Below are 72,089 nucleotides of genomic sequence, written 5' to 3' on the forward strand. Positions count from 1 at the left end.
ATCTCCCCACTTGTGACAAGATGGACGTAGCTTGAGGGGATAGTGCTAAGTTATTTAAGTCAGATGGAGAAAAACAAATACTGTATGCATTCACTTGTATGTGGCATGTAAAAACTAATAAACAAACAGAAACAAACTAAATGAACAAACCAAACAAAAACAAATAAGAAGACACAGAGAATGGAGTAGTGGTTACCAGGAGGGAAGAGTGGAGGGGCTGGGAAAGAGGTGAAGGGGATCAATGTATGATGATGACAAAAACTAAACTTGGTGGTGAGCATGCTATGTTATACACAGAAGTAGAAATACAATGTACACATTAAGTGTATAATGTTATAAGTGTTATAAATCAGTGTAACCACAAGAAAATTGAAGAAGGACTTTGATTCAGTAGGTTCTATCTGGAATCCCCTCTTCCTTACCTAAATTCTACCAACTTGACCTGGTCTCATTTGTCTCAATTTCTCCATAAAGACATTCTATTTTTTTATTTTCTTTCTAGGAGAGGAAAATTTTTCTTAAAGATTTTGTTATAGTTAATGCTTTAGTTTATTGGTTTGTGGTTGTTTTTTTTTTTAGTTTCTCTTTTTAAAAAGATTATTGGAGTATAGTTGACTTATAATGTTAGTTTCAGGTATAAAAAAGTGAATCAGTTATACATATATTCATTCTTTCTCAGATTCTTTTCCCATATAGTGTTGGAGGCTTGCCAGATATGCATGTATAGAGGCCATAGTGAATCAAAGAAACTAGATGGTTCTTGAAGAATGATGCTAATCTAGGCTTGCAAAATATCTGACTTTCCCAGACCCCTGGGGGAAAGGGAGTGAGACAGGAAATGTACATCATATGAGTGGCTGCTTGAAAGCCAATTTCCAAATACTCCAGATGTCATCGATGGAAATCCATTGACATTCTTGTTCTCATGACCAGGACCCTAAGGGAGTTGGAGGAAAGGGCATAATAGCCTTAAGCATAAACAGTATAATCTTCCTCTGGAGGGTTAATCATTTATAGCATCTATAAATACAAAGGGTCTGTACCTTGCATATCTGTAGCCTTGATCAGTAACACTGTAAATGACATAATGTGATTTTGTATGTACAAGAAAGTAGAAATTAGCAAATAAAAATCATGACTTGGCTCAGAGGGTTGCTATTGCCTCTCACAGGTGGTGGCCCCCTGATCCCCACTCTATTTCTTTGTCTCTTCTTTCTTAAATCTGTGGCACCACTGGCTTTGGGACCTGGGTTGACAAGCAAGTCTTGTCAATATAGGTTATTATAGAATATTGAGTAGATTTCCCTGTGCTATACAGCATGTCCTTGTTGATTATCTATTTTATACATAGCAGTAGGTATATGCTAATCCCAAACTCCTAATTTCTCCTCCTACCCCTACATTTCCCCTTTGGTAACTGTAAATTTGATTTTGAAATCTGTGAGTCTGTTCCTGTTTTGTAAATAAGTTCTTTTGTATCATTTTTATTAGATTCCACATATAGGTGATGTCATATGATATTTCTCTTTCTCTGTCTGACTTACTTCACTTTGTATGATAATCTCTAGGTCCATCCATGTTGCTGCAAATGGCATTGTTTCATGCTTTTTTTCCCCATAAAGTCATTCCTGATTGCATTGTGGTTTTCACTTAATTATGTTCAGTGTCTTGTTGTACTGCTTTGGTGACCCTCATTCTGGCATCTCATAGCATCTTTCAGTTGTTTCAGGTTAGATTTATATTGGCAAATAAACAGTAAGTCCCAAGAGGGCAGGGCTTTGTTTTATGGCACAGATAACTGTAGTGTCTGGCACAGTGTAGAATATATGATGGATGTTTATGACTTGCTTGAGTCACAAGTGGAAGGAATGACTGAACTTGATAATTCCACATTTTGAAATGAATGTTTAGTAGCACCAAGGGGCATGTTTTTTATGGTGCATCCCATATAACCAGATAATTCACCTCTGACTATAAATTGGTATCCTCCTCAAATTCATCTTTCAAGGCACTTAAAATCTCTGAAATTACATCCTTACTCTCTTGTCATTACATATATTCTTCCTGGGTCATCTCAATTCCTCTGATGATGGTAAATTTTCTTATGTGTAAGGACTTACAAATGTGTGTTTCTGGCCCAGAATTTTCACCCTGAGCTCCCAATGTACATATCTAACTTCACCATCATCTCTCTGTGTTCCTGTAGAACTTGTACAAATCACATCCACAATTAAATACAGGAGGGTACATGTGGGAAAGACAAAAAACAAAATACATTTAAAATCATTTTCATGTCTATGTCCCTGTACTAGACAAGGCTCTCCTTGAAGGAAGAAATGAGTCTTGTTCATCTTTAAATGCTCAGCATACAACATAAGCTGAAACAAAGTAGGAATTTAATAAATCTGAATGAATAAATAATGTACAAAAATATGAGCTGGTTCCTGCTGTAAATGACTAAAAATCAACATGGTATGTAGAATGTTTACAGAACATTCTCACTGGGCCATAGTTCTACACAATCCCTTCACAGGCGTCTCTGGATGGGTGCTTGCCATCTCCCTCCCACCATGCTTGCCATCTCCCTCCCACCATGCATACTCCATACACACAGGTGCAGTTATCAGAATGAGGGCTCACCTTGCTACCTGGTGTGGTGGGAGGAGACAAACCTGAACTTGGTCTGCACCCTGATGTGCTCCCCCACTGAAGAGCTGGGTCCTCTCAGTGCACCCCCATCTGCCTCACATGTGACTTCTTCTGCCCTCTACTTTTCTCTCCTTTTCTAAATGAAAAAGCCATCATTTCTGACACCAAGAATGGAAAAGAAGATGCTTTCGAAGAAGGAACTTAAAAAATGAACTAGGGACAAACCTACATTTAACCAACTGGCATATTTTTCAATTTAATTTGGCTTTATGGGTAAAGACATTGGTTTTAAAATTTAAATACTAAGAAATCAGGAAATAGGTGTATTTGGAGGGTGCACTGATGGGGCAGATTGATAGGAAAGGTTTAACAGGAAATATTTTATCAAAACAATGACTCATCCTGTATTCCTAGGTCCTCAAATTGTAATAGTTTCTTCTAAATCCACATTAAATGTTGACAACTGCTATGGGAATGTGCTTCAAATTCCATCCTGATATTCTAATTTTCTCACTTTCAATCATTTATTTGTCTTCAGTTACTTTGTTTTGTTTTTTGGTTTTGGTCCCTGCACTGACAAAGAAGACAGGAATGTTCACACTATTTTATCAAAAGCTGGGTGGGGGGCACGGCTCTTCTGACCATTAGAAATGCAACCAGGTGATGGAGGCCAGCACAGGAAGATGGGCTCCTTGACCAAATGGTCAAGGTTGATTTCCACTGGATGGCCAAGAAGGCCACTGAGAACCTAGGGTGCAGTGCATAGGGAGTAGGGGGCAAGGATGCTGACTGGTAGGAGACCCAGTGAGCAGCAGGAGAATGGGGGGAGGGAGCCAGAAGCACTGCAGTGTGAGGGTGGGAGGGATATGGGGCAATCCCTGAGAGTTGGAGCTCAGCAGCCTTTGTTGTGCAGCCTGTTGGTGGGGAGGGTCATGGTAAGGGGCGGGGCGTGCAGCCAAGGGCAGGCTCCTGTGCTGCAGAGACAGCTGAACCTCACAAGTCTCCCCAAAGTGCTAGGTCTAGGTGGGTTCCAGACTTATTCTATAAAAAGTGGGATCTCTTCTGTCTATTAACATTCATACTCTCACTTCTCCAATTGTTCCTGACTGTGTCTGTTACACTTACATTAAATAGATGACTACACTAAGTGGCTTCATTACAGTAATTCTCCTTCTGATCTTTGGCCTCAACTCTTCATCATCTTGTTAAGTTTGTTTCTTCTAGAATACAACAAACAAGTATCCAAATGATAATACAGTGGGGATATCAACAAGTCAACACCTGACCATGTTGAAATAAGCCAACAGAGCATTCCATGGGGCCACACCTCCCTCTTGAGGAAGGCCCTGAGAGCAGGCAGAAGGAATCCAGAGCCCTGAAACACCCATGTTCAGCAGGAAGCAGCCAGAGTCATTGACGCCACTTTTCCCTTATAATCTGGGTTCCCAGATGCCATAGATGGAAACAGTAGTTAGATATCAGCAGGGTGTTCAAAGGGGCCAAAGACTTGGTGCTCAAAAGAAAGAAGGAGGAATGTTGACTTCAAGTCCCCTTCAAAAAGATCACACTCAAAACCTCTGGCCAAGACAAGAATTTTCAGATCCTTATCATTGCCCCACAGGTGGCATTGTAATGCCCCACCCTGACCTTACAAAGGTATGTGGCTCACTCCTCATCTTATTGTTGAGGCAATAAGAACACAGGAACTTCCCTATAACCTGTCCCACATGCAAATATGGTATCTTTCCTGAAACCAATCAGAAGATCAAATATGCCCCATGAGAGACCAATCAATACTCAGCCCTTACACTTGTGGTGGGCCAGGGTGGGATGAATCACTGGGCTGGGGTGGGAGAAGCAGGCCCCCACTCAGGTCCCTAGCATGGGGATACAAGGAAAACCCACCTGTGAATCAGGGTCATTCCCTACTGGCCCAGTAGCCCCCACTCTCGCTCTGAGTGTACTTGTGATTTAATAAACTTGCTGTAATGTTCCACCATTTCATTGCTGAGGAAACAAAGCAAGCCTAACATTCTGGTGTCCTGCCTGTTAAAGGAGAGAGCTCTAAACCACAGAGCATTTCCATTGATCCAAGCATGAAAAAGACCCATCTGTCCTGGAGGAGAACTTCCCAAAGAGAAGCTCTTGGCACAGTGGCTGTGAGGACCTGGAAAGATTCACCTGGTCCACGGGCCCCAGGGGTAATACCCAGCTCCAGCCACCCTCCCTGTGGGCTTCTCCTCCCCACCTCACTTTAGAGCCTAGCAGGCTTGCCTCTGCTCCCCACAAGGTACAAGAGGGAGGTGAAGAGGGTCAAAGAGCCAGGGACAAATGAAGATAAATGAGTGTTTGAAAGTGGGAAAGTCCCCCCTGGGTGTGGGGGTGGGGTGAAAGAGGCAACCCATCCCCAAGGATGATAGCAGAGAGGGTAGGCCTTTCTTCTGGGTCACCTCCCTTTCAAAGGATTCATTCTGCATTTCCAGACCTTGTCCCCTCTCTCTCCAATCCTCCAGCCCATAACCTCCTTGGCTCTGAATCTATTTTAACTCTATATACAAGTATATTTAAATATTTTTAAGGGGACAGGTGAGAAGAGAAGGGGTCCTGAGAGGCCTGAAATGGAAACTGCAGCAGGGCTCTGACCTGGCTCTCTCCTCTACATCTTATTCTTAGCTCCTCAACTTGAACTCCCAGGGCAAGTGAACAATCCTTACTGTTCCTATTGAGTTAGATGCTATTTGGCAGGGTAAAGTTTGTCCTTTTTGGAATGTACAATCTCTATCATACTTAAATGTTTAAAGAATTGATTTTAATGGTAGAGTCTGTGAAGCAACCCACAGGAAGTGAGGAACCTGGGCCTGGCTGCCTGTAGGCACCATAATATGGAGTCAGAACCCTGGACCCAGTTCCCGAGCTCTGCATAGACTGCTCACATGATTTAATCTCTTAGCCAAGTCCCTTATTCCCTAGAATAATAATAGCATTGTGTAGCTCAGGCTACTTCAAAGAGTTCAATGAAAAGGCACATTTCCCATGTTCACCATGGAATTTACTACATATCAGGATTTGTAGTGTTAGCTCTTCCACTGTTCCCTCCAACCACAAGGCTTTCTGTGGAGCCTTGTTTGATGGCCTGACAAAGATGGATCACCCTTTCTAAGAATCCTTTGAGAGCAGGAATTCTCAAACATCCACACTCCTTAGACTCTTCTGGAATCCATGCACCTGGTCCCACACTTTTACCATCTGAAAAATGAATGAAACTGTTTCCAACTTAAAAGGTGTCAGCCTGCTTCCAGAACACTGAGATGTGATTAGAAGGAAATCCTTGCTGCAACTCTGAGAGCCTGGCCATCACCCTGGCCATCTGCCCCATCAGCTTGCCCATGCTTCAGAGCAGAGCACTGCCTGCTTCAGCTTGTCCAAAGGGAGGGGAAGCCCTGACACTTTTTGGTTGGTCACTTTGGTTGTTCTTGTTCATCTGGTGGGAACGTTGCATTAACACATCCAAAGATCTGTGAGAGGATAAGCCAGCTGGACTCTCTGCTGTCATTGGTTGTTTCCTCCTAGGCTTGTCTGAGTCCTTCCTAGGGTCACAGAGACAGAGCATAGCAATGGGTCACCTCCCCAGGGATCTGCTCCTCTGGATGCCCACATGAGGCCCTTCTGCTGCCCCAAGGGCATGCTTAATCTTGGCTGTCACCTTCATTGTATTCACATGTTGGGAGATTAGCAGGTGCTGACTGGGAGATTATGGGTGCTCACGTCAGCAGGTCTGCTGTCAACCCTAGTGAAGTGGCCTAGTGACCCTTCTTATCCAGTGCCACTGGACTGGGGAGACATGTTTACTAAACTTGGAAAATCGGGCAGCATACTCATGTTCATTCAACTGATCTGAAAATAAATTTTAGGATTAATTTTAGGTCTTCGATTTGCTTCAGTGGTCATGAAAGGATGAAAATGCAGCTTAACCCTCCCAGAACCCAGGAAGTTAATAAAAAGCTCTAAATGCCCTCGAATTTCGGACCCTGTTTCCTATAGGTAAAAGACCATACTTCTTGCTGTTTTAGGGCTTGCTTTCTGTTCTGTACAAAACTAAGCGGAGGAAAAAAGAAAAAAAAAAAAAAAAAAAAAAAGAGAAAATAGGCACCTGAGTACGTGCCTCTAGGCATGAAACTCCTTGAAACTGCTTGAGATAACAGGAAAAAGGGTCCCTAACTGATTGTTTGGCTTCTGTAAAGCTGCTTGCATAAGATGAAAGGAGGGGAAGTTAATCGCTAAACCGACCCCAGTAAGATCGGCTGTGCCATAAAATGTTGAAAATCCTGGTAAACATACCTTGGCGACACTATGTCTCCCCCTCCCAGGAACAAGCCCAAACACGTAACTCCAGAACAAATTAAAACTAATTGGTCCACGAAGCACGGGTTCGCAAATGATTGGTTTGTGATATTTTGAAATGATTGGTTTGTGAAGCGTGGGCTTTGCTGTGAACCCCAGGCTTTGTTGTGAATCCCATAAAAACTATCATGACTCCACACTCGGGGCCGCAGTCCTCTACCCCTGCGTGGTGTACGACTGTGGGCCCCAGTGCGCTTGGAATAAAAATCCTCTTGCTGTTTGCATCAAGACCGCTTCTCGTGAGTGATTTGGGGAGTCGCCTCTTCCAAGAGAGGGATTTTCTTTCCCCTGGCCTTTCAGTCAGTGACCATTACTAAAACATTTTTCAATTTAGAATATAAACATCAATGTGGGCCTAATTAATTGCTTATTTCTGAAAGATTACAGATTTTACGCATCATCTACAGATGGCCATCCTTTGCTACCCCCAGGGGTTACTTCTTGAAATGTTTCATGCCTGGCAAAACCCAGGCTGCTGGCACAATGGATCATAAAACATAGCATGTCAGAGAAAAATAATAAAAATAGCATCAAGGATATTTTTATGAAAAGCAAATCATATTTCCAGAGATGGCAATTTCCAAAAGAAAACCGATTTTTCAGGAATAAAAACTGACCCTGAAAGGATGAAAATGCAACCTGACCCTCCCAGAACCCAGGAAGTTAATAATAAGCTCTAAATGCCCTCGAATTCCAGACCCTGTTCCCTATAGGTAAAAGATCATACTTTTTGCTGTTTTAGGGCTTGCTTTCTGTTCTGTACAAAATTATGTGGAAGGGGAAAAACAGGCCCCTGAGTATGTGCCTCTATGCATGAAACTTCTTGAAACTGCTTGAGATAACAGGGAAAGGGGTTCCTAACTGCTTGTTTGGCTTCTGTAAAGCTGCTTGCATAAGATAAAAAGAGGAGAAGTTAATCGCCTAACCGACCCCAGTAAGATCGGTTGCGCCACAAAATGTTGAAAATCCTGATAAATATATCTTGGCGACAATATGTCTCCCCCGCCCAGGGACAGGCACAAACACGTAACTCCAGAACAACTTAAAATTAATTGGTCCACAAAGCGCGGGCTCTCGAAGTTTTGAATTGACTGGTTTGTGATATTTTAAAATTATTAGTTTGTAAAAGCGCGGGCTTTCTTGTGAACCCCATAAAAGCTGTCCCGACTCCACACTCACCGCTGCAGTCCTCTCCCCCTGCGTGGCGTACGACTGTGGGCCCCAGCGCGCTTGGAATAAAAATCCTCTTGCTGTTTGCATCAAGACTGCTTCTCGTGAGTGATTTGGGGTGTCGCCTCTTCCGAGTCCGGACGAGGGGGATTTTCACTCGACTGGCCTTTTCAACCCCAGTAAATAACATTTCTCCTGAAACATATCTGAGGTATTCTGATTGAGGCTGATTGTCCTTGTCCTTGCCAACTGTATATGAAATATACCACATTTGATTCAGCCATTGTTGGACTGAAATGTAATATCTTTAGAATTTTCTTGATCCCCTGTTAAAGAGTTAAAGTCTTGTCAAAATGATTGTGTAACTGGCCTTTAAAAAGAGGATCAAATGAATAAGAACATCTTTTTTTCCAGGCTTGCTTTCTATCTGTGTATTCCAGGGCTAGCGTTTAAACAGGCAGTTTTCTTCCTTCCTCCCTTCTTATCCCCCCTCCCTGCTGGCTTTCCCTTTCTTTTCTTTCCTTTTCTTCTCAGTGCTTCTCGACACAGTTCAGACACTGCTGTTCACTGATGTTTCTTTGGCCACTTGGTGGACATGACATGTGGCTGCCTCAGCTCCCAAGACCTTCCTGAGACTCAGTGGGGATTCTTCTTAGTGGGGCTCCCTGCTGCCAGGGCCTTCCCTTAAACACTGTACGCACAGCCTGCTGGGCCATGGTCATACACTGATGGCAAATGCACCTCAGAGTCAGAATCAACTGCTTTAGATTTGGGGTTTTATTCAGTAAACTTAAAAGGCATGTTGATTATAAAACAACAGGAATCTTTATCATCAACAGGCTTAAACAGTCCTCTTATGATCTCATTTCTTTGCACTTAATAAGTGCACCTACATGGACTACCTCTCCCATCAGGAGGTCTGTTTTCCAATAAACCCCACAGCTTCCCAGGCTTTCTATGGCCTAGAGTTCCTTAGGACCTGCACATACTCTTGCTGCTGAAGTCATGACCCTGTCCAAATGTAAAAGAAAGCTTGAGATGAGGAACTGGAAGACAGCCTTCAGTTGACTATTAATTTTTTTTAATGTGTGCATTAGCTTCTCTCTCAAAAACAGAAAATTTTCCACAACATTCATAAGTCAAATATACAAATGTTTTCATGCCTGCCTGTTATCCTTCTTTGATACCAGTAGCATGTGTGTTGATGGTTCAGGAAGTTGATTCATTGGCTGGGATCTTCACTTAATAAACAAAGGCAATCATTTTCCGTCTATACCCAAGCATCTCCCTTTGCACAAAGTAGTGTTGAGCCCCAAGTACACACTCTTGTTCCACACTTCACTCCTTATTTCACTCCCATCGGCTGCCTTTCTGCCCCTCCCACAGCACAGCAGGCCTGGATTACAACCTGTTCTCTTGGTAGGAAAACAGTGATAACAGAAGAAAGAGGGGGGTTGTGGGGCGACTTGGGGCCAATGCTTGAGGGAAACTGGGGACCAGGGTGGCATGAGGTCAAGTGAGTCCTGTGATCATGGAAATGTTGACAGTAGATTGGAAGAAGAAAAGGGTAAATTCAACATCAATCTCCAGTTATTTAGAGCTTTTACACATTTAAAAAGATTGTGCTTTATGACTCCCCAAAGTCCTCTTAGAAATTCAAATTAAAGCTGAAGATACAAAAGCAATTGCATTGCTGGCAGATGGTCTTCTCAGGCAGTGGAAGCAGTGATGGTCACATTTTCAGTTTGGCCGGAGTTTGATTGTTCTTGAAGTTTGGTATGCCTTGGCTGGTTTCCATATGTGTCTGTCAAGCTATATTCCTGTTTTTTCCTGCCACTAACTCCAATGCAGGAGTTAGGAGGATGCTGAGAACTGAGAATTTCTGCAGTACGGAGCAAGGACGAAGGACACAATATAAAGAAAAGGATTTATATTTCTAAAGCCAATTGTGAAGACTTTCAGGAAGGCAGAGGGCCCCCTCAAGTGCACAGCCAAATTCCCACAGCCTCATTTTCACTGCCTTTGTTTTCATTTCTCCCTTCTGCTTGTAGTTGTATTGCTGAATCATTCCATAACTCCAGATTCCCTTCTTAGCTCTTTCTCAGGAAGCATTCATCTCTTGTTACTTGTCATGGCTTATGCTGTTGTTCGTTGTTGGGAACTTACTATTCTGTACAAGTCTAGATAAACACAGGTACTCAAATTTCCTGGCAAAACAGAGATGCCTTTCACATGTACTTGCCTAGGGCAATCACGGCATAAAGCCACCACTTAGGTCAACTGATTTATTCCATGGCCTTTGCATGGGTCAACGTGGAAAGTACTTTTTAAATCCAGTTGAGAAAGCATTCTTCTCCATTTACAATGATGAAGGCTGTGTATTAAAATGACAGGCTGCAATTTTCTTTCATGTGAAGTAAAAGACATCATTGCTTGCTAATATTCTTTGATGTAATACTGGCAATGTGGACATTAAATATAATCAGTTAAGGAAGTAATTATCTCCTGTCAGCAAATCAGCCTCAGTTTTAGGACACTACAGACTTTTGAAACAAGTGATTTCACTCTTAGGATTATCTGCTAATCAGGACTAAATTATCTGCTAATTATCTGCTAAACAGGACTAAAATGCAAGTATAGCCAGCTCATGTAGCAGAGAACCACAGGTTCTGCATCCTGAGTCCTAAAATCTGCCTGTCCATGGAGAAAAGGAGAGGCCAGTTGAAAGGTTACATGGGATGCTTTACCCTCTGCAGATCTGGGCTTACAAGCCCTCAGTGCCTCCATTGGGCCCTGGCCCCGTCCCATCCAATCTACCCCCAACCTGCTGCTCTCTTGCTTTTGTGATTCCTTGCAGCTTTCAGAGTCCAGTTCAACAGCCCTAGTTTAGGAAGCCAGGCATCTCCTTCACTGTCCTTTAACCCTCTCTATCTCTTACCCACTTCACAGACTAGGCCCCTGAGTTCCAAGCTGCTGCTCTAGCCCCTGCAGGAGCATCTCCATACAGCCCCCACAGACCACATGCCTGACCCCCACTTAGTGCTTCTCCCCATGGCCCTCAGGACCAGCACAAATCCCCAGAGCCCCTCACACTGCAGGAGCAGTTCAACTGTGCCCACAAGCAGACATGCATTTCTGACTGGAGCAGGCAGGTCCCACACTGCATCTGGTTCCCAGTGAGCCTACTGATTGCTTAATAGACAAACCTAACACATAGAAAATGATGCCTCAGGTCCATGTTTTAATATTTGTAGGAAACAAGGCTGAACTGCTTGGTTCCTACAGGCCCTACCAGCAGGTGAAGTGCTGTGGGCATACTGGGATCAACCCTATCATCTGTTATGGGGTGCAGGTGGGGATCAGGGAACTCCACAGAAAGAAGGAATTATGCCACTTGGGGAGGAAATCCCCAAGTCAGCTGAGAGCACAAAAATGCCTCCCTCTGAAAATCAGACTTGATTATTTTCCACAGAAGATAAATAAATTCACTTCATGAGATGTGATTGAATTTGTTGGTGGCCCTATCAGAGGCTTGGCCATGTGGCCTTCCTAGCAGCTCCTCCTGGGGCCCAGGGCATGTCCAGAACCTGCCCCAAGGGGGAAGCCAAGGAGTTCCATGTCTGCACTTCTAGCCTAAGAATTGACAGGGAAGGTGCTTCAGGAGAGGTGAGCTGGAATTACTCACTCTTGACCCTCTGTTTCAACATTAAATCCTGACAGACCAGCAGAGAGAGAGAGGACAGACTGGCTCTGGAACCAGCATCTGACCATCCACTGACATCCCTTCTGGCGACTCTATAAGCAAATGCCCAAAGTTTACTTGAACCTGACTATGTAGTGTGGGGTCTGAGAGCTCAGAATAGTTGAAGAACCCTGCCGGTCACTGAGGACACAGGGAGCCTCCCCCTCCCTGCAGCCATCTTCACCCTGTGATCTTAAAAGCTACCCATGGCCCAAAGTCTTGTGCTTGCCTTTTATCCATTCCAGGTCACTTTCTTGGAATGCTTTCCTGTAACTGACCAACTATAACTTTCACATCAATAATTCCTAAACTATACTACCCATTGCTCTCTGTGGCCCAGAACACCTGCATCTGCCTCCAGGATTCTAGTGAATGAGTGAGCTCCATCCCATCAAAGTCGACCCTCTTCCACAAAAGTCTTTCCTTTCCTCAAAAAAGGACTCCCTTTTCTCTTGCCTGGTGGAAGCATGGCCTGCTATTTATCCTCCTCTTTCTGGCTTCTGGCTTCTCCTGTCCATAACCATTGGGGGAGCACTCCTCACATCTACAACACCCCTCACAACTCACCCCCTTCTCTTCACTGGACTGAAGCTGGGTTTTGGGCCCAAGTGCCTTTCCTACATCTCAGAACTGCTACTAGATTAATCATTTTAAGACACTGTCTTCATTTAACATTGTTTTCTGGTTAAAGGGGAAAAAATAAAAAGCCAGCAGGGAATGGCCCAGAAACTGCAGTTCAAGCTGCTTAGGCTGGACTCACAGTCACTGATGCCTGCACTAAAATCACCTTTTTGGCCCTTCCTCTCACTTCACCACTCACCTCCTTTCAGGCCAAGCTGGCCCATCTAGAATTTCAGGAAGTACCTATTTCTGTCCCCAGATCCTCACTCAAATAAACCATTTTCCTAGAAGGTCTGCTCAGCTAGTTCTCCCCTCCTCTGAGTTCATATCCTGGGCCCTGTCTCCATGGTCTCCAGTCTGGGTCTGGTGAAGGTGATGGGCTGGGGCCTTCCTCCTCTGGGAGGAGGATGCACCCTCTTTGCACTTAACCCACCGCTCTTAGCTCTCTGCCCTGCTGCTGGGAGCCTGGGGCAGAGAGAGCACTGATAATGTCTGTCCCAACTTGAGATCTCTGCACAAACTGCACACTTTACCACCTTTATGTGATTTGCCCACTTGTAATTTTGTCTTACGCCAATGGTATTTGATCTTAATGGGACAATGTTTTGATTGTAAACAACTTCAAGTTCTTTTGGGAAATGGTAAAAGTATGAACATATTTTCTGTCATCCACTTATTTTCTATCCTCTTAGATATCATGTTACATATATGGTAGGTAGTAGACAAATATTTTTCAGAAGATAGTAATATTTTGAACACAAGAAATAAGTTACTACTAATTTCTAATTTCCAAGTTCAATAGTTTTTTTTTTTTGGTTTGTTTTTGTTTATATTTTTATTTTTTTAGGGCCACATCTGTGGCATATGGAAGTTCCCACACTAGGGGATGAATCAGAGCTGCAGCTGCTGGCATACACCACAGTCACAGCAATGCCAGATCCTTAATCCACTGAGCAAGACCAGGGATCAGGATCAAACCCACATCCTCATGGACACTATGTCGAGTTCTTAACCCTCCACATTGGGAACTCCTCCAAATTCAGTGTTTAAAAAAATTTTTTTAATAACACCAGCTAAATTGACCAGTGGTCAATCAAGGAACATTGAAATTCTGGAGGAGAATAGTGCCCTCTCACTAAATGAATATCCTATCAGTCTAGGTGAAATAGGAAAGCTGACTTTTTTCATACAGCCAGTCAAGCTATTTTAAATGTGAACAATGGCTTTTTCAGAAGTTTCAAGTTGCTTTAATAAAGTTTTAAGATAACAATATCATAATTAATGGTTAGTGAAACACAAGTTAGTGAGATCAAAAATTTAACAAGGAAGCATGTTTGAAACTATATGTTTTCTCCAAATATTACTACCTATTGAGGTACAATTTATTGATCTCTTTGAGATTCTTTGTATTCATTTCTCCTGGCTACATAACACCCTGCAAAAAGGGCACAGTGATGTTGGCCTTTCAAAGAAGAAATTGAATTTGAGAAAGGTCGAATAACTTCTTACTAAGATTAGTTCTTATATGCTCTCTATATGGATCAGGTTGGCATAAATCCCACAGAAATTTAATTTTAAATTTATGCTCACATGAGGTACTAGGTCCATCTAACAAGATACATACAAGTTCTATATGAGGAAAGCTAAAAAATTCTGATAGGTGAAAGCAAAGAACTAAATAAATGGAGAGATATTCCATGTTCATGAATAAGGAGATTCAATATCATCAAGATATCAGTGCTTCCCAAATCGATCTATAGATTCCATGTAATCCCAACCAAAATTCCAGCAAGTTATTTTGTGCTTATTGACAACCTGATTCTACAGTTTATATAGAGAAGCAAAAGACCCAACACAGTATTGAAGAAGAACAATCTGGGGAACTGACACTGCCTGACTCCAAGACTTACAGTAAAACTACAGTAATTAAGACAGTGTGTATTGGTGAAATAATCAACAAATCAATCAATGGAAGAGAATACAGGCTCAGAAATTGACACAGAAGTAAAGGCAGCACAATGGAGCAAAAATATTCTTTTACATAAATGGTAATTAAAATACCTGGAAATTCATAGGCAAACAAAGAAACCTAGACAGAGATCTTATATCCTTCACAAAAAATAACTCAAAATGGATGACAGATCTAAACGTAAAATGCAAAAATATAGAATTTCTAGAAGACAACATAGGAAAGAACCTTGGTGACTTTCAGTCTGAGGATGGTGTTTAGGTACAACACCAAAGACATGATCCATGAAGGAAATAATTGATAGGCTGGAGTGCATTAAAACAAAAACATATGCTTTATGAAAGACAATGTAAAGAGAATGAGAAGACAAGCTGCAGACTGTGAGGAAATATTCACAAAACATATCTGATAAAGGACTTTTTCCAAGATCTACAAAGAACACTTAAATCTCAACAATAATAAATCAAACAACATAATTTTAAAATAGGCAAAAAAACTGAACAGAGAACTCAACAGGGATGATATTCAGCATATGAAAACATGTTCAATATCATATGCCATTAGGAAAACGGAAATTAAAACAACAAGGATATGATAAGTGCGTCACTACACATCAATTAGAATGGCCAGGAGTTCCTGTTGTGGCTCAGGGAAAATGAACCCAACTAGTATCCATGAGGATGCGGGTTTGATCCCTGGCCTTGCTCAGTGGGTTAAGGATCCAGCATTGCCATGGGCTGTGGTGTAGGCTGCACATGCAGCTCAGATGCCGCATTGCTGTGGCTGTGGTGTAGGCTGGCAGCTGTAGCTCCGATTTGACCCCTAGCCAGGGTATTTCCATATGCTTCAGGTGTGGCCCTCAAAAGACAAAACAAAAACAAACAAACAAACAAAAAGAATGGCCAAAATCTGGAACACTGACAACTCCAAATGCTGACAAGGATGTGAAGCAGCAGAAACCTCATTCACTGCTGGTGGGAAAGTACAGTGGTACAGCTACTTTGGAAGGTAGTGCAACAGTTTCTTTTAAAACTAAACATTAGCTTAGGTTATGCACCAATCACACTCTTTGGTATATACCCAAATGAGTGAAACACTTGTGTCCACACAAGGATCTGCACACAGCAGCTTTATTCACAATTGCCAAAACATGGAAGCAACAAAGACGCCCTTAAGTAGGTGATGGATAAATGAACTACAGAACATTCAGACAAAGGAATATTCCTCAACACTAAAAAGAAATGAGCTCTCAAGCCATGAAAAGGCACAGAGGACCCTCAAATTAATACTAAGTGAAAGAAGTCAAATCTGAAAAGACTACATGGCTGTGGCAAGTTGACTTGAATGGACCCAAGGGTGCCAAGGGTGTTATGAAATATATGGTATATTTATTGATTTTTTAAAAAAATCTTGGAGCTCCCACTGTGGTGCAATGGAATCAGCAGCATCTTGGGAGTGCTGGAACTCATATTTCATCACAAGCACAGTGGGTTAAGATCTGACATTGCTGCAGCTGTGGTTTAGTTTGTGGCTGTGGCTCAGATCTGATCCCTGGCCTGAGAGCTCCATTTGCTGCAGGATGGCCAAAAAAAGAAATCTAAAATTCGGAACTTGGAAGTACACTGAACCTGTAACAGCGGGATCTGAGCCAGCATTGGAAAGAACACAAAGGTGGTCAGATTACCTGGTTTCTCACTGTACTGCTTGCTACCCAGGTGGCTTCTCAGGCCACCGGGCATCTCCAAACCTCCCTCCACTGACCATGTAGTGGCATGAAATGACCCCAGCCTTGCCTTCCACATAGGATTGCTATGACTATCATATGAAATACTAGATAAAAGCCTATGAAATGATTCATACATTTTTGAAAAGATTTTATTCTAAAGTCAAATTATTGGACTAATGGAGAAAAACAGGGAGTCATATTTATTTTTGATAAATTACTTCACAACAATTTCCTCCATGATTTCCATATTCGTTAATTTTTTCCTTTCCTTTTTAGGGCCACTCCTGAGGCATATGGAATTTCCCAGGCTAAGGGTCAAATTGGTGCTGCAGCTGCCAGCCTACACCACAGTCACAGCAATGCCAGATCCAAGCTATGACTGTGACCTACACCACAGCCTGTGACAACACCAGATCCTTAACCCACTGAGTGAGGCCAAGGATCAAACCTTCATCCTCATGGATACTAGTCAGGGTTATTAACCAGCTGAGCCACAAAGGGAGCTCCACTAATTCTTTAAAATCTTATTCACTTAATATGATTTGAAAATTCCTACTTACTTATAAACACAAGAATACAATAAAGTAGAAATCAAAATCGAAAATTTCTAAAAAACTGTTCAAATAGTCATATTTTTCAGTTTGGTGGCTTTTTTGTTTTTGCTATATCCAAAACCAAAGAAACTCAGAAAAGAGCCAAACCCATGTAGAAAATGATTGTAGCTTGACAAAAAATAAGCTGGCCCATGATGAACAGCAAATAGGCAAAGATCTTCTGTCATCTGGACAAGGCTAGCTGGGCATCAGTTCTGCTCCTCTGCCTGTGCCCCAGTAAATCTGGAATTAGAAGGCAACTGACACCTCAAATATTGAGGCTTGGGTGCTGTTTCTGCAGGTGCTCCTTGGTGCCAGAAAGATGTGTGAGGTACATGGTGGAAAGGGCCACTCTATGTGCACCTATGATTCTTTTTATATATATATATATATATATATATATATATTATTTTCCCACTGTACAGCAAGGGGGTCAGGTTATCCTTAATGTATACATTACAATTACATTTTCCCCCACCCTTTCTTCTGTTGCAACATGAGTATCTAGACAAAGTTCTCAATGCTACTCAGCAGGATCTCCTTGTAAATCTATTCTAAGTTGTGTCTGATAAGCCCAAGCTCCTGATCCCTCCCACTACCTCCCCTTCCCATCAGGAAGCCACAAGTCTCTTCTCCAAGTCCATGATTTTCTTTTCTGAGGAGATGTTCATTTGTGCTGGATATTAGATTCCAGTTATAAGTGATATCATATGGTATTTGTCTTTGTCTTTCTGGCTCATTTCACTCAGTATGAGAGTCTCTAGTTCCATCCATGTTGCTGCAAATGGCATTATGTCATTCTTGTTTATGGCTGAGTAGTATTCCATTGTGTATATATACTACCTCTTCCGAATCCAATCATCTGTCGATGGACATTTGGGTTGTTTCCATGTCCTGGCTATTGTGAATAGTGCTGCAATGAACATGCGGGTGCACATGTCTCTTTTAAGGAGAGTTTTGTCAGGATAGATGCCCAAGAGTGGGATTGCGGGGTCATATGGAAGGTCTATGTATAGATTTCTAAGGTATCTCCAAACTGTTCTCCATAGTGGCTGTACCAGTTTCCATTCCAACAGTGCAGGAGGGTTCCTTTTTCTCCACAGCCCCTCCAGCACTTGTTATTTGTGGATTTATTAATGATGGCCATTCTGACTGGTGTGAGGTGGTATCTCATGGTAGTTTTGATTTGCATTTCTCTTATGATCAGCGATGTTGAGCATTTTTTCATGTGCTCATCGGCCATCTGTATATCTTCTTTGGAGAAATGTCTATTCAGGTCTTTTGCCCATTTTTCCATTGATTGATTGGCTTTTTTGCTGTTGGGGTGTATAAGTTGCTTATATATTCTAGAGATAAAGCCCTTGTCAGTTGCTTCATTTGAAACTATTTTCTCCCATTCCGAAAGTTGTCTTTTTGTTTTCTTTGGGGTTTCCTTTGCTGTGCAAAAGCTTTTCAGGTTGATGAGGTCCCATGGGTTTATTTTTGCTCTAGTTTCTATTGCTTTCGGAGACTCACCTGAGAAAATATTCATGAGGTTGATGTCAGAGAATGTTTTGCCTATGTTTTCTTCTAGGAGTTTGATGGTGTCCTGTCATATATTGAAGGCTTTCAGCCATTCTGAGTTTATTTTTGTGCATGGTGTGAGGGTGTGTTCTAGTTTCATTGCTTTGCATGCAGCTGTCCAGGTTTCCCAGCAATGCTTGCTGAATAGACTTTCTTTTTCCCATTTTATGTTCTTGCCTCCCTTGTCAAAGCTTAATTGACCATAGGTGTCAGGGTTTATTTCCGGATTCTCTATTCTGTTCCATTGGTCTGTCTGTCTGTTTTGATACCAGTACCACACTGTTTTGATGACTGTGGCTTTGTAGTATTTCTTGAAGTCTGGGAAAGTTATGCCTCCTGCTTGGTTTTTGTTTCTCAGGATTGCTTTGGCGATTCTGGGTCTTCTCTTGTTCCACATAAATGTTTGGATTGTTTGTTCTAGTTCTGTGAAAACTGTCATGGGTCATTTGATAGGGATTGCATTGAATCTGTAGATTGCTTTGGGTAGTATGGCCATTTTTACAATGTTGATTTTCCCAATCCAGGAACATGGAATATCTTTCCATTTCTTTACATCTTCTTTGATTGCTTTGATTAAAGTTTTATAGTTCTCAGCACATAGGTCCTTTACCTCCTTGGTCAGGTGTATTCCAAGTTATTTGATTTTGTGAGGTGCAATTTTAAAAGGAATCGTATTTTTGTACTCCTTTTCTAATATTTCATTGCTGGTATACAGAAATGCCACTGACTTCTGAATGTTAATCTTATATCCTGCTACTTTGCTGAATTTATTCATCAGTTCAAGGAGTTTTGGGGTTGAGTCCTTAGGGGTTTCTATGGATAGTATCATGTCATCTGCATCCAGTGACAGTTTGATCTCTTCTCTTCCTATATGGATGCCTTTTATTTCTTTTGTTTGTCTAATTGCTATAGCTAGGACTTCCAAAACTATGTTGAAGAGCAGTGGTGAGAGTGGGCATCCCTGTCTTGTTCCAGATTTGAGTGAGAAGGCTTTTAGTTTTTCCCCATTGAGGATTATATTTGCTGTGGGTTTCTCATAAATGGCTTTGGTTATGTTCAGGAATGTTCCTCTATACCCACTTTGGCGAGGGACTTTATCATGAATGGATGTTGGACTTTGTCAAATGCTTTTTCTGTGACTATTGAGATGATCATATGATTTTTGACTTTTTTTTTGTTAATGTGGTGTATGATGCTGATTGATTTGCGTATGTTGAACCATCCTTGTGAACCTGGGATGAACCCAACCTGGTCACGGTGTATAATTTTTTTGGTATGTTCTTGGATTCGGTTGGCTAAGATTTTGTTGAGAATTTTTTTTTTTTTTTGTCTTTTGTCTTGTTGTTGTTGTTGTTGCTATTTCTTGGGCCGCACCCGCGGCATATGGAGGTTCCCAGGCTAGGGGTCTAATCGGAGCTGTAGCCACCGGCCTACGCCAGAGCCACAGCAACTCGGGATCCGAGCCACGTCTGCAGCCTACACCACAGCTCACTGGCAACGCCGGATCGTTAACCCACTGAGCAAGGGCAGGGATCGTACCCGCAACCTCATGGTTCCTAGTCGGATTCGTTAACCACTGCGCCACGATGGGAACTCCTGTTGAGAATTTTTGCATCTGTATTCATCAATTATATTGGCCAATAGTTTTCTTTTTTGGTGGTATCTCTGTCTGGTTTTGGAATGAGGGTGATGGTGGCATCATAGAATGTCTTTGGGAGTATCCCTTCTTCTTCAAACTTTTGAAAGAGTTTAAGGAGGATGGGCACCAATTCCTCTTTATATGTTTGATAAAATTCACCTGTGAAGCCATCTGGTCCTGGACTTTTATTTGTAGGGAGTGATTTTATGACCTCTTCAATTTCATTTCTAGTGATCGGTCTGTTCAGTTGGTCTGTTTCTGCTTGATTCAGTTTTGGCAAGCTGTAAGATTCTAGAAAATTGTCCATTTCTTCCAGATTGTCAAACTTGTTGCCATACAGTTGTTCATAGTATTCTCTTATGGTTTGTTGTATTTCTGCTGTATCCGTTGTGATTTCTCCTTTGTCATTTATAATTTTGGTTGTTTGGGTTCTTTCTCTCCTCTTTTTAGTGAGTCTGGCCAGGGGTTTGTCAATTTTGTTCACCTTTTCAAAGAACCAGCTCTTGGTTTTATTAATTTTCTCTATTGTTTTTTGAATCTCTACTTTATTGATTTCTTCTTTGATCTTTATAATTTCCTTCCTTCTGCTGACTTTAGGACTTTTTTGTTCTTCTTTTTCTAATTCGTTTAGGTGGAGGGTTAAGTTGTCAATTTGGGATCTTTCTTCTTTTTTTGAGAAAGGCCTGGATTGCTATAAATTTCCCTCTGAGCACCGCTTTCGCAGCATCCCATATATTTTGAGAGGTTGTGTCTTCATTATCATTTGTTTCAAGGTAGTTTTTAATGGCCTTCTTGATTTCCTCATTGAACCATTGGTTTTTTAGTAGCATGGTGTTTAGTCTCCATGTAGTAGGTTTTTTCTCTTTCCTTTTCCCATGGTTGATTTCTAATTTCATGGCATTGTGGTCAAAGAAGATACTTGAGATAATTTCTATGCTTCTAAATTTATTGAGATTAGCTTTGTGTCCCAATATGTGGTCGATTCTTGAGAATGTTCCATGAGCATTTGAGAAGAATGTGTATTCTGCTTTTTTTGGATGTAGTGTCCTGAAGATATCAGTTAAGTCTAACTTTTCTACTGTTTCCTTTAGGATCTCTGTTGCTTTATTGGTTTTCTGTCTAGAGGATCTGTCCATTGATGTGAGGGGGGTATTCAAGTCTCCTACTATGATTGTATTCCCATCAATATCTCCCTTTATGTCTGTTAATATTTGTTGTATGTATCTGGGTGCTCCTATATTTGACGCATATATGTTGACGATAGTAACATCCTCTCCTTGGATGGATCCCTTAATCATTAAGTAGTGTCCTTCTTTGTCTTTATGTCTTTTGTTTTAAAGACTATTTTGTCTGATATGAGCGTTGCGACTCCCGCTTTTCTGTCTTGTCTATTGGCGTGAAATATTTTTCCCCACCCTTTCACTTTCAATCTATATGTATCTTTTGTCCTAAGGTGAGTTTCTTGTAGGCAGCATATTGAAAGTTTTTGCCTTTTTATCCACTCAGCCACTCTGTGTCTTTTGATTGGGGCATTCAGTCCATTGACATTTAAGGTGATAATTGATAGATGATTATTTATTTCCATTTGAACCTCATGTTCCAGTTGATTCTATGGTTCTCCATTCTTCCTTTCTTTTCTTTTTTTTTTCTTTTTTGGTTGGATGGTCTCCTGCTATTATTTGCTTGAGTGTTTTTTTTTTTAATTTTTTGCAAATGCAATATTTGGTTTCGGCTTGTGGTTGCCCTGTTTTTTAAGTATACTAACCCCTTCCCATAATTGTGTGTTTTAGCCTGATGGTCCTGTAAGTTCAAACACTTCATTACTATGTTAAAATTAAGAAGAGCAACATACAAACAAATTTACTTCCTAACATCCCTTGCCCACATTTTTATGGTTTTGATGACTCTTTTTTATTTTTTTCTTTTTAATTTTATTTTGTTTGAAGCATGTTCATGATTAAATCTGTATGCTGGCTTATTTGAGTGCCTGCTCTCTGATTGCGGTTTCCTCACTCCTAGTTCTTCCTCTTCTTCTTTTTTTTCCTTTTCTTTTTTCTTCCCGTTCTTTCCTTTCTTTTTGGTTTAGAGAAGCCCTTTCAATATTTCCTTTAACCTGGGTTTTGTGTTGCTGTATTCTTTAAGTTTTTGTTTGTTGGGAAAAATTTTTATTTCCCCTTCTGTTTTAAATGATATTCTTGCTGGATAGAGTATTCTAGGTTGCATATTTTTTCCTTTGAGCACTTTAAATATCTCTTGCCATTCCCTCCTGGCCTGTAGTGTTTCTGTAGAGAAATCAGCTGATATTCTTATGTCCTTGTAGATAACATTCTGTTTTTCTCTTGCTGCCTTTAGGATCCTCTCTTTATCACTAACTTTTGCCATTTTTATTATGATGTGTCTTGGTGTGGGTCTGTTTGGGTTCAGTTTGTTTGGGGCCCTCTATGTGCACCTATGATTCTGAAAGCAGACTGGGAGTTTAAAAAATGCATATGATTTTATCTCCCATTGTCTGTTCAAACAATAGAATAAACATTGTTCCATGCAGAAGCAGATAAAATAAGCAGGGAACGAATCTTCTCATCACTGTCCACTCCAGTGCCCAGTGCCTAGCTCCTTCAATGCTGAAGGTGCTCCATGAACATCAGTGGCGACGGAGAAGGAGAAGAAGGAGAAGAAAGAGAAGGAGAAGAAGGAGAAGAAGAAGGAGAAGAAGATTCCAACAACAGTAATGGAAACATCAAATGCAGAAATAACAACAACAATAACCCTGGGTAGCAGCGGCTGTGTAAAACTGTCACCTTGGCCAGAATTCCTTCCATGGATGTTTCTGGGCAGAGTGGGCTACCAGAGTCCTATCTGTGCATGATTTGCAGGTGGAGCGCAGCACTTTGGTTTTCACTCTTGGAAAGTTGGAGCAGGGGCTTCTGCAGCTCACACTAGTGCTGATGATGTGCTGCTCGCCTTGGTGTGCCATGGCTCCCCCTCCCTTCGATCCTCCCTCCTCTCCATCTCCAGGGCCAGGTGGCTGTTCAGCTCCTTGGCGAAGGGGACTAGCTTTTCCCTATTTCATCAAGGCTGGAGGCAGTGAGACGGACCTGGGTTTGAGCCTAGCCTTGTGGGTTTGACTTGTGCTCATGGGTTCCAGCTCCCTCACTTTATATCCATCTTTACTTCCTGACTGTTTGCCCTGCAGACTTCAAGCTCCAGCATAAGACACAAAGACAGCCTTGCAGACTGTGTAGCCTGCTTCCACAATTGCGTGAGACCAACTCTCTGTAACAAACCTCTTATTAAATACATGTTCCTTCTATTGGTTTTACTTCTCTGAGGGCACCATGACAGATACAAGGGCTTTCTATGTGCATGACGATGCCACAAGCCAACTGCTAACAACTCATGCAGTCTACACAGTGATGCTATCAGGTGGGTATGGACAGGCACAGAGGATAAGAAACTTACCCAAGATGATGCAGCTACTAAGTGGCTAATAAGATGCCCATGTTATATTGTTCATTAGAAAAATGCAAACTCCCAAGCAAATGATGCATAAAATGATTCAACTTTTTAAAAACAAAACAAAAATAATAAAAGATACATATGCGTACATGGAAAAAGTTTGAGAAATATGGAGCAACCACTTAACGTGATTATTGCTGAAGGGTCAAATTCTGAAGCCTTTTATTTTCATAGCTCTTTACTATTTGAAAGTTTACAATAAGCAGTTATAATTATACTTGCTGGACTTTATCCCAAGGAAATAAAGGATATGCACAAAAATTTGGCTACGAGGTTATATACTATGCTATTCTTTGCTATAGCAAGAATCGGGGAAGAAACATAAATGTCCAACAATAAAGGATTGAGCAAACAAATTATGGCATATTATTACAATAATGTTCTAGAATAAGATTTAATGGCAGGTAAATAGATTATACTATTTTAAGTGAAAAAAGTAGGTTACAACCTAAATATCCCCATGGGGTTGCTTTCCTCATTGTGTCCTAGGCTCTTTGTTTTGTGGAAAATAACTTTCCTACCAATTGCTTTTCATCCGTTATTCACAGACGTATAGAACTGGCATCCCTATTCCCACATCGGTCATAAGAAACCAGGTTTAGGGACAGTTAAATAGCCACTTTCCTGTTTAATTCTTGGACGACATCTTTTGTTTCTTTATAAAATCTGGCGTTTGTTTTTTCTACTGACTTTCATTCATGGTAACCAGATGCCTTGTGTTATCTGGTGATTTTTGTTTTTAAGCTTTTATCTGATGTACGGGAGTCCCTAGTATCTAAACTGAAGTTGCTTTCTTTCAGAGATAATGTAGATCTTCTTAGAAAGCTGGGGCTGAATTTTAAGAACACCCCAGTTCCTTTGAGGTTCCCAGCCTGACACTAGCGTCTCTCCTTCAGCTGTCTTACCTTGTGGCAAACTTCCTTAGTGTCTCTCGAACCTGGGGCTGCTAGCATTATCTGCCAATTGACCGAGGAGTTTGTTTAACATGCATTGCTTTTGTTTTGCCACACTGCATGTTTGCCTGAGGGCTTTCTCTTGCTTTGTGAGCAATGCTTTAAGAGCCATACTTATTATATAGGTATAAACTACTTCTCATAGATTATCTGGGATCTAGTTGTATTAAGACAGGAGGAGCATGTCATCTGGGAGAAGAAGCAGTGAGACAACTGTTTTCTATTGCACCCAAGTGAATCCATTATTCATTCATATATTCTTTCATTCACTCACTTACTCAAACATTCATTTATTCAGTATGTATTTGCTGAACACCTATTGAATGCCGGGCCCTATGCTAGAGCTTTCTACTAGAGCTGAAAGTAAATTTCTGAGCTTAATAGTTTACGTGAATGTCTGTATATCTTTTCAGTAGTTAGAACCACCACCTTTTTCTTAAGACCTATGTGAAACATTCTGAGTGACACAGAAATAAGAAGCATTGGTTACTGAAGTTTAGGGTATGTAAGAAGATCATTTAAGTAAGAATCTTAATAATAATCAGAATAATTTTAGAAAAAAATATGACAGCTCCTGTCCAGTAGCAGCTTGTTAATAATTAAGATGCTTATAAGTACTTGGATCTTCTTTGAAGAAAATCAGCTGATAAATACAAAACACCAACCTCATTTTAGTTTGTACTTTGTGCCAGTCATGCTCAAGTTAGAAAAGGAAATCCCATGTATATTTCACAGGCATAATTCATAGGTAATCCATTCACTCAAGAAGCTTTTCAGGGGCACAACGTGTTCCAGAACAACCAATAATCTCTGCCCTTAGGGATTCCACACTCTAGGAGTTCCTGTCATGGCTCAGTGGTTAACGAACCCAACTAGTATCCACGAGGATGTGGGTTCGATCCCTGGCTGTGCTCCGTGGGTTAAAGGATCTGGCATTGCCGTAACCTGTAGTGTAGGTCATACAGGTGTGGCTTGGATCTGGCGTTACTGTGGCTGTGGCACAGGCTGGCAACTACAGCTCCAATTTGACCTCTAGCCTGGGAACCTCCATGTGCTGCAAGTGCAGCCCTAAAAAGACCAAAAAAAAAAAAATCCACACTCCAGCATGAAAGGCAAACAAGAAGATAAACGATTAGAATACAGTGTGATACCATACATGACCTTTTGAGATGGAGTTTACTTGAGTGGGGATAGAGAGGACACCCAGTGGTAAACAGACCTGCTGATAAACTCAGTGCTGGTTAGCTCAGGAAAAGATGACCTCTCTGCTCCTCTTACCTCTTCTGTTGCTCTTCCTGATAGTTTTGCTTTATTTTAGCGTCATTTTCCATTGTTTCTTTTATCCTTTCCTCTAACTGCTTCTTCCCCAAAATACAAGTGTCTGTGAGACAGACTTTATGAGCATGTTCTAATTTCTGCTGCAGATCCGAAATCCTAAATGAAAAAAAAAAATTTACAAATAAAACGTTTAAGTGTGACCTATTTTTCCAATTGGGGAAATACCATATAAACAGCAAACAATAATGCTAACATAAAAATCTCATCTAGGAGTTCCTGCTGTGGCTCAGCAGGTTAAGAATCCAACTAGTATCCATGAGGATGCCAGTTCGATCCCTGGCCTCACTCAGTGGGTTAAAAGCTCTGGCATTGCAGCAAGCTGTGGTGTAGGTCAAAGACACGGCTTGGATCCTGAGTTGCTGTGGCTGTGGTATAGGCCAGCAGCTGCAGCTCCAACATGACCCCTAGCCTGGGAAATTACATGTGCCACAGATATGGTCCTAAAAAGACAAAAAAATAATAAGAAGAACAAGAAAAAGTAGAAGAAAAAATATCATCTAAAGCAAAGAATGTGACTAGATTTTTTTTTTTTTTTTTTTTTTTTTTTTTTTTTTTTTGGCAGCGTCCATGGCATATGGACATCCCTGGGCCACCGACCAGCTGTAGCTGTGACCTATGCTACAGCTGTGGCAACACCAGCTCGTTTAACCCACTGTAGCATGCTGGAGATCAAATCTGTGTCTCCACAGCGACCTGAGCTGCTGCAGTTGGATTCTTTTTCGTTGTTTTGTTTTGTTTTTTGACAGGGGTCAAATTGGAGCTGCAGCTGCTGGCCTATGCCATAGCTACAGTAACTCTGGATCTGAGCTGTGTCTGCAGTGTACTTGCAACTCAAGGCAATGCCAGATCCATAACCCAGTGAGCAGGGCCGGAGATGGAACCCGAATCCTCATGGATACTAGTCAGTTTAATATCGCTGAGCCACAATGGGAATTCCTGCAGTCGGATTCTTATCCCACTGCAATACAGTGGGAACTTCTTGACTAGATAGATTTTAATTTTAAAATTAAATTACTTAATTTTTGCAATATATAATACATTCACATAGCTTAGTGTGTGTATAAGCTAAGCTACATAATGAAATGTCTCTTTCCTGTATCAAGTCTTCTTCCCAGTTTTCCACCATCAAATAGGTAATCACTGGTATTAGCTTCTTGTGCACCCTTCTAGAGATTTATTCATGCATATATAAACAAATACTGCTACAGAGTTCTCCAGCATACACACATTTTTTACACAAATGATGGCATATTATGTATACTTTTGCAACTTGTTTTTAAAAAAATATATTTGGTGATTTTTTATATTACACATAAAATATATAGAATTGTCTTCTCTTACAGCTGCACTGAAGGATATACTATAACTTCTTTAACTAAAACTCTACTGATGGACATGTAGGTTGATTCCAATCTTTGGGTAATATAAACAATACTATTACAAACCATGTCTTTAGAACAACTTATGAGATGTGACTTTGCTAGGACAAAGGTCATTATTTATTTAATAATAATGTCAAGCTGTCTCCACAGGTTTTAGACCAATTCACACGTCTTACAGGGACGTGTGAGAGTGGCTATTTTCTCCACAATAGGACTAGGATCGTGAATAATATCTCAGAACAAAACAGAAGAGTCTCTTACAGACCAAGTGCCTACTGGCATAATGCACAGTGCCAGCAGTGCCGTCTTCACTGCTCTGTTAAAACTAAAAATAAGGGAGTTCCCATCGTGGTGCAGTGGTTAAGGAATCCCACTAGGAACCATGAGGTTGCGGGTTCGATCCCTGGCCTTGCTCAGTGGGTTAAGGATCCGGCGTTGCTGTGAGCTGTGGTGTGGGTTGCAGACATGGCTTGGATCCCACGTTGCTGTGCCTGTGGCGTAGGCCAGCGGCTGCAGCTCCGATTCGACCCCTAGCCTGGGAACCTCCACATGCCTCAGGTGCAGCTCCAGAAAAGGCAAAAGGACAAAAAAAAAAAAAAACAAACAAAAAAAACAATTAAAAAAAACCCTAAAAATAAGATTTATGAATCTTAAAAAGAGATAGTTTTATTTTAGAATTTATGTGTTAAACCAAAAGTGTCAGAGTTCCCGTTGCAGCTCAGCAGGAATGAGTCTGACTAGGATCCACGAGGATGCAGCTTTGATCCTTGGCCTCGCTCAGTGGGTGAAGGATCCAGCTTTGCCATGAGCTGTGGTGTAGGTCACACATGTGGCTTGGATCTGGCATTGCTGTGACTGTGGTGTAGGCCGGCAGCTACAGCTCCTGTTTGACCCCTAGCTTGGGAACCTCCATATGCTGCGGGTGTGGCCCTAAAAAGACAAAAAAGAAAGGAAAAAAAGACTAAAGGTGTCATTAAACTTTTTTTATTAGCTCTCCCTTTAATTTGTTTACATAGTTTTATAAACCCTTGTGTCACCTAACATTGTGACTAGTATGCAGTATGTGCTCAGTAAATACTTCTCAGATGTATAGTTTGCAGCAAAATAGTTGTTCTCCCTCTACTGTATTCAGGACACAACACCACATTCTTTACAATGGTCTGGCACCACATTCCCCACGAATGCTCAGTGGATGCCAGTGAAGAGCAGTCCTTTTCTAAGAGAAGGGCCGCCTGCATCAGCCGTAGGTCCCTGCAGAGCCTGCTCACTACAGGAGTGGCCAAGATGCAGTGATTCGAGGGCAAGGGCAAGGGTGGCCAGTTAGCTGAGGCTCAAGTTCCTTCAAGCTGCCCCCTTTAGTTCTGCTGAGGGCAAATGCTTCCTTAAAGATGCTCAGTTCTAATTGCACAGGTCAAAGTATTGCCCCGTTGGCTTCTCTGTCAAGGGCAAATGAAAAACTTTTGAACCCACCATCCAGTTTAGGAAAGAGAATCTTTCAAAGTTCCCTGACGGTCAGCAGGTTAAGGATTTGGTATTGTCACAGCTGTGCCTCAGGTTGCTGCTGTGGCGTGGGTTCAATCCCTGGTCTGGAAACTTCCATATGCCACAGGCACAGCAAAAAAAAAAAAAAAAAAAGGAAAAGAAGGAAAGAAAGACAATGTTTCCAGGATAAAGGCTACTCTACTCTGTGGCCCTCTTTGACCATCGCTCCCGTTCCCTCCTCACCTGAGAAAACGAGCATCTCTAAATTTATATTAATCATTTTTGTGCTTTTTCTTACAATAAGATCTATCTTCATATGACACGGTTGTTATTTTGTATTATTCTGACCCTCGATATCAGTAAAATCATACTGTGTTTATGGTGACTAGGTTTTTTATTTAACGCTGCACTGGAGTACAGCCAGCACCTAGGGTTCATGCATTTTCATCGTCATGTGCTGTTCTGCATAAATACGCAATTTATCTACTCCACCTCATGGGAGCAGATATTTGGACTGGTTACAATTTTCTGCTATTTGGAACAATGTGACTATGAAAATGACAGCATTTCTGTTTTCTGATGCATATGTGCAGTATAATAGCTCCCTCAGTGTTCACACCTAGCAGTAGAAGTGCTGTGTTGTGTAGTATATATATACATATGTATACATATATACACACACACACACACACACACACACACGCCAAATTGCTTTCTGAAGTGTTTACCCTAATTTACTCTTCCAACTGCAGTCAGAATATGTGTTCCTGTTGCACAAAATCCAGCTCCAATATTTAGTACTATCTAAATTTAAAAATTTTGGGAGTTCCCATTGTGGCTCAGCAGTGACAAACCCGACTAGCATCCGTGAGGATGAGGCTTTGATCTCCCCGGGCCTCGTACAATGCGTCAAGGTTCTGGCAATGCCGTGAGCTGTGGTGTAGGCGGCAGACATGGCTCAGATTCTACGTGGTTGTGGCATAGGTCGCTGGCAGCTCCAGCTCTGATTCGACCCCCAGGCTGAGAACTTCCATATGCCGCAGATGTGGGACTAAAAGGACAAAAAAAAAAAAATTTAAATGTCACCAGTCTTTATTAACTTTACCAATTTCCTTTTGTAAGTGGAGGAATGACACACATACAGTCAAGTACACACATCTTACCTGTCAATGAAGCCAACAAAGTTTTACTTAGATAACCAACTTCTCCAGACTAAGAGAACGAGTACTTTCAGCACCACGGAAGCTTCCCTCATGTTCCCATTGATTTTATTTTATTATTATTATTTTTTATTTTTGGCCACACCTGAAGCATGCAGAAGTTCCTAGGCCAGATACTGAACTTGAGCCACAGCAGCAACAACAGAGAACCCTGAACCACTAGGCCTCCACGGAACTCCTCCTCCTCCATGTAACACCCTCATAAAGACACCCACTTGCTTATCACCATAGGTTAGTTTTGTTTATTCTTGAGCCTCAGATAAACGAAAATACATAGTATGAACTCTTCTTTGCTGGCTTCTTTATTTAAAACCGTAATTAGGAGTTCCCGTTGTGGCTCAGCAGAAGCAAATCTGACTAGTATTCATGAGGACAGAGGTTCGATCCCTGGCCTCACTCAGTGGGTTAAGGATCCAGCATTGCTGTGAGCTGTGGTATAGGTCACAGAGGCAGCTCGGATCTGCTATTGCTATGGCTCTGGCATAGGCTGGCGGCTACAGCTCCGACTCGACCCCTAGCCTGGGAACCTCCATATGCTGCAGGTGCAGCCTTAAAAGGCACACACACACACACACACACAGCTATAGTACCTACATCGAGCTCCATATTCCCTGTGTGACAAAGGTACCAAGTTGTAACATCTTGACATGTATTGGAATAAACAACTCCAAAACTGTTTTTAACAGCAGCTGTAGCTCTAATTTGTCCCCTAGCCTGGGAACCTCCATATGCCACAGGTGTGGCCCTAAAAAAGACAAAAAAAAAACCCAAAAACAAACAAAAAAACAAAAAACAAAGCAAAAAAATAAATCCATAATTATTATTTTAAATTTTATATTTAATTTTTATTTTATGTTATATTTGATTTACAATATTGTGTTAGTTTCAGGTATTAAGCAAAGTGATTCAGTCATATATGTATATATATACATATTTCCATTCTTTTTTAAAATGGAATTATTTTAATTTTTTATTATTTTTATTTATTTATTTATTTATTTTTTGTCTTTCTGTCTTTTCTAGGGCCCCACCCATGGCATGAGATCCAAGGCTAGGGGTCTAATTGGAGCTGCAGCCACCAGCCTACACCACAGCCACACCAACACCACAGCCACAGCAATGCCATATCTGAGCTGCATCTGGGACTTAGACCACAGCTCATGGTAACGCCGGATCCTTAATTCACTGAGTGAGGTCAGGAATTGAACCCATGTCCTCATGGTTCCTAGTCGGACTGGTTAACCACTGTGCCATGACGGGAACTCCACATATTTCCATTCTTATTCAGATTCTTTTCCTATACAAGTTATTTTAGAATATCGAACGGAGTTCCCTGTGCTATACAGTAGGTCTTTGTTGATTATCTCTTACACATAACAGTGCAGACATGTTAACCCTAAACTTCTAAATTTATCCCCCCTGCCCTTCTCCACTTTGGTAACCATAGGTTTGTTTTTGAAGTCTTTTTTTTTTTTTTTTTTTGCCTTTTTGCCATTTCTTGGGCTGCTCTCGTGGCACATGGAGGTTCCCAGACTAGGGGGTCAATTGGAGCCATAGCCATTGGGATCTAATGGTTCTTAGTCAGATTTGTTAACTGCTAAGCCATGACGGGGACTCCTGTTTTCGAAATCTTTGAGTCTGTTTCTGTTTTGTAAGTAAGTTCGCTTGTATCACTTTTTTTAATATTCCACATATAATTGATATCATATGGTATTTGTCTTTCTTTTTCTGTCTTACTTAGTATGATAATCTCTAGGTCCATTGATGTTGCTGCAAATAGCATTATTTTATTCTTTTTTATGACCGAGTAATATTCCATTGTATAAATGTACCACATCTTTATCCATTTCTCGGTCGATGGACCTCAGTCGATGGACATTTAAGTTGCTTCTATGTCTTGGCTACTGTCAACAGTGTTGCCATGAACAAAGAATGCATGTATCTTTTCAAATTACAGTTTTATGCAGATATATGCCCAGGAGTGGGATTGCTGGACGTTATGGTAGTCCATTTTCAGGATTTTTTTTTGTCTTTTTAGGGCTGCACCCATGGCATATGGAAGTTCCCAGGCTAGGGGTCCCATCAGAGCTGTAGCCATTGGTGTATGCCAGAGCCACAGCAATGTGGGATCTGTGCTGAGTCTGCGACCTACACCATGGCTCACAGCAACGCCAGATTCTTAACACACTGAGTGAGGCCAGGGATTGAACCCTTGTCCTCATGGATGCTAGTCAGGTTTGTTAACAACTGAACCATGAAGGGAACTCGTATTTTTAGTTTTTTAAGGAAGCTCCATATTGTTCTTCATAGTGGTTGTACTGATTTACATTCCCACCAACAGTGAAGGAGGGTTCCCTTTTTTTCCCACACTCTCTCCAGCATATACTGTTTGTAGACATTTTGATGGTGGCCATTCTGACTTGTGTGAGATGATATCCTCATTTTAATTTTGATTTGCATTTCTCTAATAATTAGGGATATTGAGCATCTTTTCATGTTTTTTTTTTTGTGCTGGCTTCTTTAGCTCAAAATCAGGTTTTTGCACTTAAGCCAGATTGCTATCATCTAATTTTAATGTTTGTTTTATCTTTACATAATGCGATGAAATAATTTTTATGTAATATTTGACTCTCAGGCAAACCCGCAGATCAAAATGTGCAAGTGTTACATACTACTGCCACCTGGTGTTAGGCAGCCTAAAATGCAGGGGCAGGGAGTTCCCCGGTTGCTCAGCTGGTTAAGGATACTGCCTTGTCACTGCTGTGGTACAGGCTCGATCCCTGGCCCAGGAACTTCCACATGCCACAGGTGTGGCCCCAAAACGCATTCAGGAACTATATTTCAAATGGTTCATTTCACAACATCCATCCCTCCAAAAGTTATGAAATAAAAATAAGTCAATCCAAATGAGAGAATAAGCCCTTTACAATTTGAAACTCATTTGGCCTCAGTGAGCTCTTTAAGTTTATACTATAGCTTTAATGAAACTTACCTTTTTGAGTTAATGTAGTCTTAAAAAACACACCAGATTTACTGGAGCTCTTGGAGCAGGTGGCGTCAAAAGAGAGGAAAGTGTGGGAGGGTAAAAAAACAAAAACTAAACCCCTGGAATGCTATCAAGTTTGCACTGTACCTATTTCTTAAAATCCTTAGGGAAATGGTATTTCGGTCACAGTATCCCAGATGTGCTGTTTATTGAATAATCACCTTTTCCTCTGCTGCAGCAATGTTAGATTTCTCCCGAGCCAGCTCTTCCTTGAGGCTGCTCAGTGATTTACCGCTCTGAGCCTGTGTAAGGACTTCCAGCTCCATTTCTTTGATTGTCTGCTGACAGTGCTTCCACTCAGCTGTGAGTGAAGAGCACATTTTTGCGCTGTCCAATAACTTCTGCTGGGCGTGCTTTAGTTCAGTTTTGATCTAGAGATGGGGCATAGATAAAAGTGACAAAAACAAGCACAGGATGAAGGTGAACGTGAGCCAGAATAAGCAGCTTGCGAAGGAGTGGAGTCCCCCAAGAGCTGACAAATACCAGCGTCACGTGGCTGCCTACCTCTCTACAGCTGCTCTGGGCTGGTAAGGTTTGCCAAGGTCTAGCTATAGCCAGACAGTGGCTGGACGAAGGAATTTTCCTATGAGTTGCTATACGTGCACAGTCTAAATGGTTTCTATCCTCTTTTTTTCCCCAGTCTACTTCAAGCTGGCTTTCATTCCTACTTCCTGACACTGTTTTTGCCAAAGGCACGACTGACCTCCCCAAGGCCAGAATTTAAGTCCAGTGGACACCTGATCTGTGAGCAGCAGTCACGCCTTCCATCTCCAAAAGTTCTCCCCTTGGAGCCTGTGACGTCATCCCCTCCCGGTTACTAACCTCTGCTGTCACTTCTTGGTTTCTTGGGGAGACTATTCCAGAGCACCAGCTCTAACACTACTATTGGACTGTCAGATGCCTTCCCTTCTAATCTGCTCTCCACACTGCAACCACAGTGTTCCTTTAAAAACACACATGGCACTACCTCACCCCCTGCTCCTTAGATCTCTGAGTGGCTTTGCCATCACTCAGGGAACGTATCCCAGCAGCGTGCCTGGCTTTGAAGGATCTGGCCTTTGTGAGATTAAAATTATCTTGTCATTCCTCTTGCTTCCACGGGTCTCCTGTCATGCTGGTTCCTATTTAAGAGTTTACAACGAGTAGAGGCCAAAACAAAGAAATCAAAGAGAAGAAGAGACTGAGTGTTGGGGCTTTGGCACACTGAGTTGGTTCAGGACTGTGAAAATTAAACTTATTGTACATGGAACGGGGACACAGGCTTCATATATATTATCCACTTGCCCCACAGACCAAGAAAGCTAAAGGTCTCTGAGACCTGTGGTCATTGGTCTCTTAGACACAGTGCCCAGCATTTTGGCAGTGCTGGTAATGACGAAATGAAACAACACTGGGGCAAACACTGCCACGGCCAATGATGTGTGCATCTAGGATGGCTTCTTCAGCTTCAGGTTGGGACGTTTAAGGACCAGGAAGAGATTTCAGTACAGTGTCTCAGCGTTGGTGGTGGCAGAACTGCTCTCGGCCTCAAGCTCTGCAAGCCTATAGCACTCTTCTTTATATTCTGAACCAGAAACATGCAAGATGCCCATAAATCATAAAAAAATACATAAATTGTAATATTTTCTCACAGTGGAATACTCTACTGCTAAAAAAAAAAGAACAAACAATGGTCACACATCACAACATGGATGAAGCTTCCAAACAAAGTAGGTTGTTTTTGTTTTTTTGGGTTTTTTTTTGTCTTTTGTCTTTTTAGGGCCACACCCACAGCATATGGAGGTTCCCAGGCTAGGGGTCTAATTGGAGCTATAGCTGCTGGCCTAGGCCAGCACAGCAACTCGGGATCTGAGCCACGTCTGCGACCTACACCACAGCTCACGGCAACGCTGGATCCTTAACCTACTGAGCAAAGCCAGGGATTGAACCCGCAACCTCAATGTTCCTAGTTGGATTCAGTTCCGCTTCACCAAGATGGGAACTCCCAAATTAGATTGTTCAGAAGATCGCTTCTTGGCCTTTTGGCTAAGATCAAGTGTAGATTGTTCAGAAGACAGAAGGTGTGTATTTTGATTATATTTGTAAAATATTCAAAAACAGGCAAAACTGAACTATGCTGTGTGGGATTCATACATAGGTGATGAAACTATAAAGTAAAGCAAGAGAGTAATTACTTAAATGAGTGGTTCCTGCTAAGATGGAAGGAGATGGGATTTTGATGGGAAAGAGATCTGCAGGGGTTGGTGGTACCCAGGCCATGCGTGATTTCTTTCCCTAGTGGTGGTTACATGGGTAATCACTGTACAACAATTCCTTGAACCATAAATTTATGTTTTATGTACTTTCTGAATGCTTCACAATAAATGGTTTAAAAGCCACAAAGTAGGATTCGTGTTTCTTAACCAGTCTTATAAGTGCGCCTAACATTAGCCAGAGACCCAGAGTTTGATCATCTCTGAGTGGATTTTAAAAAGTCAGCTCCCAGTGTGCAAAGATGAGGTTCCAAAATAGCCCCCAATTGGAGTTCCCGTTGTGGCTCAGTAGTAACGAACCCGACTAGTGTCCACGAGGATGGGGATTCCATCCCTGGCCTTGCTCAGTGGGTTAAGGATCCAGTGTTGTTGTGAGTTGCCGTGTAAGTCACAGACGCGGCTTAGATCTGGCATTGCTGTGGCTGTGGCGTTAGGCCAGCAGCTGTAGCTCCGATTTGATCCCGAGCCTGGGAAGTTCCCTATGCTGCAGGTAAGGCCCTTAAAAAAAATTTCCCAAATTGAGGAGAAGATTAATATGGAAAGATAACTCTATAGGAAAGAGAGCAACAGACCTGGGTTTAAATTCTGACTCCACAAAAGCTAACAAGCTCTGCCAGCTTGAACTGTTATGTCACCCAGAAGATGATGGCCCTTCAGGGCTGAGTGGTTCATAAAAGGTGAAGAGGACACACTGCCACTCTAAGGCAGTTGGTGATGGCACCTGACTCTGCCGAGGCGCCTGGCCTAGGGGGTCAGTCCAAACACTGATGTTACTTTCCTGAAACGGCCAATGGTTTACCTCACCACCAAGTAGAGTCACAACAGAACAAAACATATCTTCTCCTTTTATCAAGTTATCATTTACCCACCCCTTAAGGACTTGTTCGTTAATTCAACAAATGTTTATATGGTGCCAACCACATATAAGATATCATGATCTGCTGCCATCCTGGTCACTGTACCTTGATGAAGATCAGGTATTGCCAGAGGATGCTCAGAGTGGACAGTTAAAGTGATCTAAGAAAGGTGTTCAAAGGGAAAGGTAAAAGCCTGTCCTAAAAGGAGATGTGAGAAAGATTTGGAATTTCATTTAAAACTGCAAAGGCTCGGACCTCCCGCTGTGGCACAGGGGGTTGGGATCTCTCGTTGTCTCTGCAGCAGCTCAGGTCACTGCTGCAGCTTGGATTTGATCCTTGACCCAGGAACTACCTTCCCCCCCGCCCCCCAAAAAATCTACAAAGACTTGAGGGAATATGTTCAATATTCAAAAAATCATGAAGGGTGAGCAGAGGGAAAAAGTTTATCCGAAGAATCCAGGAATGCTGCAACTGCCTAGAAGGGCTTCCCTTAGAGTTTGAGATAAATGACTATTTGTTTTTCTCTATATCGCCCCTATTAGACTGTGAGCTCGTAAAATGTAGAGACCTTTCTTAATCCATTTTTATGTCACTTCTTGAATAAGGTCATTGATCCTGCTATACCAGGGGTGGCAAACTTTACCTCTAAAGGGCCAGATAGTAAATACTGTAGCCTTTGTGGGCCATATGGTCTCTGCTGCGGTGCAAAAGCAGCATCAACAAGATGTAAACAAACAGGTATGGCTGTGTGTCGATAAAACTTTATTTACAAAAATAGGAGTTCCTATTGTGGCTCAGCAGGTTAAGAACCCAGCATTGTTTCTGTGAGGATGTGGGTTCGATCCCTGGCCTCTCTCAGAGGGTTAAGGATCCAGCACTGCCACAAGCTTCCAAGGAGGTTGAAGATGTGGCTTAGATCTGGTGCTGCTGTGGCTGTGGCACAGGCCTACAGCTGCAGTTCCAATTTGATTGTCTAGCAAGCGTGGCCATTAAAAAAAAAAAAAATAGAAGGCAGGATTTGACCCATAGGCCAAAGTTTGCTGATTGTATCTGTTTTGTTTAAACTCTCAGTATTGAGGAGATTGTCTGCCTAGTATAGGACTGATAAGTATTTGTTGAGTTAAATTCCAGAACCTTAGAGCAGGGTTTATAAAAACTAGGTTCCTAATATATGTTTACAGAATTGAACCACATTAAAAGAAAGTACAATTCCACATGGTGTTTCAGTTGGAACATTCACGTGGTTTGTAAACTTGTGCCACAGCAGCCACCCGAGTCGCAGCAGTGACAAAACTGGATCCTTAACCTGATGAACCACAAAGAAACTCTTACATAGATTATTTTAAAATAAGCATGTTTAGGGGATGTTTCCCTAACTTGTTGATGCTCTGATGCTCTCCTGCCAGGAAGAGCAGCTTTGCTCTCTCAGGCTTTGTACCTTGGCGCAGTTGATATTTCATCTGCCAATAACAATGAATGCATCTAAGACGGATGAATCTTTCCAGAGCGAGAATGAGGGCAATACTCCCATATATCTGGCTCAGGTCACTGAAATTTAGTTAAGTGCTGAAAGTTCTTGGTAATGATTTCAAATTACTGAATAACTTCAAAACTTTTTACATTTGGAGTTCCCATTGTGGCTCAGTGGTTAACGAACCTGACTAGCATCCATGAGGACATGGGTTTGATCCCTGGCCTCGCTCAGTGGGTTAAGGATCCGGCGTAGCTGTGAGCTGTGGTGTAGGTCACAGATGCAGCTTGGATCTAGCGTTGCTGTGGCTGTGGTGTAGGCCGGCGGCTACAGCTCCGAGTGGACCCCTAGCCTGGGAACCTCCATACGCCACAGGTGGGGCCCTAAAAAGACAAAAAAAAACAAAAACTTTTTACATTTATAGGTTGACAGCACACGCCTCCATGTGGGAGCAAATCACTGAGCTGTGATTTCTCGACTTGGCAGAGGGAGAAATTAAAGGAGGGACCCACCAGATGTCTCACACTCTCTACTCATTTTGGGGACTCTAATGAATGATCTGACTGAGGAATTTTGAGTCTTTTATCCCTGGCTCAAATAAGGCATCTCAGGAAAGGGCATGCCCACTGGCTTACCTTAAGGCTTTCTCCCTGCAGTAAGCTGTTGTGCTGCTTTAAGTCCAAGTTCTTTCCTCGCTCATAGGGAATCTCTTTTTCTGTTGAGCTACACAGAACCTGGAGCCCGTGCAAATCCTGGTGAAGTTGTTTGTTGTAGTTCCTCTTGCTTGCGGCTGGGGCTTTGTTTTGTCTCCAGATGATCGATACTAAAGCAAACATTTTACAAGCGACACATGGGCACTTTGAAAGAATGTTGACAAAACATGCGTTCCGGCTGCAAGAGAGTGATTATTCCCATGCACATTTTTTGGAGTTAGCTTAGTTACAACCAATCCCTCTTTCACCTTTACGGCAGGTTGTACATGTTTATGGTGTTATATATATTTTCTCTCCTGTTACAGTGGAGAGAGAATACTGAAGACATTATGTGAACAGCAGCAGTTGAGCACAGAAAATTAACTTTCTTGTTTTTCATATCAGTGACGTATGGACAGTTTTAGAGTAATATGGGCTTTAAGCAGAGTGTTCAAAGAGTCAATATGTGAAGAAGTGGAATGTAAATGTGTACCTGGCATGTGTGTGTGTGTCTGTGTGGGGGTGTGGGGGGGTTTTGGGTGAGTGTGGGTGTGGGTGGTGTCTGTAGGCAAAGGTAAAGGGACTGTTTAGCCAGTGATATTAAATTCCCAGCCTCCCTCATCACTTTCCCTTCCCTACCTGAGGATTCCTTAGTGACTTAGCAGCACAATTTCCTGCCAAGTCTCTCCAGCGCAATGAAGCTACCAGGACCCAAGAAGGAGTTAGATTTTCTAAAAGGTAGGCATACACAGGTGTGCTGAGTAGATAAAGCATTCAACCTTATCCACTTCAACAGACGAGACACTTTGAGTTTCCTGAGTCCTGGTCCAGGTGCTTCCTGTCCATGACTTTCTCAAAAGCCCCCGTCATTACTCTAATTTATCTTGCTTACAACAGAACTGCCACAGAGAATTCCCCGAGCCCTGCTAGCCCTTCAATTCCTATCTTGGTTTTGTCAGACAGGCCATCTAAACCCAATGTGAAAGTGTCTAAGATCCCTACAGAAAATTCTTGAATGTAATTTTGTTACACTTCTTAAGAGCCCTAGCTTTGGAATTAGATACATCTGGGTTTCTGTTCTGAATCTGTCACTTACTTAATTGGGTGATCTTGGAAAAATTACCTCACCTTTCTGTGTTTCATTTTTCTCATCTTAAAATGGAAATAATAATGATAACTACTGGATAGAGTAAAGGGTACGTAAGATAAGCCATGTAAGCACTGAGCACGATGCCTAAAAATACATAGTAAGCATATTCCAAAATATTACCATCACTGCTGAGCCTCTCTGACTCTCCCTCCTTTGTCTGCTTCCATTTGAGGACAAGACTCCTCCTCGGGTCTGGAAAGTCTTGATCAACTCTCTAGCTTCTTCTTTAACCGTTATAGAGAAACTTTTTAACTGTGAATAAGCACAAGTCTATACAGCCATTTCACACACCCAAACAGATCTACAGAGAAGCCCCCATTTATACCAATGAGACAAAGGTACAGAAGTTTTTAGCCTGTTTCGAAGGTGAGAAAAGTCAGAATGGTAGTTCTTTCTGCCTACATTTTCCAATGAAGTCACTTTGCCAGTGTAGAAATGTAAATTACTTTTCAAGAAAAGCAACTATTAAAGAAGCTACCAGTTCACCAGTCAAGCTGTCAATGCAAAGAGTCTCTTTTTTTCCTACCGTGTAAACTACTTCCCTCATGGAAGTTACCGCAGAGGTGTGAAGACATACAGGCTACTAGGAACCAGATCAGAGCACAAAGCAGAGTACACAGGATCCTTTTTGGGCCATTTATCAGGTTTATTAAGGCAGTCATCCTGAGTCTCAGTTTACTCAACTGCAAATTTCAGGCATAAGAGCAAGTAATAGATAACATAATTTCCATCTTAAGGACTCTTTTTTTTTTTTTTGTCTTTTTGCCATTTCTTGGGCTGCTCCCACAGCATATGGAGGTTCCCAGGCTAGGGGTCGAATCAGAGCTGTACCACCAGCCACAGCCACAGCCACAGCAAAGCGGGATCCTTAACCCACTGAACAAGGCCAGGGATCAAACCCGCAACCTCATGGTTCCCAGTCAGATTCGTTAACCACTGAGCTACGATGGGAACTCCTTAAGAATTCTTCAATAATTAAAATGAAAGAAGTTATTATCTTAAATTTATAGGCTTAAAAACTAACTTAATATTTAAAATATTATTGTGATAAAAGACAAATTTAATATGAACCAAGTGCATATAGTGGCCCCACGTTCATATACTGACATGATTTTGCTCCTATTGCAGAAAGAGTAAGAGACCTGCTGACTTTGGATATTCTCGTCAGGTCAACATGGGTGCAACAGGCTGTCACACTCTGTGATCATCGACCGTCATGCAGATTTTGACTTGTGTTTCTTAGCTCTCTCCTGGTAAACGCACTGTGCATCTTAGCATGTTCAGGTGATATTAATTACTATAGAAGACCAAATAACTGACATTCTGATTTTACTGAAGAGTCTTGAATGTGTGGTTTAATGTAGATGTATTCCCAAGACTATTCTAGGGGGCTAGTAAATCAAAGCTTTGGAGCCTGCGAGCCTAAGGGCCAGACCCCCAAAAAGTTCACCAAGAAAATCTATGACAGACACACTGGGAGGGCTCTTGGGAGGCAGCTTGTCAGCCTCCTTAGAAAATTATCCTGACATGAGAACTGCCTTCCTTCCTGCCTGCCTTCCTTTCTTTCTGTTTCTTTTTTTGTTTCTTTTTTTTTTCTTAAGTTTTATCAGGTGTTTTGTTTGTTTGTTTCTGGCTGTGCTCATGGTATGTAGAGATTCCTGGGCCAGTGATCAAACCCGGAGCCACAGCAGTACCAATGCCGAATCCAAGAGAAACCAGAGACTCCAAGAACTACATGCTTTCTCTGCATTTCTCAGTAAATGGAATGCAGATGACAAAGCAGTTAAAAAGATCAGGCTGTAAATGAGACAGACCCAGGTTCCACCAACAAAGCATTAACTAGACCAATTACTTTAACCTCTCCGAAGCCTCAGTTTCCTCATCTATAAAGTGGCAATATTCCTGCCTCACTGTATTGCTTCATAGCCACAGGGTATTTAGTATAGTGCCTAGAGCATAGCGAACATTCAATAATGTTATGCAAAATGCTAACCTACATTTCAAACAGATAACGTTAAGATAATTAACGGTAATTCAAACTTGTTTCAAGAATAGTGGGAAAGTACTATCTAGAATTCAGCTATTGAAGCCTCACCTGGAATACTGCTGAACAGCAGAAATTAAGCCTGCAAAGGCCATCGGCAGCCACACATCATGTGACAAAATACTTATGAGTACTAAAGCTTACATACTTACTCATGAGAGATTTTTTCAGAGTTCTTTTCTATGTGTTGCCATTTATAAGCATTCTTTAAAGCCTGCTATCTGCTCTCAGCCTGCAGTCACCCACCTTGGCACGTTATGAGATTAAAAGACACGGTACACAGGGATAGCAGCCAAGTACCAGTGCTGTGTTCTGACAACAGAGGTGAGGACGAAAAACCATGCACACCAGAACCAGGAAATGGAACCACCTACAGCCATCACTACATCAAAGAGCCCTACGCACAGAAAGAGGTTCTGAAATCACCACTTCAGAGCACACAGCATAAAAAAAAAATCTGTCTAAAACGTGTTTTCTTCCTTGCTTGGTTAAAGAAGCAGATGAAATAGTGTTTAAGTGTTTCGGGAAACGAGAATTTCAAGATGCAAGTCTGTCATTTCCCCATGAAAGCCCACATCTACCTTGTTTAACTGCCGTTTTAAGTACCTTAAAACAGGGCCTGGCACATCATAGATATGTAGTTAATACGGGCTACATAAGTGAGTAAGAATAATGTACCTTTCTTTCAATAATTCAAAGTCATTACTATGGAACAAAGTTACTGGCTATGTGGCTATGTGGTATATATATATACTTGTCCTTTCACAGAATGGCTCTTCTCTCGATTTCCCATAGAATTTTTATATATTTCATCATTTTCACCTTCCCACCCCGAGGACTCTTCAATGATTCTTCAAATAATGGGAAGAGGTAAATCAGATAAAATTAATCAATTAACCAGGGCATTACTTCTCATACTCTGAATTTTATTATTCTAAAAGCACAGTGATCATTTTACTCTCATAAGCAAAGATTTTATCATTTTTGTGATTGGTGTTCAGCCTCTGCCCAAGTCTCCTACAGTGGCCCACTGTTCAATAAAGGGATTGTCTGAGAGACACAAAATTAACCTCTTTTTGAATATTTGCTGTCCTACTTCCTTTTGGTCTTCTGAATAAATCCACTGACTCCTTAGTCAAATGTATCTGAATCTTCTTTCAGGTATATATTTTCCTTATTTATTATTACTGGCCTAGTTTTCATACTCTGTGCAACCTCTCTTCAGATATGTTTGATTTCTTTTACTAACACCTTCCTTGCTTTCTAAACATATACCTGAAGCACTTCTCGAAGATATATTATCAGTCTTTTGAGGTTGGTTTCCTTACCAGTACAAAGCCTCCCGCTGTGGGTCTCAAAATATTTCCTAGAAAGGGGTGCCTAGGGAAATCTTAACCTGTACAAGAGGGAACCTGCAAAATTGAGGTAAAAGAACTGAGGTGTGGATGGCAGTCTCTCCCTTTATTTCTCCTGCAAGCAGATTTCTAGTATTTAAAGCAATTCCAAGTAGGGGGCCTCTTCCCCATCAAAACAAAGCATGCTGTACCTGCAGGCCAGGTTCCGGGAATAGAAAACATTCCCTATCCCACCTGCCCAAGAGAGACGCTGACAATCAGTCAGCATCCTTTTCGGCTGAGCCTGATGGAGCCTAGGAACACTTTATAAATAAGAAAGCACACCAACCACTGGGCTTAGCTGAGATTGTGGTTGCTATTTTACTACCATTCAGGCCCTGGTTATGAAATTGCTCAACAAATATATCATTTTAGTCATGGTATAAAATAAAGCTTCTATCCACAGCTGGTTAGAGGAGATGGAGCCACCTACCAGGGCACTTTCATCATTGGAGCTACCTCTAAAGCTCTGAAAAGGAAGGAGGCTCTGAATCACAGGGCTCAGCTCTTCCCTAAGTCCCACAACTTCCTTAGGCTTCAAGGTCAACTGCTCTCCTTCCCCTTTCACGTCTCGGTTCTGCTGCAAGTCCTTCTCTTCCTGTCCCCCTCCTGGAAAAGCGCCCTCCTTTGCGGCCTCCTCTGGACTTTCCTTCTGCTTACTTTCTCCTAATTCGGCACTTGGCACAAATATAATACAAAACTCTCAAAATGCTTATTGTAGTCATAGAATATGCAAGAAAAAAATACCCGTAAAGCAAGTACAGGAAGCAAGATTTTCAACTTGAATTCTACAGCAGAAGAGCCGTTATCGTTTTCTTAGAAATAAACTTTAAAAACAAATGAGTCATGCCACATTCACGGAGATGATCCAGCATTTTGATCTACAGGTGTAGGCAGACAACCAGTGTGAGGGAGTTTTCCATTTTTCCAACTTTTAGTATGGCCTTGGGCAGACACAGCTTACAAAGATTTTCCAAAAAATCACTCAATAAGCAGCCGGGTGCCTCTTCGGCAGGCACGAGGGCTACAATAGGACATAATCCCTGCCCATAAAGAGCTTACAATATTGTGAGATATAAGGATAAGTTAACAAGTGATGTATATTAAACTAGGCATAAGTCCCAGGAGGCCTGATGGATGAGTAGGCACAAGGGAGGCAGTGTAAAGGCAGGGTGTGTGTATACTTGCTCGTGTGTGTGTATGTTGCAGGAGAAGGTGCTGGATGACTTAACAAGATGGGAAAAGCCCAGAGGCAAAAGGGAAGAGTGTGCCTTAGAAAAGTTGTTTGGAATCTGTGTGGCTGGAAAACCACAGACTGAGAGATAATGGCAGTGATCCATGTGCTTAACAACAGGACGAGAGCAGCGTGGTGGGGATGGAAAGGAGGAATGGATGCGAGAGAGATTCACAAGGCTCTGTGAATAAGATTTGTCATTTATGGGATGGGGCAGGTGAGGGAGAAAAAGGAATAATGAACAACACCTGGGTTTCTGACCAGGGCAAGGGGGCGGTGGCTCAAGAAGGCCTGGAGAGCTCCTGCGAAACTTGAAACCACTTTTTTTTTTTTTGTCTTTTTAGGGCTGCACTTGCGGCATATGGGGGTTCCCAGGCTAGGGGTTGATCTGGAGCTATAGCCACTTGCCTACACCACAGCCCAGCAACCTCAGATCCGAGCCTCATCTGTGACCTACATGACAGCTCATGGCAACACCTGATCCTTAACCCACTGAGTGAGGCCAAGGATGGAACCTGCATCCTCGTGGATGCTAGTCAGATTTGTTTCCACTGAGCCATGACAGGAACTCCTAAAACAACTTTTTAAGAGAGTATAAAATTCAGGGGCCCCAAACCCACAAAACAATCTCTTCTATTTTAGAGCATTTACAAAGATAAAAGTTTGGCTACACCTGGGCCATATTGTCTCAGTTCACTGATGATGTATCCTTTGGTATGCTATATAAGCAAAAATTGGCATCTATTGTTTCCTTTTTTTTTTTTTTTTTGGTCTTTTTTGTCTTTTTTTAGGGCCACACCCACGGCATATGGAGATTCCCAGGCCAGGGGTCAAACCGGAGCTGTAGCCACTGGTCTACAGCAGAGCCAAAGCAATGCCAGATCCGAGCTGAGTCTGCGACCTAAACCACAGCTCACGGCAACGCTGGACCCTTAACCCAGTGAGCGAGGCCAGGGATAGAACACGCAACCTCGTGGTTCTTAGATTTGTTAACCACTGAGCCACAAAGGGAACTCTCTATTGTTCCCTTTTGATACCTAGTCAGGCAAAATTTGATTACATCAATTAGTATTTGTGCCACAACAGAGTAATGCATTGGTCTAAGTCTCAAAAGTTTCTGTGAAAGATACATTTGGTGGAAAAGTAGAAAATACAAGAGTTGGGGGCAAGATTGACAACAACAGTAAGAAAAGAGAGAAAGAAAAAACACATTCTCTAAATAATGATCAGATGCAATGTTAAATAAAAGCCTCTGTGTATAGTCTTAATTATGTAAAAAACACATACATGTATACCGAAAAAAGGTAAGAAAGAAAAATCAGGAAGATTACTGTCTCTGCCCGGTAGGAATCATGGGTTTTGATAATCTTGTATTTTAAAACCAGGAAAGCATACAGGTACGTTTAACAGCAGGATCGAAAGTTTAAAAATGTAATTACGTATCAAAAAACAAAATCTTTGGGGAATGCTCATGACTAATTTACATATGGGCATCATTTGAAAATGAATGTCAAATTCTTATAATAATCACGCCAAATAAAATGTACCCTACCCCCTCCCCCGAATAATTAATGTAACGGGATTTTCTCTCAATTTACCAGAGTTCTTTTCTCTCTTCCTTTGGGTTTTGAATCTCTACTTCCAAAACCAGAACTTTAGACACAAGATCTTTAGAGATATTCTCACTTGGAATTAAATTAGCATCTGCAGTTTTTCTCCCTAAAGTAATACAATTTAATTGTTCAAATTCTTGTGAAAGCTTCAAGACCTGCAATGTTAAGTGAAAAGACAAATATTCTATTTTGCATACGCTTATGCATGACTGTGAAAAAAGTGTATTGATTCCATTAAATGCTTAAAAAATTATTGGCCTAAGTAATAGAAACTGACATCCAAACCTAAGTCTTATTCCAGTTTAGTTTAACAATTTGCAGTTGTTACACATACACTCTAATCCATTTTTACCACAGGCATAATGGTGCATAAGTCCATTTTTTTTTTAAAGAAGCTATTTTTGGTCTCTGGGATTGGCTTCTCAAGACCTATTAAAGATTTTGTTCTCTGTTTATAAGTAAAAAAGATGTGATACACTATTACAGCTTTTATACCATTATCATATATTTTTGTTCTCAAGTTTTGAGTGTAACTCATTAATTCATATGGTGCTACAAGAAAGAAAACATTAGAAAGAACATTAGATCAACATTACAGAGAACATATTTCTTCCAGTCTGCTCCTATTTGTCTGGAAACGCTTGAGCATGCAAAGGCTCCCAGATTATTGTAGTGATTCTAAAACCTTAGTGGATGTGAGCATCTCCTTGGAGTTTAAAAAGGCAGTCTCGGAGTTCCCATCGTGGCTCAGTGGAAATGAATCTGATTAATATCCATGAGGACGCAGGTTCCATCTCTGGCCTCACTCAGTGGGTTCAGGATCCACTGCTGCCATGAGCTGTGATGTAGGTTACAGATGCGGCTGGGATCCTTCGTTGCAGTGGCTGTGGTGTAGGCCGGCAGCTACAGCTCCAATTCGACCCCTAGCCTGGGAACCTCCACATGTCGTGAGTATGGCCCTAAAAAGCAAAAAAAAAAAAAAAAAAAAGGCAGTCTCGCATTGCCACCCCATTCCTGAGATTCAGAATCAGTGGTCTGGGCTGGAAAATGGGAATTTGTACTTTAAGTAAGTCTGACAGGTCATTCTGAGGCAAACGGATACTTTAGGAGTCACTGCTCTCCTATGTGGTTTGGCAAAACATTTGTGGAGGATTTTGTTGTTTTGTTTTGTTCTTCGACAGACTCCCTTCCTTGAAGACTCTTCTTTGTATCTTTACATAAAATGAAAGAACACCTACGAAAGCAGTAAAAAGGGTGGATGGGGCACTATACCTAGACCGGGAGATGAATTGCCCTGATGTGGTCCTGCACGTCACACGTGGCATTAAAACTTAAGTCCAGGCATTTTCACTGCTGTGTTCAAGCCTTTGCTCCTTCCTGTCGCCTTATCAACATCAAGAGAATGATCAAGGAAGGGAATTTTCATCCAGGAGTTGGTGATAACCTAAAAGGTAGGACTCTAGAAATTACACACCTGGAAACCTCTCCATTTAGTGCTGGATTGACCCTGGTCAGGCAGCACCATGTTTATATTAGGGAATGGATTGGGGCTGGGACATTTAAATATTTTCCTAATTCTAAGTATGAGCCTAATTTTCAGCATATTTGGAAAGATGCTTTGATTCTAAATTTTGAACGTGAAGACATTTAAGTAAACTTTTGTTTTTGCTTTTTTGTTGTTGGTGGTGGTCTTTTTAGGGTTGCATCCTCAGCATATGGAAGTTCCCAGGCTAGGGGTCAAATTGGAGCTGTAGCTGCCAGCCTACACTGCATCCACAGCAACGCAAGATCCGAGCTGCATCTGTGACCTACATCACAGCTCAAGGCAATGCTGGATCCTTAACCCACTGAGTGAGGCCAGGGATCAAACCAACATCCTCATGGATACTAACCACATTCATTACTAATGAGCCAGGACAGGAACTAAGTCCACCTTTTTTTTTTTTTTTTTCTTTTTAGGGCCACACCCTTGGCATATAGGGAGCTTTCCAGGCTAGGGGTCTAATCAGAGCTGCAGCTGTTGGCCTACATCAGAGCCACAGCAACCCAGGATCCGAGCTGCATCTGTGATCTACACCACAGCTCAGGGCAATGCTGGATTCTTAACCCACTGAGGGAGGGCAGAGATCGAACATGCAACCTCATGGTTCCTACTCGGATTCAATAACCACTGAGCCATGACAGGAACTCCAAGTCCACCTTTTATATCGCAACTTGTGCTCTAAAAAGTAAGCCATTGGGAAGCTTATTTAAAGCAAAAAAAATCATAGATTAATCCTACGAGTGAAATATTGGCTGAGGTATGAATGTTTATCCTGAAATACATCTTGATTTATAATCTACACTGTAAGGCAATTTATTTTATAATAATAAAGGAAACTTAGAAAAAAATAATAAAGGAAACTTCAATTTCCAATATGTCACTTAGTTTCCTTTTTATCTTCATAAAAGATATGTTATATATTGAGCACTTAAATACATAATAATTCAGTCACACCTTTGTTTCTAATTCAGAATTCTCTCTTTGTAGCAGGTCATATGCCATTAAAAAAGGGTCTCTGTCTTCTGCTTCCCCTGGAAGACTTTGAATTTCATTATAAAGGCATGTAAGTTCTGACTTTAACTTTTGCAAATCCTGATTAAGAGATGATGACAATATTTAGGAGAAAAAAATGGAAGCATATGGAAGTTCCCAGCCTAGGGGTTGAATCAGAGCTACAGCTGCCGGCCTACACCACAGTCACAGCAACGCCAGACCTAAGCCACATCTGCAACCTACACTGCATCTTGCAGCAATGCCGGATCCTTAACACACTGAGTGAGGCCAGGGATCAAACCCGAATCCTCATGGATACTAGTTGGGTTCTTAAACCTCTGAGCCACAATGGGAACTCCAGAAGCGATGTTGGTCTGTCTTGTCAAAGATCTCCTTCCTGAAGGCATCCAGGAACTGGGCTTCATGTGCCCCAAAGGAGACCAAGCCCAGGCGCTGGATCACTCTGGACAAGATGCTCAGGCAGCAGAAAGCAACCCCTGGACTGGCCATGGCTGTGGCTGTGAATGGTCACGAGCCATTAGTATTCTTAATATCTGTCATTTATAGTTTCAAAGGCAGTTTCTAGACATCCCAACTTTATATAAAGCTTGGATAGAGAGAAGTTCTTCAGCAACTCCTGCATCAGTTATAGTACCTATTTTAAAATGCATCTTTTTAAAGTTACATCTTATAGGACAGGTGCTACATGGTATACCTTTAATCTTGTCACAACCTCATATAGTGTTATTGAAACCGCAGCCCAGAGAACTTAAGTGAACTGCCCACATTCACATAGCCAGGAAGTGGCAAAGCTGAGATCCAAACTTTCTGACTGACTTTAAACATTCTATTCTTTCCTACAGATTAGCTATCTCACTTCATAATGTATGTGCAAAGCAATGAGATCCTGCTACATGGCCCAGGGAACTCTAGCTAGTCACTTGTGATGGGACATGATGGAGGATAATGTGAGAAAAAGAACATGTATGTATATGTATGACTGGGTCACTGCTGTACAGTAGAAACTGACACAACACTGTAAGTCAACTGTAACAGGAAAAATAAAAATAAAAAATAATGTATATTCAGTGACTTCATCAACTCATTTCCTCTGGCTTGTTTGTTTGTTTGCTTGTTTTTGCTTTTTAGGGCCACACACTCGGCATATGAGGTTCCCAGGCTAGGTGTTGAGTCAGAGCTACAGCTGCTGGCCTACACCACAGCCACAGCAACACCAGATCCTTAACCCACTGAGCGATGCTGGGGATCAAACCTGCAACCTCATGGTTCCTAGTCGGATTCATTCCTGCTGTGCCACAAAGGGAATTCCATACACTAATTTTTTTCTATATCAATAAGAGAAAACACTTTAGTTAGATGTAGGTTTTTAAATCAAACTTGTGCATTGATGATATGGAATACGCAGTATTTGGTGGAGGACAGGGGCCTGAGAGTCAGGTTGCAGTGCCTTATGAAGGGAACAAGTGATAAAAAATTTACTAAAGGAGAGGAGGTGCTTGGTATTAGCAGAGAGGGAGGGGCGTGTGGATGAGGAAGGCAGCGCAAAAAGGAGAACAGGTAGGGAGTGGCCCCCCAAACCATGGGCAGGTGGCAAAAGCTGCGTCAGTGTCCGACCCTGTTTCATGGAAAAGTCCTGCAGCTCATCAGGATGGGATTTGGCATTTGCACTGGCTTTCACCTACCCTGCAAACTGGTTGTCCCCTCCTCTAAATCAGCAATCTAGACTTCCATGAACTCACCTCCAGGTCACTCTTCCACATCTCCTGAAGGACCTTTCCAAGACGGTAGGACCAGGGGTTAAAAGGAGAGACAAGTCCAGGACTCTATGACCACGACAATAATTAAACCCCTGCTCTCTAAAGGATTCTCTGTTGAGTATCGGAACTCATTATTATTAATGAGAAATAACAGTCATCTCATTATTAGTAATAGAAATACACATCCTTTAGCTACAATTTATTTCAAAATCAAAATAAACAAATAGCACGAAATCCCTAAATTACGAATGTTTAAAAGAGGAAAATAACATCCTAAATGGCAAAATACCTCACTTTCAGCTTTCAAAGAGTTTTGTCCAGTGGTAAGATCAGGTGTCAAGGGCTTTTTCCTTTCTCTCTCTTCTGACAACTCGCTTTCAAAATATTTCAATTTTTTCTTGGCTCATTTTCAGTATCTGCAAAAGTATTTTACACTATTAATTCCAGATACAATCCTCAAGTTCCCTATAAATTCTGATAATGCTTTTCTGTCTAACTCAATTGTAAAGTCATCTTGGGGAGGGACGGACCTGAGTAAACTTGGTCGTGGGACCATAGCTCTAAGACAGGCTTTTCTCTCTAAGCCTGTTTTCTCAACTGTAAGACAGAACTGATACTTGTCCTGCCTGCATTATAGCCATTCAAATAGGAGCCCAATGTGGTTTTGAAAGTATTTTGAAAGTATTTTAAGCACTTACTAAATATAAGGTATTGTTATTATCCTACCAAATTGGTGAGGAGGCAGAGAACTTCAAAAATAATACTGAGAGCAGCTACTATTTACTGAGTGCTTACCATAGGTCAGACTTCATAGTAAAGGCTTTACATGCATTATCTAATTCCATTTTCCCAGGATCCCTATAAGGTTAGAGCTATTATTTTATTCTTTTTACAGAGAACATAGTAAGGCTCAGCTAGATTAGGTAATTTGCCCAAAGCCACACAGTCAGCATTAGGATTCAGACCAAGTCTAACTTGCAACCCCTTGCTTTTACTTTTATTTCATATTTTTGTCTTTTTGCCTTTTCTAGGGCTGCTCCCGTGGCATATGGATGTTCCATGGCTAGGGGTCTAATCGGAGCTGTAGCCACGGGCCTACACCAGAGCCACAGCAACGTGGGATCCGAGCCGCGTCTGTGACCTACACCACAGCTCACAGCAATGCCAGGTCCTTAACCCACTAAGCAAGGCCAGAGATCGATCTTGCAACCTCATGGTTCCCAGTCAGATTCATTAACCACTGTGCCACGATGGGACCTCCTATTTAATTTTTAAAAAATTGAGGTATAATTGATACAGAACATTGTATTAGTCTCAGGTATACAACACAGGAGTTCCCGTCGTGGTGCAGTGGTTAACGAATCCGAGTAGGAAAGGTGAGGTTTCAGGTTCGATCCCTGGCCTCGCTCAGTGGGTTAAGGATCCAGTGTTGCCATGAGCTTTGGTGTAGGTTGCAGACAAGGCTTGGATCCTGAGTTGCTGTGGCTGTGGTGTAGGCCGGCAGCTGCAGCTTCAATTAGACCCCTAGCCTGGGAACCTCCATATGCCGTGGAAGCGGCCCTAGAAAAGGCAAAAAGACAATAAATAAGTAAATAAAAACATAAAGTAGGAAACAGGTATGCAATATAATGACTCAATGTTTGTATGTTCTGCAAAATGGCCACCACAATCGCAGTTATCAGCCCTCATCACTCATAGTTGTGATTTTTCCTCTTGTAATGAGAATTTTCAGGATCCGCTCTCCGAGCTACTTTCAAAGATGCAGTGTAGTCCATTACAGTCACTGTGTTGTACGTTGCAGCCCCATGACGTGTTCATTCTACAACGACGCGTTTGTACCTTTGGTGGACTTCCTTCCCCCGTTCCACACACGTGCAAACCCCTGCCTCGAGCAACACCCATCTGTTCTCTACAGCCATGATTTTTTGTTGTTTTAGATTCTACACATACGTGAGAGCACATGGTATTTCTCTCTTTTTGTCTGGCTTATTTCATTTAGCATAATGACCTCAAAGTCCATCCATGTTGTTTCAAATGGCAAGAGGTCACTATTTGTTAATGGCCGAGTGACATCCCACTGTGTGTAACACCCTGTTTACTTTACACATTCATCCACTGATGGATCCTTGGGGTAATCCCAGGTATTGACGACTGGCAACAGTGCTTCAGTGAACATGGGGGTACACAGATCTCTTTGAATTAGTGGGGCTTTTTTTTCGTCTTTTGTCTCTTGTCTTTTTAGAGCTGCACATCTGGCACATGGAGGTTCCCAGGCTAGGGGTCAAATCAGAGCTGTAGCCGCCAGCCTACACCACAGCCACAGCAACAGGGATCCGAGCCACATCTGCGACCTACACCACAGCTCATGGCCACGCTGGATCCCTAACCCACTGAGCAAGGCCAGGGATCAAACCTGCATCCTCATGGATGCTAGTCTGACTTGTTTCTGCTGAGCCACAACGGAAACTCCGATACTACTTATTACTTCTATTCAGAATTAGTTTTCAATGGAAATTTCAATTTGAAGTTTTTAATTAAGAGATTAAAAACATTCCTTTATTTAGGCTGAAAAAGGAAAGAGTTCATTTACCAAATATTTTTATCTAATTAAATTTGCAGGAAAGTATTCCGGAGCTTTGCTTATTTTCTTGGTTCATGACCTATTGCCAGATGTGTATTAATTTAACCTACAGATTAAAGAAAATAAATTTGTTAGTAAAGTTGGTTATCAATAATTTACCTTTCTCATTTTTTTGGGGGGGGTGCACCCACGGCATATGGAAGTTCCCAGGCTAGGGGTTAAATCTGAGATATAGCTGCCAGCCTACACCACAGCAATGTAGGACTGCAACCTACATCACAGCTCACAGCAACACCAGATCCTTTAACCCACTGAGGGAGGCCAGGGATCGAACCACGACCTCATGGATCCTAGTCAGGTTCACTACCGCTGGGCCATGACAGGAACTCCAACCTCTCTCATGTTTAATATCAAACAGCAACACCAATTGATGAGTTGGAAAGAATGGAGAATGCTAGTGGAAAAACAGATACTAAAACCCGAGCATCCTTCTGTCCAGCAGGATGGACAAAAGACTTAAGAACCATGTTTTTATAGTTGTACAACTATACATGTAATAAAATTCACTGAGTTAAAAAAAAGAACCATGTTGACTTCTTAGCAGCAGTGCACAAGAATATAGGGAAGGATGTATTTTGCCCCCAGAGTAGCTTCTCCCTCTTCACCAGCTGCCATCTGCACTGGTGGTTGTTTCCGCACACCCACACCTGACACACTGGTGCGTTCAGCACTCAAGGCAGGAGTCTGCTCAGCCCACCCTTACACCACCTGAGACGCCCCAGTGCAGAAATGTCCCAACTCTTAAAAATGAAAACTCCCCTCATTTCTTTTGTTTACTCAGTACAAGAACGTCATGTATTTTAATGCTGTAACATTTTAAAAAATTCAGTGAATTTTATTATATTTATAGTTGTACTACCATCATCACAATCCCAATTTCCCCCCCCCCTTTTTTTTTGGTTTTTAGGGCTGCACCCACGGCATATGGAAGTTCCCAGGCTAGGGGTCCCATCGGAGCTACAGCTGCCAGACTACACCACAGCCACAGCAACATGGGATCTGAGCCTAGTCTGTGACGTACACCACAGCTCACAGCAACGCCAGATCCTTAACCTACTTAGGGAGGCCAGGGATCAAATCCAAGTTCTCACGGATACTAGTTGGATTCATTTCCCCTATGCCACATGGGGAGCTCCCACTACTTAGAACATTTCCATCCCAAATCCCCAGCCCTCCCCCGCCTGCAACCTGTCCCCTTTGGTAACCATAAGTTTTTCAAAGTCTGTGTGTCTGTTTCGGTTCTGCACATAAGTTCATTTGTATCCTTTTTTTTTAGAGTCCATATATAAGTGATAGCGTATGATGTTGGTGTCTCACGGTCTGACAAACTTCACTTAGTATGATAATTTCTAGGTCCATCCATGGTGCAGCAAATGCCAACCATGACTTGAAAAGATACATGCACCCCCATGACCACTGAAGCACCATATACAACAGTCAGGACGTGGAGGCAACCTGCATGCCCATCGACAGAGGAATGGATCAAGAAGGCCTGGGACACAGACATAATGGAATGGTACTCAGCCATAAAATGCTAACACTTTTAAGAGCAAGTTTTTCAAAAGAATGTATGTTTAAAATCTACCCTAATCATACCAAATACACTCATACATTTAGATGATTCATATATTTCTTGAGGTCGATGATCAAAATTCAGAGCAGAGAAACACAGGATAGGGGCCTCAATATTGTGAGAAATGAGCAATGGGACATAGAGACCTCTGGGCACTGAAGAGAGCCTACCTCATCAGTCAGCCAGCAGCCGGCAAAGAGGAGAATGAACGAACTGCCAGGGAATTGCCTGCCTGGCACAGGGCGGCCACCAACAGCTCTGCAAAACGGCTTAACAGTTCAGAATTTTCTACTTTCAGCATTCTACTCCCTGAACGGTGGGCCCATTTTCTCTCTGAGCCAGAATGAGCCTCCCAGGCCCCGTCCGACAGAGCTACTGCCATCCACCCATGTCTCGTGTGGTGCCATCCTCTCTCACGGGCACAGTCGAATGAGGTAGCTGATGTGGGCCTTGGAGAGAGTAAGACACTCACTGCCGGGTCGTCACCTCCCCATAGAGACAGTTCACACGCTCGTCCTGGGCATGTTGTTACCCCCACGAACTGGCACATATGGCCTCTCGAAATCCTCACGAGAGTTTGTCTGGTGCAGAAAATGAGCTCTGGCTCCAGACAAAACTGGTTCAGTTCCTGACTCTGCCTCTGCCTCTGGTCTAGTCCCTTAGTTCCTTCAGATACGAAACAGAACACACCTGCTCCCCTTGGGGAGGGCTGAACAGAAGTTATACAATATTTTTGTTTGTAAAACACCTCGACCAGATGGCAGCCCAGGACAGACACTCAACATAGCGTGACGACTGTCACTCCTGACGGGAACCCAGCATTTCTTCTGTTTCAAGCATTTTCTCTGAGAACATGCCTACTAGAAGCACTGAGATGCCCTATTTAATGGTAAATCTGTCTGCATATAATGATGGATAAAGAACACCATCATGGAAGCGCCCATCATGGCTCAGTGGGATATGAACCCAGCTAATATCCATGAGGACTCAGGTTCGATCCCTGGCCTCTCTCAGTGGGTTAAGGATCTAGTGTTGCCATGAGCTGCAGTGTAGGTCGCAGATGCGGCTCAGATCTGGCATTGCTGTGGTGTAGGCCGGCAGCTGTAGTTCCGATTTGACCCCCAGCCTGGGAACCTCCATATGCTACAGGTACGGCCCTAAAAAGCAAAAAAAGAAAGAAAAAAAAAGAAAGAACACACTTGTACACTGAGAAGTCTGCTTGATTTAAGGGAGCGGCTTTCTAAATTTGTCATTTAGAAGTCACAGGACTCTGACCTCCCTTTTATTTTCAAAAGCATATTCTTATGCGGAAACAGTGCCCACAAGTGGAGGCTTCTCTGGTTGACGTGGAGGCAGAAGACCTAGAAATCTGCATCTGTGGATCAGCACAAATCCCTGAAACATGGTTTGGAAATCACAGTGGCAAAAACATAGTAGTCAGTTGAAATTTGAAATCTTTTTTCTTCTTTTTTTAGGGCCACACCCAAGTCACATAGAAGTTCCCAGGCATGGGGTCGAATTGGAGCTACAAGTGCTGGCCTACACCACAGCCACAGCAACGCCAGATTCGAGTCTTGTCTGTGACCTACACCACAGCTCACAGCAATGCCAGATCCTTTAATCCCCTGAGCAAGGCCAGGGATCGAACCCTCATCTTCGTGGATATGAGTCAGGTTCGTTACCACGGAGCCATGACGGGAACTCTCAAGATTTGAAACCTTGACTCACACGTTTGTGCATCTGCGATCTTGGTTTCCTCATCTGTAAAGAAAATTTACACCTTCTCCAAATTTCTGTCACATTAAATGAGTTAAGTCAACTCATGACCACATTACAGGCACTCAAATCTTAGTTGTTATCCTTTTACTTACTTTTTGTAGGATACAGAAAAAAAAATGTGGGACAGCAAGGCCTCTCTAAGGAGATTAAAAAGCCTCTGTCTGAGATAAAAATTTCCAGACCCTTCTCACCCCTTCCGTTCCCCTGCAGGGGCTGCAGAGTTCTCAAGCTCCTCCAGTGAGTCCTGGCCCACTCCTTCCTGCCCCTGCTAGGAAAGGTATTTGGCCCACACCTGACCCCACCCCTATAGGGACAACATAACCCCCACCCAACCAGCAGGTGTATCCTAAAACCCCTCCTTTCTCCTTCGTCCCCAGGCAATAAAAACACACTGGAACAGCGCTCCAGATCAGGTCAGCTCCCCCTGACTATCAGGAAGCTCTCCCGCTGCACTGGAAATGTCCCTTACCTCAATAACTTCTTTCTTTCTACCTCGCTATGCCAGAAAATAGCGACCCACGTGCACAGGTTATGACATAAAGTAGTTAGAGATCAGGCATAATTACATGAGGCAGCCGAGGACCTGTCTAACAGCTGAAACGTGAAAGCAACCCTAGTGCCCAAGGATAAATGAACAGGTAGCCAAGATGTGGTGAATACATACAAGGGAATGTTACCAAGCCTGAAAAGAGAAGGCAATTCTGACATATGCTACAACACAGATGAAAGGACATGAAGCAAGTCACAAAAGGACAAATAGTGTATGATTCCACTATGTGAGGCACACGGAGTCATCAAAATTGCAGAGCTAGAAAGGAGAGTGGCAGTTGCCGGGGCTGGGAGAGAAGGGCAGAATGAGCAGTTAGTGTTTAATGGGTAAGCGTTGCAGGTTTGCAAGATGAAGAGAGGATGGTGAGAATTAATAGTTGCACAATAATGTGAATTGCTTAATATCACTGAACTGTATGTTTATATAACTGTATACTTAAACATAGTTTCTGCTCTGTGTATTTTACCACAGGAAAAAAAAATTGAAAAAAATAAGTAAAACAAAGACTTTGGCAGATAAACACAACCAGAGAACTCATCACTAGTAGATCTTCACTGGAATGAATTAATCGTGTTCTTTAGGATACAGAGGATGGTACCAAATGGATCATGGATCTGTACAAAGTGGTGATGAGCTTGGAAAATGGCCAGTGAGTATATGCAAAGATGTTCCATATCATTAGCCATTTAGGAAGTGCAAATTAAAACTATATTGAGGAGTTCCCTGGTGGCCTAGAGGTTAAAGATCCAGTATTGTCAATGCTGTGGCGTGGATTTGATTCCTGGCCCGGGAACTTCTGCATGCCACAGGCACGGCCAAAAAAAAAAAAAAAAAAGCAAAACACTCACCAACTATACGGAGATACTCTTCATATGCTACCAGGAATGTTGGAAAGGATGTTGGAGAAACTGGAACTCTCATACACTGCTGATGGGAATGCAAAATGCTGTAGCTGCTTCTTGCAAAACAGGCTGGCAGTTCTCCAAAAGGTTAAACACAGAAATAACATATGACCCAGCAATTCCACCCATACATACACATCCAAGAAAAATGGAAATGTATTCATACACACATTTGTACACGAATGATCATAGCAGCATTATTCATTATATCCACAAAGTGGAAAACAGTCTGGCAGTTTCTTATAAAACTAAACAAGCATTTCCTCTGTGATTCAGTAATTCCACTGTTAGATATTTATCCAAGAGGAAAAAAAAACCCAGATTGGTATGTAAATACCAGTAGCAGCTTTATTCATAATAGCTCAAAATCTCCTGACAGGATGTTAACCAATAGATAGACAATTTACAGTATATCCACATACACAGGAATCTTACTCATTAATATAAAGAAGAAGTACTAACACAGACAACAACATGGATAAATCTCAAAAGCATTATTCTAAGCTAAAGCAACCAAACACGAAAGAGTATATACTAGACGACTCTATTTATTTGAAATTCTAGAAATGGTGTGGTCATAGGAAGTCATGAGGGGTATTGATGGCAAAACTGCAGGGCATTTTTTAGCCTAATGAGTATAATGCTTGCTTTCTTGATTACCGTGGTTATGGTTGCTCAAATGCATGCATTTGTCAAGACTCCTTGAACTCGCCTCTTAAAATATGTGTGTTCATATTGCACTAAATATTTCAATAAAGTTAATTTTATAAATGAAATATAATTAACTTTTAAACATTTTAAAAATGCTCAATATCCCTATAAATAAATGATTGACAATGAAAACTACAAAGAGATACTCATTCTCACCTATCATTTAGTGAAAATACAAAAGTTTAACAATACATGTAGTTGGTGCATTTTTAGGAAACTAGCTTTCTCATACATTCCTGATGGAAGGGGAAAGTGATACAATTTCTACTGAATAGTAGCTGGCAGTATGGACCAAAGTTACAGATGCATCTACACTCTAAACTCACCCTTCCACTTCTGTGACTCTATCCTTCAGAAATACCTGCAAAAACATGCAAAAGACTGGGAACCGCCCAAGTGTCCATCAACAGCGGACTGGTCAGGAGTCCCCGTTGTGGCACAGGGAAAACAAATCTGACTTGTATCCAGGAGAATTCGGGTTCGATCCCTGGCCCCACTCAGCAGGTTAAAGATCGGCCATTGTGTGAGCTGTGGTGTAGGTTGCAGGCACGGCTCAGATCCTGCATTGCTGTGGCTGTGGCGTAGGCTGCCAGCTGTAGCTCCAATTCAACCCCTAGCCTGGGAACTTCCATATGCTGCAGGCATAGCTCTAAAAAGGAAAAACAAACAAAAACCAGCAGACTGGTTAAATAAATTATAGTGCATCCACACAACAGAATGCCAGCTGCTCTAAAGACTGCGGATGATCTCTTTGCATGACCTGGAAGGATCTCTAGGAACATTTTAATTAAAGAAAAAAAAAAGGAAAACAAATACTGGAAGGATACATAGGGAACTAATAATAATAGTTGCTAAGAAGTCAGCTTCTTTAAATTAGAGCACCACTGGGTTCTTTGGGATTAATTTTGGTAAAAGGTATTGAAATCCTGCCTAGAAATTTTCTTTCCCCCACCCCATCCTTTCCCCCCACCCCACCCTTCCTTCTTTCCTTCCTGCCTTCTCTCCTTCCTATCCTCCCTTCTTTCCTTGCTGCAAAACGCATTATTTACCTGCAAAAGGGTTTGGGAAGGCAAGAAGGATGCTGGCTCCTTGGGTGGGGAACAAAGAAACCCGATGGCTATAGTTTCCTTGATACCTAAGAGGTCGGGGGTATAGGGCCCAGGGAAGGACAGTAGAAACGAGCTCTGGCGAAGGAAGTTTCTCAGCAGAAAGGGATGCCACGCATCTTAGGGGCGCGAGAGGAAAGGCAAAGCAGTCAGAGCTGAACGCCTGACTTCACTCTATCGACAACACACTGGAACTTGCTTCAGTCTTCCTTGTGTCTGACTACCTCGCTCTCTACTGCAGAGGCTGCTTATGCTGAAAAGATTAGATGCTGTACACACTGGAACCAAAACCATCTTAGTTCTCTACGATATTTTATTGCATTCACTGTGGTTCCAACGACACACTCCCTACTGCTGGTTGATTTTATAAATCAACTTCATCTTGACGACTAAAATGCCCAAATTGGTTGTATCTGTACATTTTTTGGGGGGGGGGACCCACCCAGGGGGGGACCCACCCACGGTATGCGGAAGTCCTAGGCCAGGGACTAAACACCCTTCACAGCAGTGATCTGGGCCGATACAATGACAGCTCCGGATCCTTAACCTGCTGAGCCACAGGGAAACTCCAGGATCCTTCATTTTTCTTTTCTTCTCTCTCTCTCTTTTTTTTTTTTTTTAATTTTTGTGCCCACACTTAGAGCATATGGAAGTTCCTGGGCTAGGTGTTGAGTTAGAGATGCAGCTGCAGGCCACAGCCACAGCAACTCAGGATCGAAGACGCATCTGTGACTTATGCCACAGCTTTTTTTGCTGCAACGCTGATCCTAAACCCATTGAACAGGCCAGGGATCAAACTCACATCTTTGCAGACACTATGTCAGGTTCTTAACCAGCTGAGCCACAACAGGAACTCCTCTTTATGTTCTTTAAAGAAACAATGCGTTATATTTTTCATATTAATTGTTCCTTCTATACTCTAATTTCTTCTCCCATGCTCATTGGCAAAGCCCTAGAAAAAAGGCAGGTGATAAGAGCAGCAAACACTCAGCCTCGGTTGCTCTGGTGTACTCGGAGATGGAACACACCTAAAAATGGGAAATCAGAAAGAACTGAACTTTCTGTTCCGCACCTACCGTTTTTCCGGGAGAGTAGTTTCCAAGGTGCTTCCTCTCTGGAGATTCACAAATTTCTCCTCTAAGCCGTTCAACCTTAAATACAAAAGCATTTTCAATACAAAAGTGAGGGGCACTGCTTTGTTTTAAAAATATACACATACTACATGAATATTACACAATACCTTCTTAGTGTAAAAAATTTAAACAACATATAGGTACACAGAGTGAAAAGTGATCTTCTCCTCCACATAAACTTCCCACGATCCTGCTCCCCTTTCCAGAAGCACGACTGTTCGGAATATACACTACCTGAACTTTATCTCACATACACACATGCATGTTGGCTGATAGTTTATCTCATAGATGCATTTTATATGTATGCTTATATACATATGTTTTATATCACATATGAGAAATAAAACGCATTTGAGGTATATGAGATATATGAGACAAAACGTTTTTTATCAGTATTAGCTATATAAATTTAGAGATTTAGACAACTTCGACAGTTTTATGCTTTACGGCTGCATTTAAAAATTATGATAATATATACATAACACAAAATTTACCATTTAACCATTTTGAGGTATTCAGTTTAGTAGCACTAAGCACAGTCTCGTTATTGTGCAGCCACCACCAGCATCCATCTGTAGAATTCTTTTCAATGCAAAACTGAGACTCTACACCTATCAAACAGTAATACCTCATCCCGCCCTTCCCCATGGCCCCTAGAAACCACCGTTCTACTTCCAGAATCTAGGATTTTTGACTCCTCTAGCTGCCTCGTACACACGGAATTATATACCAGTTGTGTTTTTATGACCCAGTATTTATTTCAATTAGCATAGTGTCTTTAAGTTTCACCCATGTTGTAGCCTATGCCAGGATCTCCTTTCTTTTTAAGGCTGAACAGTACTCCGTTGCATGCATATAACACATTTCGTTCCATTTATTTGCCAACTGCTACTTGGGTTGCTTCAACCTTTTGGCTGTTGTGAAAAACAATGCTATGAACACGAGTGAATAAACACCTGTCAGAGTCCCTGCTTTCAATTCTTTTGGGTATGTATACCTAGAAGCAGAATTGCCATCACATGGTAACTATGTTTACTCTTTTAAGAAAGGACCATACTGTTTTCTTTTTTCTTCTTTTTTTTTTTTGGTCTTTTTTGCCTTTTCTAGGGCTGTACCTGTGGCACATGGAGGTTCCCAGGCTAGGGGTCTAATTGGAGGTGTAGCTGCCGGCCTACACCACAGCCACAGCAACTAGGGATCTGAGCCGCGTCTTTGACCTACACCACAGCTCATGGCAACGCTGGATCCTTAACCCACTGAGTGAGGCCAGGGATTAAACCTGCAACCTCATGGCTCCTAGTTAGATATGTTAACTACTGAGCCACAACAGGAACTCCTGCATACTGTTTTCAACAGAGGCTGTACCATTTTCCATTTTTTTTTTTTTTTTTGGCTGTGCCCATGGCATGCAGAAGTTCCAGGGCCAGAGACTGAACTCATGCCACAGCTGAAACTAGAGCCACAGAAATGACAACACTGTATCCTTAACCCACTGAGCCATGAGGCAGTTCCTTCATTTTACATTCCTAACAACCATGCACAAAGGGTTTCAATTTCTCTACATCCTCGACATTTGCTATTTTTATTGTTTCGATGATACAGCCATCTTAGTGAATAGTAACTCCTTCTTGCAACAGCATTTCCTGGGAACTTAGTGTGTCCCAGACCTTGCATTAGACGCTAGAGATGGGACTGTGAAATGAACACAACGTAAGCTGAGTGACATGTCGTATATCTAGAACCTGGAAGCACCTATGAAAAAATCAGTAAATTCCTAAGAAGAAATGGCTCAAAAACCTAACATAAGAAAGGGTTTAGTATTAATAATCTCAAGTGTATCCGATAGAGTAATAATTTCTACTTGCGGTAACTATAAACTATTATCTAAATCCTCATAAAAAGAAGAGAGCCTAAATGGACACAACGACAATGTTACTGCTCAGCCTGTGTAGTTACAATGCATAAAATATGAAAGAGAAAGGCTGACAGAATGCAGCCAGGAAAAGCATACGATCTACCTGTGATGCCACAGCCCCCAGAATCAGCCTTCACCAATGACAATGGACAATGGACATCCAGGTTGCTCTAGCTGCTGACTGTTACTCTACACACATTTAAATCAGTTCCAAGAACAAATTAGACAACTTATCTCTTCTCCAAGTACTTTTTTTTTCTGAGTCAAGTGATCGAACCCGATTTCTTAAAGCCAGAATTTCCTCATCCAGTCTCCGGTTATGTTCCTTCGCTTTCCGTAAGTCAACTGAGCCTAAAACAGAGAGATCCAACTGGATCAAGGTTTTAATTTGGGGGCACTAACTCTGAAACTAAGTTTCCTGACCTTCTTGTCAACCCTATCCTGTTTCCACCTTTGTGATTCTTTGTGAAGAAAAGCTGCCAAACTCTTTAAGTCCAGCCTGACAATGTTCTACCAGCTAATGAAATGGAACAGAATGGTTTTTCTTCTCACATCAGACTAATGAGCTGGACTTTTTTTTTTTTTCTTTTTAGGGCCTCATCCGTGGCATGTGGAAGTTCCTGGGCTAGGGATTGAATCAGAACTGCATCTGCCAGCCACAACCACAGCCACAACAATGCCAGATCCAAACCACGTCTGTGACCTACACCACAGTTCACGGCAACGCTGGATCCCCAACCTACTGAGAGAGGCCAGGGATCGAACCCATATCCTCATGGATATTAGTTGGGTTCATAACCACTGACCACATTGGGAACACTGTGCTTGCTTTGGATTTATTTTGCTCTTATACTGGGTTTTTAAAGTAGAAGCTTAGATTATTTTGTGTCCTTTTTTGATTTCTGGAATGAGCATTATATGGCATACATTTCCTTCTTAAGCACTGGCTTACATGCATCCCACAAAAGCTGATATGTTTAGTGTTTTCATTTTCATTCAAGTCAATTCATAGAAAATATTTTGTAATATCCCTTGCAGTTTTTTCTCTGAAGGCATGGCAATTTAGAAGTATTTTATTTAACTTGCTACTTGGCAATTTGCTAAACATCCTTCCGTTATTGCTTTTTGGTTTAATTCTATTAGAACATAATTTGTATAATTTCATTTCTTCTGCAGAAATCTGTTTGATGGCAATGACCTCTTTTTGTGACTGTTCCATATGCGTGGAAAGACTATAACCCTTCTGGTGGCGTTCTCTATCAATCTCCCCATGCTGATTAGTGGTGTTACTGGGTCTTCCACATGCTTACTGATTTTGTTTACGTTCTCTATTACTGTGCAAGCAGTGCTCTCTTTTAATTGTACCCACATATTTTTTAAACAATCCTGATCATCAGTTATGAGGGATGGAGGTTCCCCCCAACACATCCCAACAATTCTCCATCACCGGCTGGGTATCCAGTTCAACTCAACTCTGATACTGTCCCTCTGGGGTTGGCATCATTCCACAGGCCAAGGGCTCAGATCCACAAGAATGTCACTTCAGACGCCAATCGCTAGGGCAGGTTGTTGTCTGTGCTTCTGACTGACTGGCTATAAACCAGAGATTCCTATGACCTCCTCCTACAGTTTGATTATTTGTTAAAGCAGCTCACAGAACTCAGAAACATTTCATTTACAAGATGAGCCAGTCTATTATAAATGAACATAACTCAGGAACAGCTAGATAGAAGAGGTGCATAGGGCAAGGCATGGGAAAGAGGTGCAGGGATTGCACACCCTCCCTGAGTGCACCCCGCTTCCCAAATCTCCATGCGTTCACCAGTCCGGGAGCTCTCTGAACCCTGTCCTTCTGGGTTTTTATATAGGCACAACTGATTAAATCACTGGTCACTGGTAATTGAACTTAATCTATAGCCTCTCTTCCCTCCTGGGAGGTGGGGTGGGGACATGGGAGGATTGGGGTTACCGATATGGAGGGGGTAGAGTTGGAACTGAAAGTTTCAACCCAGAGTTCCCTTGTGATGCAGCAGGTAAAGGATCTGGTGTTGACACTGCAGTGGCTCAGGGTCGCTGCTGTGGCAAGGTTTGATCCCTGGCCCCGGGAATTTCCACATCTGCTGCAGGTGCAGCCAAAAGAATAAAAACAAAAACAAACAAAAAAAGAAAGCTCCAACCCTCTAAGCATGCAGTTGGCTCCCCTGGCAACCAGTACTGATCCTACGGTTACCTAGGGGCTTTCCAAAAGTCCTTGTTATCATAACCAAAGCCACCCTTATTCTTATCCTTAGGAAACTCCAAGGGTTTGGGGCTTAGTGCCAAAAACAGATCAAAGACCAAATATATGCTTCTTACTGTAAATCATAATATTACAGGATAAATAAGCCTCTTTTTATAACCACTTAAAACCACTAAACATATTTTAAATTATTTTTGTAGTTACTACCACTGTAACACTCAAATTTCACTACATTTTTTACAGCTGATATCTTTACAAGGTCAATCTGGGGTCAGATAATTCACCACTTCTTCCAAGCCTATCGGCTTCGCAGTAAACAAAAACTGAGGTGTTGTTAAATGCATTACAAGGTATCTTGATCCCAGTGGCCCCAGTAAAATATGTATTGTTTGTGTTGACCCAAGGTTTTGGAGTCAGATATACATGGGTTCAAACACCAGCTCTAACACTTCATGTAGCTATTGGATAATGCATTTAACCTTATCATGACTCAGTCTGTTTACCTATGAAATGGGAATAATAATAGTCACAACTTGGAATTGTCGTTAGGGTTAGCGATAACAGTATGGCAAGTGCCTGGCAGAGTACCTGTTAGTAAGAAACAAATGGCAATAATAGTAACAGCAGTAGAAATAGTAATAGTAGGAGTAATGTTATTATTAAATTATTAAATAACATTTTCATTTTAAAACATTATATAAATATTATTGTTTAATATTTTACTATTAAATATTGCTATATCTGTTAAAATGTCTCACCATTTTCTTTCAGCTTTTTAAAAAGTTCTTTTAATTTCTCAACTTCTAGTTGAGACTCCTCAAATGCAGAATCTAAAAGAAAAAGAGAAGAAAATACTTGCATAAAGAGCAAATGGTTAGTAAAATAATCATGTTTCAAAGGGCTCTTTCTCTTTGGAACACTTTCTGGTGGCTGTCCTTGGAGTTTCTGCATAAATGTCACCTCCTCCAGGAAGCTTTTCCAGATTGCCCCCGCTTTGTCTTTTTAGGGCTGCACCCATGGCATATGGAAGTTTCTAAGCTAGAGGTCAAAGTGGATCTGGAGCTGCAGGGCTACCCCACAGCCACAGCAATGCCAGATCCAAGCCACATCTGCGACCTACACCACGGCTCACACAAGGCCGAATCCTTAACCCACTGAGCAAGGCCAGGGATGGAACCCGCATCCTCATGGATACTAGACAGGTTCATTAGGTTCGTTATCACTGAGCCACAACAGGAACTCCCCAGATTGCCCTCTTCATGTTTCTGTGCATCTCATGTTTAACCACCCCCGCCCTGACATCTGGTCACGTGACCTTTCCCAGTTTCCCTACGCAGACGCTGTGCACTTAGGGCCTGTAAACAGCAGGAACAGCTGGAAGTTTTTCATCATGGTCTACCAGTCTAGTAGAAAGAAATATTACACATTGTAAATACTTAAAATTAACTCCTATAATTAATACTATCTAGAATTTTGCCAGCAGTTGTTTGAAATATCAAAACAGCAAAATTCTAGGCAGTAGCTTTTGGTACTATTCTAGAGTTGTATGAGGGTAATAGGATGGTCCAGGGAAGGAATATGGGGCATTGGAATCTTTTGGATTTGAGTCTATAATCCAGGCTTTATAACTTTGCCTCCTGTGGTCTACTCATCACCAATGCTATGGCTGAAAGGCCTCCTGTGATAGCAAGTCGAGGAATCTTCCAGAAGTGACAGTCTAATGGGAATCTTACAAATGAGCATTCCTAATCACATAGAAAAGATATTGGAGGTAAAGGCCAGGGGAAATCAGGCACGAACGTCCAAGCATCTTCTCCCACTGGAGTCACATAGGATGTGCTTAATTTCTCCAGCAACAAATATACAATATGAAAGGTCCACCAGGAAAAGTCGTTGCAGACTTGATGCCCAAGGTGTTTACTGGGGGCTGGTTACATAGATGCCGTCTTCTGCCTGGGATGCACCGGAGTGCCAGACTCTCAGAGGGAAAGCAGGTTTTCCACATAACACATGATCTGTACAAAGAGCTCAGGCACAGAGTTACTATTATAAACTGGGGCATGGTGGGACCCTTCCCACATTCACATTCCCAGATGTCAGGCGGGGCTAACCTGGCAAGCAGGACTTTCCAAGGACAGCAGGGTCAGGGCTTCTATGTTAACTCTTTTCTGGGCAGGATGGATGTACCATGTTGTGTTTATTGATTTACCAAATGAAGGGCATTTGATTTTTTTTTTATTTTTATTTTTTATTTTCCCACTGTACAGCAAGGGGATCAAGTTATCCTTAGATGTATACATTACAATTACATTTTTTCCCACACCCTTTGTTCTGTTGCGACATGAGTATCTAGACAAAGTTCTCAATGCTATTCAGCAGGATCTCCTTGTAAATCTATTCTAAGTTGTGTCTGATAAGCCCAAGCTCCCGATCCCTCCCACTCCCTCCCCCTCCCATCAGGCAACCACAAGTCTTTTCTCCAAGTCCATGATTTTCTTTTCTGAGGAGATGTTCATTTGTGCTGGATATTAGATTCCAGTTACAAGTGATATCATATGCTATTTGTCTTTGTCTTTCTGGCTCATTTCACTATGAGATTCTCTAGTTCCATCCATGTTGCTGCAAATGGCATTATGTCATTCTTTTTTTATGGCTGAGTAGTATTCCATTGTGTATATATACCACCTCTTCCAAATCCAATCATCTCTTGATGGACATTTGGGTGGTTTCCACGTCCTGGCTATTGTGAATAGTGCTGCAATGAACATGCAGGTGCATGTGTCTCTTTTAAGGAGAGTTTTCTCCAGATAGATGCCCAAGAGTGGGATTGCAGGGTCATATGGAAGTTCTATGTGTAGATTTCTAAGGTATCTCCAAACTGTTCTCCATAGTGGCTGTACCAGTTTCCATTCCCACCAACAGTGCAGGAGGGTGCCCTTTCCTCCACAGCCCCTCCAGCACTTGTTATTTGTGGATTTATTAATGATGGCCCTTCTGACTGGTGTGAGGTGGTATCTCATGGTAGTTTTGATTTGCATTTCTCTTATAATCAGTGATGTTGAGCATTTTTTCATGTGTTTGCTGTCCATCTGTATTTCTCCTTTGGAGAAATGTCTGTTCAGGTCTTTTGCCCATTTTTCCATTGATTGATTGGCTTTTTTGCTGTTGGGTTGTATAAGTTGCTTATATATTCTAGAGATTAAGCCCTTGTCAGTTGCATCATTTCAAACTATTTTCTCCCATTCTGTAGGTTGTCTTTTTGGTTTCTTTTGGGTTTCCTTTGCTGTGCAAAAGCTTGTCAGTTTGATTAGGTCCCATGGGTTTATTTTTGCTCTAATTTCTATTGCTTTGGGTGAATGACTTGAGAAAATATTCATGATGTGGATGTCAGAGAGTGTTTTGCCTATGTTTTCTTCTAGGAGTTTGATGGTGTTCTGTCGTATATTTAAGCCTTTCAGCCATTTTGAGTTTATTTTTGTGCATGGTGTGAGGGTGTGTTCTAGTTTCATTGCTTTGCATGCAGCTGTCCAGGTTTCCCAGCAATGCTTGCTGAAGAGACTTTCTTTTTCCCATTTTATGTTCTTACCTCCCTTGTCAAAGCTTAATTGACCATAGGTGTCAGGGTTTATTTCCGGGTTCTCTATTCTGTTCCATTGGTCTGTCTGTCTCTTTTGATACCAGTACCACACTGTTTTGATGACTGTAGCTTTGTCATATTTCTTGAAGTCTGGGAGAGTTATGCCTCCTACTTGGTCTTTGTTTCTCAGGATTGCTTTGGCGATTCTGGGTCTTTAATTGTTCCATATAAGTGTTTGGGCATTTGAATTGTTTCTATGCTTTGCCTCCTGTAAACATCAGCGCTCTGAACATTCACATGTGAGTTTTTAGTGGACTTGCATTTTCATTTTGCTTGGGTCACTTAGGAGCGGAATGGCTCAGTCACGTGATCATGTTACACTGAACACCCTGAGGAGCCACCAAATTGTTTTCCAAAGTGTCTTCACCATTTTACACTCCAGTCGGCAATGTTCCAATTTCTCCACATTCTTATCAGCACTTGTCACAGACTTTTTTATTACATCCACACTAGCAGGTGTAAAGTGGGATGTTACCACAGTTTCACCTGCACTCTCCGAATGACCAGTGATGTCGAGATCTTTCCTTACGCCTACTGGCCATTCACATACCTTCTCTAAAGAAATCTCTACTCGAATATTTTGTTCATTTTAAATTGGGCTGCCTTTTTAAATAATATAATCGAATATATAAGACTTCTATTCTAGATATGAGTCCCATATCGAACATATGATTTGCAAATATTTTCTCAGCCTGGGGTTTGCCTTTTCACTTTCTTGTTGGTATCTTTTGAAGTACAGAAATTTTAAATTTTGATTAGGTACAACTTACTAGGTTTTCTCTTATCACGTTTGCTTTTGGTGTTATAGTTCACATATGATTGCCTAACCCCAGATCATCAGGATTTACTCCTATATGGTCTTCTAAGCATATTACAGATCTAACTCTTACATGTATTAGCTCTGTGGTCCATTTTAAGTTAATTTTTGTGTAGGTGTGAAGTAGGGACCTGTATAATTTTGAAACATCTTCCAGACATCATATCACACATCTCTAAATATTTCACTATGTATCTCTCAAAGGTAAAAACTCTTTTAAGCTATAAGCCTGGAGTCCCCACTGTGGTGCAACGGGATTAGCAGTGGCTCTCCAGCACCAGGATGATTCAAGAAGTAACACATAAGGCACACAGTGACACTACAGGTGCTATTTTCTTTTTTTCTTTCTTTTTTTTTTTCTTTTTTGCTTTTTAGGGCCACACCTGTGGCATATGGAGTTCCCAGGCTAGGGGTTGAATCAGAGCTGCAGCTGCTGGCCTACACCATAGCCACAGCAATGGCGGGATCCGAGCTGCACCTGCAACCTACACCACAGCTCAAGGAAATGCCGGATCCCCAACCCACTAAGCAAGACCAGGGATCAAACTCGCATCCTCATGGACCCTATTCAGATTTGTTTCCACTGCCCCACAATGGGAACTCCACATATGCTATTTTAAAAGGACTTGCTAACTCAGCTTCCCAGCAGTCCCCAGGGGTATATTCACCATGTGGACAGTTTTCAGTAAGCAGTATGGGACCCACCAGATGGACCTTGTGCTGCTGCCCAGGGTGTGCCACTGAGTTCTGCTGCATCCAGGGGTAACGAAAGGGAATGGGTGCCCCACTTTTTCCTTTCTCCTTCTGTATTGCTAGCAGCAGACTATTTCTCATCAGACTCACATGGCCAAATTCCTTTTTTTTCCTAATTGGGTTTATCAAGGTAAAATTTGCAGACAGTAAAATTCATCCTTTTAAGTGTGTAGTTTGATGAATTTTGACAAACACAGCCAGGTGTGTACCCATTAGTCCAATTTTCCACCGTTCTTATGTACAGATGAGAACAAGAATATTCACAGCAACACAATGCAGAACAGCCCCAAACTGGAAACATCATAAATGTCTATCAACAGTAGCATGGGCAAACAGAACACACCGGATGTGTTTATTCAATGAAACATGAGAGTACAAACAGCAAGAAGGAACAAACCGCTATCATGTGAATGAAATGAAACAGACGAAACAAATGAAAGAATGCATGTTGTCTGTGGTCAAAACTAAGAAATAGCCTCAAAAGTTAGGATACTCACTCCTTTGGGGAGGAGACAGTGGGTACACACAGGGAGAAGAAATTGGGCTCCCAGGGCACTAGACATTCCCTGCACAGGGTGGTGTGCACAGAGGAGTTTTGCACTTCTGGGTAGGTGTGTTATGTTACACTTCCAATACAAATTTTTAGACATCATAGAAAATGAGGTGGTATATCAGACTTCTATGCGTTTTTCTTAAAAGATTTGTTTTTCTCAGGGTGCTCAGTTCCACACTGAGTAGGATTATTATACTTCAAACCCGGTCAGAGGTGGGCCTCAGTGGGCATCAGCAGCCTCGTGTTTACCTAATTTGCGCTGCTCTTCCCCCTGGCCTTGCAGTTCCTTGGTGGCGAGCCTGCGGATCTCATCATGGGCCATCCCCAGGCTGCTTGTGGCATGTTCCAAATCTCTCTCCAAGCAGTTTTGTGGTGTTTTATCTTTTTCTAGGTCTTCATTGTGCATCTGAAATAATCCCAACAAAAAGCAAATGGACTCTTAGGCCACTGCGCTATTTCCTATAAACATCTGGAAGCCAATGAAGAGTGGCAAACAGAACATTTCACTTGTGTGCCTTTCATTTATTAGGTGAAACCACATAAAATTGGTGGTATTTTTTTGTTTTTAACCCATAAACATGTAATTTCACAAGGTTCAAAGAGATTATGGTTATATCATTTTAAAGAATAGAAATTTAGGTGCTCTCATCATGGCTCAGCAGAAACAAATCTGACGAGCATCCATGAGGACACAGCTTTGATCCCTGGGCTTGCTCAGTGGGTTAAGAATCTGGGAGTTCCCATGGTGGCACAGTGGTTAACGAATCTGATTGGGAACCATGAGGTTGCCCTTGCTCAGTGGGTTAAGGATCCGGCGTTGCCGTGAGCTATGGTGTAGGTCATAGACATGGCTCGGATCCTGCGCTGCTGTGGCTCTGGCCTAGGCTGGTGGCTACAGCTCCGGTTTGACCCCTAGCCTGTAAACCTCCATATGCCACAGGAGTGGCCCCAGAAAAGGCAAAAAGACAAAATAAATAAATAAATAAATAAATAAATAAAAATAAAATAATTCTTAAAAAAAAAAAAGAATCTGGTGCTTTGATCCCTGGCCTTTCTCAGTGGGTTAAGAATCCGGGAGTTCCCGTGGTGGCACAGTGGTTAACAAATCTGTTCTTGGATTGGAATAATCAATATTGTTAAGATAACCACATTACCCAAGGAAATCTACAGATTCAATGCAATCCCTATCAAACTATCAATGGCATTTTTTCACAAAACTAGGGCAAATAATTTTAAAATGTGTATGGAAACATGGAAGACTCTGGATAACCAAAACAATCTTGAGAAAGAAGAACAGAGCTGGAGAGATCAGGCTCCCTGACTTCAGACTATACTACAAAGCTACAACAATTAAAAAAGTATGGTATTGGGGAGCTCCTGCTGTGGCTTAGTGGTTAGAATCTGACTAGTATCCATGAGGATATGGGTTTTGAGCCCTGGCCTCACTCAGTGGGATAAGGATCTGGCATTGCCACAAGCTGTTGTATTAGGTCATAGACACTGCTCAGATCCTGAATTGCTGTGTCTGTGGCATAGGCTGCAGCTGTAGGTCTGATTAGACCCCTAGTCTGTGAACTTCCATATGCTGTGGGTGCAGCCCTAAAAAGACAAAAACAAAAACAAAAAACTCCAGTATGGTATTGGCACTAAAAAAGACACATAGATCAAAGGAAGAGGTTAGAAAGCCCAGAAATAAACCCACATACTTATGGTCAATTAACCTATGACATAGGAGGCAAGAATATACAA

General features: G+C 41.9%; 1 protein-coding gene and 1 long non-coding RNA gene across 2 annotated transcripts; one reads left to right on the forward strand and one right to left on the reverse strand.

The window, feature by feature from the left end:
- Window positions 1-32,422: 32,422 nt before the first annotated feature.
- LOC110258096 (coiled-coil domain-containing protein 30-like) lies at window positions 32,423-38,794 on the reverse strand. The gene is made up of 2 exons (XM_021081257.1): window positions 38,226-38,794; window positions 32,423-33,381 (listed from the first exon to the last, which is right to left on the reverse strand). The coding sequence occupies exons 1-2, from the start codon at window positions 38,424-38,426 to the stop codon at window positions 33,157-33,159; spliced, it is 426 nt and encodes a 141-aa protein (XP_020936916.1). The 5' UTR covers window positions 38,427-38,794; the 3' UTR covers window positions 32,423-33,156.
- Window positions 38,795-46,700: 7,906 nt separating this feature from the next.
- Window positions 46,701-49,252, forward strand: LOC110258097. The gene is made up of 3 exons (XR_002340982.1): window positions 46,701-47,168; window positions 48,248-48,323; window positions 49,117-49,252. It is a non-coding gene; the product is annotated as an uncharacterized LOC110258097 (long non-coding RNA).
- Window positions 49,253-72,089: the final 22,837 nt, after the last annotated feature.

This window comes from Sus scrofa, unplaced genomic scaffold, assembly GCF_000003025.6.
Source record: "Sus scrofa isolate TJ Tabasco breed Duroc unplaced genomic scaffold, Sscrofa11.1 Contig1214, whole genome shotgun sequence".
Taxonomy (NCBI): domain Eukaryota; kingdom Metazoa; phylum Chordata; class Mammalia; order Artiodactyla; family Suidae; genus Sus; species Sus scrofa.

Excerpts from the sequence above, each read along its gene's own strand:
- LOC110258096 (XM_021081257.1), bottom strand. The coding sequence starts at position 38,426 with ATGTTTGCTTTAGTATCGATCATCTGGAGACAAAACAAAGCCCCAGCC. Across the intron at positions 33,382-38,225 it reads TGCAGGGAGAAAGCCTTAAG|ATCAAAACTGAACTAAAGCA; the intron begins GTAAGCCAGTGG and ends CCCCATCTCTAG.